Below are 72,089 nucleotides of genomic sequence, written 5' to 3'. Positions count from 1 at the left end.
CAGTACTCCTCACTTCAGAAATCAATCCACTCAAGGCTTTCACTGTCCATCTTCTTGAATTCTGTGTTTGCATCCTCCTCCTCCAGAGTAAAGACAGACGTGAAGTTCTCATTTAACACTCTATCAATATCCTCCAACTTCACACACAGATTGAGCCCTTGGTCTCTCCTCTTTGACTGGTTATCCTCTTCCCTTCATTTACCAACTTGCCTGTCAGAATTTTCACACGCACTTCCTTCGTTCTCTTAATTGCTTTCTTGAGATTCTCAGCTGCATTTCGTTTGCTCCTATTGTTTTGCTCCCTTTGTACCTGTTATATGACTCTCTTTACCTTTTTATCCAGCCCTGAATATTCCTCAACATCCAGGGTTCTCTGGTTTGTTGCTCCTACATTTCACACAGAAGAGAACATATTGGGCCTATACTCCCCCGCCACCCCCCCCCCACTTCCTTTTGGAGCACCTCCCACTGATCTGTTGTAAATTTACATTGAAGTGGCTGTTTCAAGTCTATTTCAACCAGATGCTGCCTTATAATTTAAAAAATTGGCCTTACCTCAATCCAAAACGCATTTTTACAGGCTTTCTTCTTATTCACAACAAACTTAACACGTTCGATGTTGTGGTCACCATCACTAAAATCCTCTCCCGCTGTCACCTCAAACATCTGTCCAGTTTCATTCCCCAGAATTAGGACCATCTGTTGTTGACATCATGTTCCCTCCTTATGCACTTCAAGACATCTACCCCGTCTAAAAACTCCACACTCTGATTATCCCAAAAATATTGGGGTCATAGTCATTCCCTAATATAATTACCCTATCAGTTTTTACACACCTTAGTGAATTTAAAGTTTTTGCAAAGATTTGCAGCTCAGGTTGTCAGTGAAGTTGTTGACTTGCTCGCCAAGCTGGCTTGTTTTCATCCAGACATTTTGTCACCATGCAAGGTGACATCATCAGTGGGGTCTCCAATGAAGCGATGTTATTTGGAATTTGTACAGTCTGGTCCGTTATGGTCAGTTGTGTTATTTCTGGTTCTGTTCTGTGTGGATTTGCATATGTGGTCCGAATCTACATGTTTGTTGATCGCATTATATCTTGAGAACCATGCCTCTAGGAATTCCCGTGCATGTCTATGTTTGGCTTGGGCTACTATGGTTACCTTGTCCCAATTAAACTGATGGCCCTCATTATCCGAGCATACTGATATTGGGGCAAGTTTGTTGTGTTGCTTTGCTGCAGCTGATGCTCATGTACTCTGATGGCTAGTTTCTTTCCTGTCTGTCCAATCTAATGTTTGTGGCAGTCTCTGCATGGTATTTTGTAAATTACATTGGTTCTACATGTCATGGGTATAGGGTCTTTAATCCTTGTGTTTGTTGTAGCGTGGCTGTGGGCTTGTGTGTTATCTCGATTCCTGGTGGTGGTAGGAGTTTCATTGTCAGTTCTGTTCTTGTCATAGGGCAGCGTGGCTAGTGTGTCAGGTTGTAGTGTGTCCTCTTGGCATTGTCTATTTAGAAGGCACCTGCGATGAAGTTGAGGGGATATCCGTTCAGCAGCTAGACAACTGAGGATTTTAAACTTTTCTGGCTGAGAACGAGGAATTCAGATTGCTCTACAAATATCATACATAGTCTCAGTTGCTGAATGATCTTCTCCTGAGCTGTAACGGCTACCATTCCAAAGGTCTAGGCATTGCTATGAAACTTGGCCTTATCTGGAGCAGAGGTCTGCTAAATCAAATGAGGCAGGTTCAGTCAGCAAAATTTCACACCGTAACTGGCTACCTTGATTTCTGCTATCTTTCCCTCCCAGTTCCTGTCTGCAGTCTGAAGCACTCTATTGGCAGCAATCAGGAAATAGGGCAAATATTAACGCATCGGGGTAGGATTCTAAATTGCAGATTTCATTGTGTATTACATCTACTATCTTGAAACTGCAGTTCTTGAGCAAATCCAGGTTACTTTCTAAGAAGAGAGATAACGGGAACTGCAGATGCTGGAGAATCCGAGATAACAAAGTGTGGAGGTGGATGAACACAGCAGGCCAAACAGCATCTTTGGAGCACAAAAACTGATGTTTCGGGCCTAGACCCTTCATCAGAAAATTTCAGCTCCACATTCTAAGAATATAATCTGTGCAAGCAATAACATTTGGCAATGCAGTGTTGACTAAATGTCGTATGCTCACTTCCTAATGCTCAGCTGGTAGCTCCATTGATCTCCTGTCACAAATGTCATTTCTTTCCTTGCTCCGTTATTGCAATGCAGGGAGAATGTCTGAACTTTTCCAACAGTTCCATCACCAGCATCATAAAAGAAGAGCCCGGTGTTCCTGTGTCGTTGAAACTTGACAGATTAGGCTGCTGAAACTATGGGTTTTGGAGTGCTCAGCATGCATGCTCTGGAGACAGAGATGTCATCTAAATGTTGCCCACCAAAAGACCCACAAGACAGAATGGCTGAATCAGATGTAGGGAACAGAAAATCAGAAGGCACCAGCTGCTTAGCTGCTGCATTATCTAATATTCAACGTCTTTGCGGGATGTACAAGACATCTGATGCGCACGCAACTTAGTATGTATTTTATCATACCCCATCAATAATGTTTGCATTTTGAAAGCTTTAATGATTTTCAGCATCTTGGCCCTTGCCTATCCAGAACTGGGTGCCAATGTTTGAAATACTATACTCCAACGTACAAAGAGGACAGCAGTCACAAAATTAGCTCTGCCATTGATAGTGTAACTAACAGTACAATCTGTACTAACTTCCATCTTCTTCAGGATTAAGCCTGGAACCTAGTTTTAAATCTGAAAGCAAACCATGTCAGGCCTAGTCTGCAACCAATGCATGGCCCCTTCGAATAGAGAATCTTATGAATGTGCATTGCAAGTTCACGACAGCACAGTCAAGTATTCTGAAGCTTAATTTGCTGATTCACAGCATTGGCTAACTTATAGATTTTGAGTTACAATACTTGTTAATGAGAGAGGCAAAGTTCATTCCAGAAGGTGACAACATGGCAATTAATGACTGAAACTGCAGATTTTGGTGGGCTGGAGAATGGTCAAATGCTAGAAATGCCCACACAATCAGCTCAACACACATTGCCCGATGATTCATTCAGTTCAGGTCAAGAATTTTTATTAGATACAAAGTGTGAAAATGGGGCTCACTTTAACATTGACATGATCAACAAGTGCCCTAACACAAGGACTGCATCTTGCCCAATCCCATTACTTGCCATGTTAGAGAAATCAACTCTGCCATTCATGAACAAGAGTTGGATGTCAGTGGATAAGAGGAACAGGAAAAATGACACACACATTTAACCAGGAGAAGGATACAGTGACGCATGAATGTGGTCAGTTTTCCATTGCTCCATCATAATTAAGCAGAGGCCTGGATTACAGTTTGGCCAGACCTGACAGGTGGTAGTGCTGTTACAAAAATATCCATCCAATCAGAATATCAAGATAACAATTAGACTGGCCATGATTTTAGAAGAACCCCAGCAGACTGGAAGTTAGCAAAATTTAACACCACTATTCAAGGGAGGAGAGAGAAGACAGGATGATTTTAAAATGGTAAAATAAATCAGAAGGGATAGATCTTTCATTTAATTCAATTGCAATCTGGAATGCATTGCCTGAAACAGTGATTGCCCAAATTCTTTAGTAACTTTTGAAAAGAAAATGTCTGAAAAAGTGATCAAATCCTTCCGAGTACAATTTACTTTGCAGGCTGGATACTTTTTGAACTGATGAGTAGAATGGGTATAAAAAACAAGCACAGGGAGGTCAGGAAAACATTGCAAATTTGAGTTTTATTTGTTGTGTAGATACACTGATAGTTTATGCAGTGCTGGAGGAAGCCATTGTTGCACGTCTGGGCTTTGGAGTGGTCCCCTCGCGGAATCCATTCCTGCAGACAAAGGTGGGAAAATAGTTAGGGTAGTGGAATTTTTAGTGGCAAGACCTGAGTATCCCTCTATAGCAATGCCAAAATAATTTCAAATTCTCTTCAACAACATCTAATCAAGTAATCATATTAACTTCACTCTTTTAAACCCACAGCACTTTCTCTGCACCCTTCTATACGAATCACTGTGTCCAAACCCCAAGACCAATTGCAGCTGTTTGTCTGCTCCCAATCTCTCAAAGGTGACAATTCTGAAATGGCCAGACTGAAGGGTGTTTTCATGCTGTGTGACTCTACGAACACCCAAGGCCCTATCATTAGTTGTACAAGCCCTACCATTGTTTGTTATTTGTTTAATGATACCCTTGCAAGAATCTATGCTGTGCCCTCACCTATTCATCATATTTATTAACAAATCAGATAATGAATTAGATAGCTACTTACCCTAACTTGATGATGGCATAAAAAAGTGGCAGTGTAAGTAGCGTAGATGAAGCATACAACTACAACATGTATTATTACATAAATTGTTGGAAAAGCTCAGCAGGAATGGCAGCGTCTGTGAAGAGAAAGATCAGAATTAACGTTTCGAGTCCACTGACCTTTCCTCAGAACTTCTGACTTCTAAGTCGCCGGACCCGAAACATTATCTGATTTTTCTTCACAGATGCTGCCAGACCTGCTGAGCTTTTCCAGCAACTTGTTTTTGTTCCTGACTTACAGCATCTGCAGTTATTTTGTTTTTTAAAATGTATTATCAATGTGAAAACTGTAATAAATGAATTTTGAATATAGGCAAATGAAAGATAAAAACAGGACTCTTTCTGGATGTTAAAAAGCTAGGAACAGTCAAAGCCCAAAGGAATTTGGGGCTCCATGTACAAATCATTAAACTGGAACAAACAAATATTAAATAATAATAATAAAAGCCAATGGAATAATGCTTTCCTTTCTAGAGGACCAGAGTTCAAGGTAGTAAAGCCATACTTTGTCCAGATAAGGCCCTGGCTGCGAGCAGTCTGGGCACAACACATCAAGAAGGATATACTGCCTTAACAGACAATGCCGTGCAGTTTCATCAAAACCATATCGGTGCCTAAGAGGTTAAGTTACAAAGAAACTACAAAAACTAGGTCAGTGGTTCCTGGAATTTGATACGATATGATCAAAGTCAAGATATTTGGGGAACAAATGGAAGCAAAAACTGTTTTCATGTTTTCAGGACATTTACACATACAGTTTGTCAAGAAATTTGTGCTCTTCTGCAAATTGCAACAGATGCTAAACTGGTACTTTTTAAACACGGAATTAGTGGAATTTTATTTTTCAGACATATAAAACACTTTGGGACAAAGGTTAGTTAGGTTGTAAAGCAGTGATGATCTCACAGAATAACAGAGACACAAAGAACTTATGAAACAGCAGCAGAAATAAGCCATTCAGCGCCTTAAGCTGGCATCACCATTCAACAAGATTGAACTTAATTTGCCCAAGGCCTCAGCTCTTCTTTCTGGTCAGTTCCTCATAGCCCTCAATTCCTCGATATTTCAAACATATATCTAACTCCTCTTTGAATATTTTCAGTGATCTAACCTCCAGAATTCTCTGGGGCAGAGAATTCCAGACATTCACTACCCTCAGAAGGAATTCTTTTACATCTAAGTTATAAATGAGTGTTCCTTATTGTGTAACTCAGTTCCTATTCACTCACTACTAAAAACATCATCTTGACATCTACACTGTCAAGTCCCCCAGTCTTGTATATTTCAATAAGATTACCTCTCATTCTTTTAAACTTGAATGAGTTTAATTCCAACTGCCTAACCTGTTTTAACAGTTCAACCCCCTCATCCCTCGAATATCTTTTGAACAGCCTCCAGTGCCAAACTTCCTTAAATATGGGGAGCAAAATGGTACACAGTATTCCAAGTGCAGCCTCACTGACACCCTGCACAAGTGCTCAAGAACAAAATTGCAGCTGTTTTAAAATTCTAAACCCCCAGCAAAATTCCACTTGCCTTGTTAATTAGTTGCTGCAACTGCATGCTAACATTGTGTTTCATGCACAGCACCACCCAAATTCCCGAGTTTCTCTCCATTTAAATAAGTCTGCCTTTCGATGCTTCCTACTAAAATGCAAGACCTCACATTTGCCGACATTAAACTCCACCTGCCAAGTTTTTGCCCACTCACTCAATCACATCAGTGGTTTTCCAATACGTTGAAATCCTCTCAGAATTTAGTAAATTCTAGAATATTTCAACCAATGACTTCAATGTCTCTGCAGCCATTTCCTTTAAAATCCTCAGATGCCATCCAATCAGGTCCTAGCGGGTTGTCTGCCTACACTGCTATTATTTGTTAATACTTAAGAGCCAAATAACCTAATCCCTTATATTAAACCTGGACTAGGTTTATTTTCTTCAGTTATAAAGAGCATCAGTCCTTTGGGATGGTTTCCTCTTCATTTATATATCACTCCAAATTCGATGCTATTGCAGGGAAACCTCCAAGTTCCAGCAAACCATTTTCCAAATTGCTGCAGGTTTTACTACTTAACTTCATTGCTATGCAGCTTCTTGGAATATTCCAAGAATGTGAAAGGTGCTAATTCCAGGGGTAGGATATATGGAAAGTATACAAATAGTAAGGACTTTTAATAAAGTGGTAACTTATGAAAGCACACCCTGAATCGATAAATACTTTCTCTAAAACTTGTTATCTGAAGGTGGCATTTGACCCAATTTGGTGTATATCAAAAACAATAGATGGCAAAAAAGATTAAATCAAAACTAAAACACCATTACTAATAGGAAAATTACCACATACTACAGGAGAATTATCACATACTAAATTCACAGGCTATTTCCACTTTGTGAACAAAGAAATTTAGAAAGGAAAAGCTGACAAAATGAATCAACATTCTGAAGATAGGAAATGTACAGGTGTAAAATGCACACCCTGCTGAGGGCTTCCCAAATATCCAAGGTGCATCCATAACAGACAATTTTAATCACTGATTTGGGGCAAGCCTTAGAGTTGTTTCTTTTCCCTCAATTATTCAGCCCACCCCCGAATCAAATTATAAAAGGTGCTGCGATGCATTTTGTTTCAAGGCCTTAATACGTTCCAAATCTTAAATCAGACCAAGTTCTCGAGGAACTCCAGCTCAATTTATTTGACTATGAATGTTGAAAATTCAGAGTGATTTGGGGTCAGACTAGATTAGAAATTATTGACCCGGTACTGATCTGGCATACTACCTCCCAGATTCACCACCCAGTGCTGCTCCTCTCCCACATACAGCCATCAATGCTGCTTTTTCTGAGATACAACTCACACCAACACTCCTTCCCCTCGATATACCAACCTTCCTCCCCACATCAGCCTCTTGCAGATGGCCCCCTCCACCCCAAACTCTATCTTCATCTAGAAGTAAAACAAGCAGAATATTTTAGCAGCCTGTTCCAATTTTCTATCTTTCATCTTATGAAAGAGTTAATGTTTGATCATTTCTCACAGAAATAGTGATCATATGCATTAGCACTACCTGCATAATCATTACGAGTAGTTTCTCAGCATCACAGCATCCCTTACCTGAATCTGCGGTACACCACCTTCAGGTGCCTCATGCGACCTGTACCAGTTGTGTTTCTCCTTTTGGCCTTCACACTCCAGTTATCTACAGAAAAAATCAGAAAGATCACAACTGTCAGCTCCCAAATTAAACAGGTCCAACTGACTGGGCTATTCAACAACAGTGAATGTCCCCACCTATCAGTTCTCAAACCATATGTTGCAGCCTCCCAGCTTACTTCAGATTTAAAAGATGTAGAAATATTGGAATTTTACCATAGGGCTAAGGGGTAATACTTTTGAGAATACCTTGAGGTATTGAGAATTCATCAATACAAGATCGAAAGTTGACCTAATTAAAATCTTCAAAGTGCTGAAAGACTACACAAGTCAAACAGTGATGTCTTGTATTCACTGGTCAAATGAGTAGGCACAAATTAAACATAATTACAAATAACTATTTTGTATTGAGATTGGTTGAAAATATGCTGTATATATATACTACATCAGATAATAATTTTTACAAGGTGATGAGATTTTTAACTGAAGAGTAAGAATGCTAGGAATGAAAGTAGATATAAATGATTTGAAGAATATGTGGACGGATTTTATGGGTGAAAATCAAGTGATTGCTAAAAGCATTCTAACAGTTATAATCAAATATTTCAAGACCATCTGTGAGGTCTTGCAAGCACTTATCTTACATCATTTCCTCCCCCCAATTCCTGGAGGAAGATACTAATTGTTGACTGACATCCAACTGAATGTCCAACTGTAACATATAAAACAACATAGCCAATGTCAACTTAACCAAGAAGCAAATCACAACTGAACTAAAGTCCACCCTCACCTGGCATTCAGCTTAATGCTCAAATATATTACTTATCACAAATCCACTTTTTGATATTCTCAATATCTATGACAGAATAGACACACGTCAAAATCACAGCCCAGGGTTGACTAGGTGTGATGCCACAGGTAAGTGGAATATAATTTAAAACAGTGACTGCTGCCAAAATGTGCAGGGATTTCCAAAGAATCTTCCAATATTAGTAACCATGCACAAAGACCACGTTTTTTCCATAATAATGTACTAGAATAATGCTAGTATAAGAATCAGTGCTGTCAAGTGATAGGGAGACCACATATTCTCATCCTCAGTGTTTGACCATAGTTCTGCTCCATGTGATGATACTCACACTTCCTCTTTCTCTTGGCAGGGTACGCACATTTACCACAGGTGGATTTCTGCAGGTGAAATGCCTTAGCCCCACATCGGCGGCAAAGTGTGTGGGTCTTGTTCCGCCTCTTACCAAATGACGATGTTCCCTTCGTCTGAAGGAGGATAAGAAGAAAATCGATAAATCAGGCATTTTACAAAAAAGGGATTAGAAATGATCAACCTATCCTTAGTTCAGAGCTCAGCATAATGAAAGCTAAATGAAAACATGTGCCTGCTAACACCACATGCTCTCAATAACACAAGAAAAAAAGAACAAGTTCAGGCAGGGAATCACATCAAAAGTTTAATGTAACTGGCCTACACAAGGGTTTATGGTCCAAGGCTTTGTCACCTAATCCTGTTAATGTATCCTATTCCTTTCTCCCTCATGCAGTACTCTTGGCTCTCTCTGCAACTACTGCCAATTATTGCATTGATGCATTTACATGTTAACATAAACATTGCCAAAAATTATAATAAAACAAAGAACCGTGGATGCTGGAGATCTGAAACAAAAGTAGAAATTGCTAGAGAAACTCAGCACATCTGACACCTCTCCACAGACGCTGCCAGATCTGAGGTTCTTTGGCAATTTCTGTTTTCTCACAAACTATGCCTAGCTTAAATGAAACCAGAAAATACTTCAGATGTTCAGCAATTCAGGCAACTTCAATGAAGAGAGAAGCAGAGTAAATATTGTAGATCAAAGATCTTTTATTGGGATAACTTTATTTAGGTGGTACACATAGAAGATCATCTCCTGCGTTTATTTAAAGCCTAGCAAAAGTGATTTGATTCTTTACCTTGGGCATTGTAAATGTGACTGAATGAACGTGAGGTTTTCAGTATTAATATCCATGTAATTTTAATGGTGTTATGCAATATTTCAGAACAAACAAATTTGCAGACAGAGTGGTGTTGTACATCATTTATTGTTGTAATGTCAGAAGTGTTCAAAGAGACTAATATAACATGAAAAATAATGAACAAAAAAAGGAGATATCATCTTTTCAGTCGATCTTCAGAAATGATAGAGAAATCAGATTGGGGGTGAAAGGTGAGGATCAAACTTTTCTCCAAGCCCAAATTCCGTAATTCTACAATGCTGTACGGATAGTCATAGAAGGATATTGGTACAGGCTTCACTAGGAACCTTGCAAAGGACCACAGCTGAATATTTAACCCACAAAGATTTCAGATGCTGACTGAACCTGCAGAAGATGCTTCCACATAAGCTGGGTTTGATAACACCCCTATTATGGACGACTTGAAACATAACAGAGCATAGCCAAAAATATTATTTGAAAAAATAGGCTATTAACCAAACAACAGAATCTGAAACATTAACATTCTCTAAACTGTTCAGAATTTGTTGTACAGAAATAACGAGGATCAGGACAGTGTTACTTAAACAAAGTACTGTTAATGGTGGAAATCTGAAAAAAAATGCTTGCAAAACTCAACTCGTCAGGTAATACGTGGGAAGAAGAGCAGCTAATGCTTCATCTCTGAGAGCTTCTTCCAGATCTGGGTCAGCACTCACTGGGGAGGAAAGAAAAGTTATCCTTTCGTGTCTGATGAAAGCTCACAGATCTGAAACATTAAGTGATTTTCCCTACAGTGGTGCTGTACGACCAGGTTGAGTATTTGCGGCATTTTCTGTGGTCGCTTGGTCGATTTGTAACGTACTTACATGGGAAAGGCATTAGGATTCATTGAGAGATACAGTGAGTGGAGAACTAGAAACGGGATGGACTGGCAGGGGCCACCTCAATGCAAACTTTTACCAGGAAACGGAGCCTTGGTTAAGAGAGGCACTACCTTCAGCCTGAGGAATATGAAAGACCCAGTAAAGGCGGCCCCTCATACAAAACTGTAAAGCACAAGCACTAGGCCCAGACTGAGGCCCCGGGTTCGAGTGTGTGCACCGCCGCTGCGACTGAACGCCCGCAATTTCATCAGCTATGCCCCACAATATCGGAGCGGGATGGCAGATGAATACGTATCGAGTTAGTTCCTAGTGACGGGCTGATGGTAGTGGCCCGGCCGGGAATGGATGGACGTGGATTTTGACCCCGGGCCTGCAGCCCGCTCCGATCCTCACTCACCATCGTCAGTGCGCGCTCGAGAGACCGGAAGTAGACCGCAGCGGCCTCTTATACCCTGACACCGGAAACAATTCCGTCCTGGTTTCAAAGCTGTCCCCACACAAACCGATGATGGAAAATAGTTCCTACATATTTCCGGTGAAGTGTCATCTAGACTGGATGCTGCCCGTCATCTGCAGCGTTTTGTTTTGTTCTCAGTTCAGATTCCAGCGTCTAAAGTAATTTTCGCAGCCTCCATGCCTACTTCTTTAACCGGGAACCCAACCCTCCTTCCACTGACCCCTTCACCTGCTTCCAACACAAGTCCTCCTCCTGGACACCACCCCCAGGCCTCCTACCCTCCCTCGACCTCTTCATCTCCAACTGCCGTCGAGACATTAACCGCCTCAACCTCTCCACCCCTCTCACCCACTCCAACCTCTCCCCCGCAGAACGGGCAGCCCTCCGCTCCAACCCCAACCTCACCATCAAACCCACAGACAAGGGTGGCGCAGTGGTAGTATGGCGCACTGACCTCTACATCGCTGAGGCCAGACGCCAACTCTCCGACACCACCTCCTACCGCCTCCTCGATCATGACCCCACACCCGAGCACCAAACCATCATCTCCAACACCATTCACGACCTCATCACCTCAGGGGACCTCCCACCCACAGCCTCCAACCTCATTGTTCCCCAACCCCGCACGGCCCGTTTCTATTTCCTTCCCAAAATCCACAAACCTGCCTGCCCTGGTCGACCCCTTGTCTCAGCCTGCTCCTGCCCCACCGAACTCATCTCCACCTATCTGGACTCCATTTTCTCCCCTTTGGTCCAGGAACTCCCCACCTACGTCCGTGACACCACCCACGCCCTCCACCTCCTCCAGGACTTTCAATTCCCTGGCCCCCAACACCTCATTTTCACCATGGACGTCCAGTCCCTATACACCTGCATTCCCCTGCAGATGGCCCTAAGGCCCTCCACTTCTTCCTATCCCGCAGGCCCGACCAGTCCCCCTCCACCGACACCCTCATTAGCCTAGCCGAACTCGTCCTCACCCTCAACAACTTCTCTTTCGATTCCTCCCACTTCCTACAGACAAAGGGGGTGGCCATGGGTACCTGCATGGGCCCCAGCTATGCCTGCCTCTTAGTAGGTTACGTGGAACAGTCACTCTTCCGCACCTACACTGGCCCCAAACCCCACCTCTTCCTCCGTTACATTGATGACCGTGTCGGCGCCGCCTCTTGGTCCCAAGAGGAGCTCGAACAGTTCATCCACTTCACCAACACCTTCCACCCCAACCTCAAGTTCACCTGGGCCACCTCCAACACATACCTCACCTTCCTGGACCTCTCTGTCTCCATCTCAGGTAACCAGCTAGAAACTGATGTCCATTTCAAGCCCACCAACTCCCACAGCTACCTAGAATACACTTCCTCCCACCCACCCTCCTGCAAAATTTCCATCCCCTATTCCTAACTCCTTCGCCTCCGCTGCATCTGTTCCCACAATGAGACATTCCACTCCGGCACATCCCAGATGTCCGCATTCTTCAAGGACCGCAACTTCCCCTGTGCAGTGGTCAAGAACGCCCTTGACCGTGTCTCCCGCATTTCCCGCAACACATCCCTCACACCCGGCCCCCGCAATAACCGCCCTAAGAGGGTCCCTCTCGTTCTCACACACCACCCCACCAACCTCCGGATACAACGCATCATCCTCTGGCACTTCCGCAACCTACAATCCGACCCCACAACCCAAGACATTTTTCCATCCCCAACCTTGTCTGCTTTCCAGAGAGACCATTCTCTCCGTGACTCCTTGTCCGCTCCACACTCCCCTCCAACCCCACCACACCGGGCACCTTCCCCTGCAACCGCAGGAAGTGCTACACTTGCCCCTACACCTCATCCCTCAACCCCCATCCCAGGCCCCAAGATGACTTTCCATATTAAGCAGATATTCACTTGCACACCTGCCAATGTGGTATACTGTATCCATTGTACCCGGTGTGGCTTTCTCTACATTGGGGAAACCAAGCGGCGGCTTGGGGACCGCTTTGCAGAACACCTACGCTCGGTTTGCAATGAACAACCGCACCTCCCAGTCGCGAACAATTTTAACTCCCCCTCCCATTCCTTAGATGACATGTCCATCATGGGCCTCCTGCAGTGCCACAATGATGCCACCCGAAGGTTGCAGGAACAGCAACTCATATTCCGCCTGGGAACCCTGCAGCCCAATTGTATCAATGTGGACTTCACAAACTTCAAAATCTCCCCTTCCCCCACCGCATCCCAAAACCAGCCCAGCTCGTTCCCCTCCCCCCACTGCATCATAAAACCAGCCCAGCTCATCCCCGCCTCCCTAACCTGTTCTTTGTCTCATCTATCCCCTCCTCCCACCTCAAGCCACACCCCCATTTCCTACCTACCAACCTTATCCCGCCTCCTTGACCTGTCCATCTTCCCTGGACTGACCTATCCCCTCCCTACCTCCCCACCTATACTCTCCTCTCCACCTATCTTCTTTACTCTCCATCTTCGGTCCGCCTCCCCCTCTCTCCCTATTTATTCCAGTTCCCTCTCCCCATCCCCCTCTCCCCATCCCCCTCTCTGATGAAGGGTCTAGGCCGGAAATGTCAGCTTTTGTGCTCCTGAGATGCTGCTTGGCCTGCTGTGTTCATCCAGCTCCACACTTTATTATCTTGGATTCTCCAGCATCTGCAGTTCCCGTTATCTCCAGTAATTTGCTCCTATTTGTTTATCTTTGATCCCGATGTTCATCACCTGTTCCTCAAAAAGGCACTGATATATCTCATTGAGAAGTAGAATTTCTAAGTTCTCCCAAATGAGATGACATTTGACCATCAGTTTGCGTCTGGACAGATGACACCTGAATCGATACTGCACCTTCTGTTTTTATTCCAGACTCCCAGATTATTTGCCTTTTCCTTGAATTTGTGTTTGGCCTGGTAGAGGCGACGGGCCAAATGGCCTTGCTTTGCACCAGAACAGTTCTGTGACCCTGTTCTTGAATTCAGCCATGAAATGAAGCAGCACGGGAATAGGCCTTCAGGACCATTTTTTTTCTGTGCCACTTCTTTAAAGAGCTGGCCATTATTATTTCAATTCCTGTGTTTTTCCATTGTCCTGCTTCCACTCGATATATTTGGAAATCCTTCTGAAAATTAAAGTTGCATCTGCTTTCACTGCCCGTTCCATTAGTGCTTTCCAGTGAACAACAGATTGCAAAAAGAGTAGTTGTCATCCCACCTCAATTACTTTCCAAACCACCTTAAATAAGTAACCTATAGTTCCAACACTTGCGTCACTGGTAATAAATCTTCTTTATTTTTGATCCATTAATAGTGAAGTCACCATAATCCAACTGTCTCATTAGAGAGACAGCTGATAGTAGTTTAATCTGCAGGTGAAAGGCAAGATTGAAAAAGTGGAAATTGAACCCACACGGTTGGTGTCACTTTCTAACACAAATGAGACATCAGCTAACTGAGCTAACCAAACTTCATTGGAGGATTTGAGGGGAGAGTGGGAGAAGAGATACAGGTCCGTTGCATGCCCAATGCAAAATAATAAAGGAACATGGATGAGTTCTACAGATTTTCTCCCCAGTCCCAGTTTTCATTTGACAGAAAACATAATGGTGAAAGCTAGAACATTCAATTTATTTTTTAAAAAAGGAAATCATTGGGGCAGTGAATTATTTAATGAAAAGCTGAAACATTTGATCACTGTATACAACGTGGTGAACAATCTCAGATTTTCAATGTTACTGAAGACTTGGTATTGTCATTAAGAAATCTTAACACTCTTAAAGACCTTAACATTCTTTCTAAAGTATGGTACCCAGAATAGGGCAAATAATCTAGATAGGGCTGAAGCAATGGTTTACAGATGGTTAACATATATCACTGCTTTCACATTAACTTCATGAAACCAGGGATCCTGTTTGGTTCTTTAAGCAAACTTTGCAACCTAATGCAACCTTCAAGGATTTGTGCACATCACCTCCAGGTTTCCTTGTACTTCTATTTGTCCATTATTTAATAGTGCCTTTAATTCATATTTTGTCTTGTCTTGCTTTCAAATTGCATAATCTCATACGTATGTTAAATTTCATCTGTCACATGTCTGCACATTTTAGACATTTATGCCTGGCTTGCTGAAGCCAGGGACTATCTTTCAAATGGCTTGCTGCATTTCTGAGTAATGGAATATTACAAATTAAAACACAAATAACTAACAACAATAACCAATATTTTTTAAGTGCCTTTAATGAAGTTACACCTTCCAAGTCAACCTAAAATAAAACCTGACATTGATACATGAGGACTAAAAAAATGCTCACAGAGAGTTAAGTTTTTAAGTAGCATCTCAAAAGGAAGAAAAAGAGATACAGAAACAGCGAAATTCACAGAGGAAGTTCTAGCATTTAATGGCATAGCAGTTGAAGTCATGGCTGCTGATGAAGGGATTAAAAAAAGGAAAGCTTGAGAGCAGAATCAGCAGAAAACTGATATCTTGGATATTGTGGTGCTGGGAGAAATTATGTGGGGAATTAGAACAGAATTATTGACTCTTCTGCTAGAATTCAAATTATGTATTGAATAAAGTATCTTCTGCATTCCTTTGATTATCAACTCAGCAAAATTTTGAGTATCTTTTGAGACCTGATCTCAAAACTCAGTCTTTTAGAATCATTTTTATGACAAGTCTTAGTTTGGTTGAACACTATGTTTGTTCAACCAGTCCTTTATAAAACAAATGGACAGCAACTTGTCTTAATGATCACTGGCAAACACATTTTCAAAGGCATCTGTACACAGTCCAGGTTGAAAGCGGGTGCAGCTAACCTGTTTATACCTCTTCACATTTCCAATCCAAATGATTGCTTTCAATAAAAAAAACTAATATTGGATAACTGAATTAAAAACAGAAACTGCTGGAAATACTCAGGCAGCATCAGTGGAGAGAAAAGTGGGTCGACAACCTTGCATCAAAACCAAAAGACGTTACAAGTTTTAGCAAATACAGATGCTAGGAAAGGTAGGAGATAAGCACTATTTAAATAATAATAGGGAATGTTTGTAGAGATGCAATTGTCATCATCACTTGAAACAGTGAAAATGGTCGAAGGCAGGATATATACAGTAATAGGACAAGTAAAGAAACAAAAGACGATCTAGAGAAGCTGTAAGTAGTAACAACATAATCATTAGCTACAGCCTAAAATATTGGGAGTCATAATTATAATTATAAGCAATTTTATTTTCATCGCCTAACTGAATGTATCCCTTATCAGTACAGAGCTGGAAAAGTAGTACACAGCTGGTTCATTTAGCTTTCTCCTCCAACCACAGGACATAAAAACCTTTCCTTCTTTGCCAGATCTCATATGCTTCCATCACGCACCCTGTTATTTTGCCACAAACAGAAACAGCACCTTATGATGTTTTTTTTTGGTTTGATTCCTTGTCTCATCACCATCTTCCATTGCTTTATGCTGTTGTGTCATTTATCATTTAATCTTGTCTGTTTTCCTTCCTATCACATACCTGTCCTTTTGTACTCAACTCCCACCATATGCACCCCCCCCCCGACCTTCCTATATTTGCTTTTAGCTTTCATCTATAATTTCTCTAGTTCAGATGGAGTCTGACAGGTTAATTCTGTTTCTCTCTCCAGAGGGTGATTTTTTTCAGCATTTCTTGTTTTTCTTTGTAAAGTTTGTCATATGCTGAACAATGGCTATGCACAGCAGTCACTCAGACAGAGCCCCAAGCACATCACGTTCATACTGACCCCTCACAGCAAATGCAGGAAGGATGTTTCCCCTGAGTTGAGGGCTTCTAAAAGCAACACATAGCCTCCGAATAAGAGACAGAGAATTTCTTCATTCAGAGGGCAGTGAATCTTTGGAATTCTTTATCAGAAAGCTGAAGCAGCTCGGGTATCAGGTACATTCAAGACAGAGATTGATAGATTTATGGATATTAAAGGTATCAAGGAGTAATATGGGAAAATGGCGTTCAGCTGGAAGATTAGCCATTATCTATTTACAAACCAGGAGCAAGAGTCGGCCACTCAACTAGTTAAGCCTGCTCTGCCATTCAATAAGATCATATCCCCAATAATCCCTCATCCCATTGGTAATTAAGAATCTATCTCCCTCTGCCTTAAAAATATTGAAAGAGTCTGTAGTTGTCTTTTCAGGAAAAAATTTCTAAAAACTCACAATCGTCACAGAGAGAAAAAATAGTTTCCTCACGTCTGTTTTAAATGAACACTCCATATTTGAATGGCAGTGCAACCTTCCATCTATTGGCTCCATCTGCACTTCCCACTTCCTCCGGAAAGCAGCCAACATCATCAAAGTCCACTCCCACCCCAGTTATACTCTCTTCCATCCTGTTTCATCGGGCAGAAGACACAAAAGTTTGAAAACGCATACCAACGGATTTAAGAACAGCTTCCTCCCTACTGTTATCAGACTTATGAGTGGACTTTTCCTCTATTAGAGTTGATTTTACTGTGCACCTTCTCTGTGGCTGTAACATATTCTGCATTCTGTTCTGTTACTCTGTGCTTATGTGAGGTATTATATATCTGGTTAGTATGTAAAACAATAATTTTCACTGTATCTAGCTGCATGTGACGATAATAAATCAAATCATAAAAAGGGGTCTAATGGCCTCCCCCAACTCCGCAAGTTCTGCAATGTGAATGTTACTCTATCCTTATGCTGTACTCTGCTGATGTAACTTTTTTTCTATTCTGGTTCAAAATTTGTCACATATCAGTTCAGCCTTGTGCTTCAGTCTGACTTACAGACACTTGGGCAGAGGATGTGAAGTAAATTAATTCCAGAAGACTATGAGAATAGTTTCAGTGGAAAGTACCTCAGGCACATTTAGGTTCTCTTTGTCACACCAGGTTATAAAGGCAATACATTTCAGACAGGTTCAGGTTCTAATATCCGAGATATCAGAATTTATTGACTGAGAGTCCAGTTGTTCAAACCACATATTATGGCATCCATTGCAAACTGTTGTACAGGAATCTGCAGTAGTTCCATTGATTCCATTTTAAGACGTTAGAAGTGAGTGAATTAATAATAGGAAAAAAGGAAATGAGAGAAAGACACTGAACGAATATTTTGTATTTGTTTCAATGGTAGATGAGATCAAGGGGAGGGAGGAATCTAAAGCAAATTTCACTCTACAAAAGAAGTACAATGCAAACTTTTGAGACTAAGGGCAGAAAGGACTTGACACAATGCATTCCAGGCTCCTAAAAGCTCAGGCTGCAGAGAACGGGATGCAGTTGTAATTTTTCAAAAATCCCTAGATTTTGCCAGTGGATTGGCAAACCACAAATGTAGTGCTCCTATTCAAGTAAAGAATGAGACAGAGGGCAAAAAAATTATAGGCTGGTTAGTTTGAAATCTGTCAGTGGGAAAATGCCAGAATCCATTATTAAGAAGCAACAGGATGTTTGGGAAATCATGATACAATTAAGCAGAATCAACACTGATTTTTTCTTCAGGAAAATGATGCTGGACAATTTTATTGAAGTTCCACAAGGATGTTATAAGCTGAGAGAATGAAGTAAAATCAATAGATGTAGTGTATTTGGATTTTCAAAAGGCAAAAAGGTGCCATATAATAGTTATTACACAAGATATGAATCTATGAAGTTGGGGCATTGATAGATGATTGCTAATTAACAGGTAATGAAGAGCTGGTTATAAATATACAGGTTGGTAAACAGGAACTAGGATCAGTGATGAAAGCACCAAATTCATTCTGGCCAATTATGCCGGAGATACAAAGACAGATGAGAACCAATTGTGAACAGAACACAAACAGCCTGCAAAGGGGATGTGTGTAATTAGGGTAAGTAGGGAGACAAAAGAAAGACAGGTGAGCTGCATAGTGGGAAAATGTGAACTTATCCACTTTGGTAGGCAGAAAAGAAAAATATTAGTTAAATGCTGGAGGTCTGTGGCTCAGTGAGTAGTTCACCTGACATGTTGTTCCGAACTCTTTGTTCAAGTTCCACTCCAAGACTTGATGGTCACAGAAGGAATGTGAATGAGATAGATCAGCCTGAGGATCCTTTCAACACTTCCCAAAGTTCCTCAAATAGAAAAAAAAATGTGCACCAGCAATTACCATGGTACAGAGGGATCTGGGTGTCCTAGTACATTCAACACATCAAGTTAATATGCAAGTACAGCGGGTAATTGGGAAGGCAAATGGAATGTTTGGGATTCTATATCCACTATATCCACAGGTCCACTTTATTAACTCTGCTTGTTACATCCTCAAATAAGCATTAAATTTATCAAACCTTATTTCCCTATCATAAAGCCAGGTTAACTCTGCTTTGTTACAATGAAAATGGAATATCATGATAAGTGTTGCAACAGTCTGCAGTGAATTGGTGAGACCATATCTTGAATATTGTGTGCAGTTTTGGTTTCCTTATTTAAAATGGGATTATGCATGTGTTACAGGCAGTTCAGATATGAGTCGTGGAATGAAGAAGCATTGAACAGATTGGTCTCAGAGTTTGGAACAGTTAGAGGTGGTTTTTCTGAAACATAAAAGATTTGGAAGGGGCTTGACGAGACAGAAAGTTTCCCCTCACAGGGAACTCGAGAACTTGAGGGAAAAGTTTAGAAAGAAAGGGTCACCCATTTATTCCTCCTTTCTCAACAAAGCTTGTGAATTTTTGAATTCTCTACCTCAGACAGCTGTAGGGACTCAGTCATCAAGTATATTCAAAACTGGCCCACTTATTTCTTGTGACAAATTTAAAATCAACTTCTAGCTACTGCAAGAGACCTAAACGGTGCCAGAGGATAGGTGTTGGTTTGTGAAATTTAGCTTTGTCCTCATTTTCCTAAGTGTTCTACCATTTGTATTTGGCCTATTTGTGAAATACTTTTATCTAGGGGAGTATCTATCCTGCTGTCCCCATGAATAATGTGGAAATAATGGGAGCATTAGAGCCCGTATGAAAATTGCAAGATACCTGAGGTTATTTTGGCACAAAGCTGAGGTACAGAATATATTGAACAGCAGTCATATCAATTCTACAGCTCTGGAGGAATATTGTAACAGGCAAAGATCCCATATCTTTTTCAATTCTATTGCATCTTTAGGCTAACTGTACTCCGGCTCCACGTTCCTGAATTTGTTCAATATCTACCGATATCCTCACAGCACAGAAATCAGTAACCAACTGCTCTGTGGAGCTTTAATCCCATTCATAATCATAAAGACCAAAGTTACAAATCAATGGAAGTGATGCTTCAGTTGTATTGAGTCTTCATTAGTCTCCATCCAGGGTGCTGTATTCAGTTTTGGGGACCACATCTCAGGAAGAATATATTGGCCATGGAGCAGTTCAACATATACTTGCCAGAATAATGCCTGGATTTAGAAAATCAAATTATGGGGATAGGTTACATAAGTCTGTCTTGTGTTTAGTTTAGAAAGTTGTAGTGTAATCTGGTTGAAGTAAAATATCAAAGGATTACGTGCAGTCAGTATGGAAATCATTTTTCTTCTGTCAGGGAAATCAAGAAAAAGGAATGCAATGTTTAAAGTTAAAGCCAGATCATTAAGGAACAAAGGAACTCATCACACAATTTTAAAGCCCAATAATCAGGAGAAATTCTTACATAAGGTCTTGAGCAATGGTTCTATTTTGATCCCTTCCAGTTTTCTAGCAAATGAATTTCATACAAAAAGGTGAGCAGTGATATCAGAATCCACTGCAAGTTCCTACTAAACAGTCCTTTAATTATGGATCTTTCTAATGGGATAACTGAAAATCCTCCAGTTAGGACCTACCTAATTGCATATCTTATACAAGCTGAACACAATCCCTGTTTATATAGACTATACACCTGCAGTTTGCCAGCCTGAACAGTACAGAGATAAATTCCCAACAAGTTGGGGAACATCTTCAGGCAAACACTAAATCTGGTAATATACTTGTGAAAATAACTTAGTCACTCACACCCACTGATTGAAACGTTGGGTTGAATTTATTTCATTTAAAATTTGGCCACAACTCGAAGTCTACTCAAATTTCATATGAAAATAATTCTAGTCTTCTCTTTAAACTGCACTGTTACTTAGAATCTTATGACTAAATCCCCATAAGAATTGAGAATGGAGTTGCCCAGGATATGGTACAGTGCCCTTTACCATTACATAGTTATTTTAAGTTACAAAATGAGTATATTGCATCAGTGTTTACTGGGAAGAAGGATATGGAAGTTATAGAATGCAGGGAAATAAAAAAGTGACATCTTGAAAAGTGTCCATGTTACAGAGGAGGAGGTGCTGGAGGTCTTAAAATCCATAAAGGTGGGTAAATCCCCAAGACCAGATCAGGTGTACCCTAGAACTCTGTGGAAAGCTTGAGAAGTGATTGCAGAGCTCCTTGCTGAGATATTTGTGTCATCAACTGCCATGAGTGACGTGCCGGAAGGCTGGAGGTTGGCTAACATGGTGCCACTTTTGAAGAAAGGTGGTAAGGAAGAGCCAGGAAACTATAAGTCAGTGAGCCTGACCTCAGTGGTGGGTAAATTATTGGAGGGGATTCTAAGGGACAGGATTTACATGTATTTGAAAAGACCAGGATTGATTAGGGATAATCAACATGATTTTGTGCATGGGAAATCATGTCTCACAAACCTGATTGAGTTTTTTGAAGAATTAATGAAGAGGATTGATGAAGGCAGAGCAGTGGATGTGATCTATATGGACTTCAGTCAGGCATACGACAAGGTTCTGCATGGTAGATTGTTTATCAAGGTTAGATCACATGGAACACAAGGAGAACTAGTCATTTGGATATAGAACTGGCTCAAACATCGGAGACAGAGGGTGGTAGCGGAGGGTTGCTTTTCAGACTCAAGTCCTGTGAACAGCAGTGTGCCACAAGGATCTACTGCTTTTCATCATTTATATAAATAATCTGATGTGAATATAGGAGGTATGGTTAGCAAGTTTGCAGATGACAAATTACAGCTGTAGTGGACAGTGAAGGAAGTAACCTCGGAATACAACAGGACCTTGATCAGGTGAGCCAATGGGCCGAGGGCTGGCAGATGGAGTTTAATTTAGACAAATGAGAAGCGCTGCACTTTCAAAAGGCAAATCAGGGCAGGACTGAAACACTTAATATTAAGGTCCTGGGGAGTGCTGCCGAAAAAGAGGCCTTTTAGTGCAAGTTCATATTTCCTTGAATGTGGAGTCACATGTAGACAAGATAGTGAAGAAAATGTTTAGTACACTTGTCTTTGTTGGTCAGTGCATTGAGTATAGGAGTTGGGAGGTCATGTTGTGGCTGTACAGGACATTGATTAGGCCACTTTTGGAAAACTGCGTTCAATTCCTCTCTGATGAAGGGTCTAGGCCCGAAACGTCAGCTTTTGTGCTCCTGAGATGCTGCTTGGCCTGCTGTGTTCATCCAGCCTCACATTTTATTATCTTGGAGTCTCCAGCATCTGCAGTTCCCATTATCTCTTCAATTCTGGTCCTCCTGCTTTAGGAAAGACGTTGTGAAACTTGAAAATGTGCAGATACGATTTACAAAGATGTTGCCAGAGTCGGAGGGTTTAAGCTATGCAGAGAGGCTGAATAGCCTGGAGCTATTTTCCCCGGAGCATCGGAGGCTGCGAGGTGACCTTATAGAAGCTTATAAAATCATGAAGGGCATGGATAGGGTGAATAGTCAAGGTCTTTACTCCAGGGTAGAGTAGCCTATGACTAGAGGGCATTGTTTTAAGGTGAAAGGGGAATGATTTAAAAGGGATCAAAGGGCAACCTTTTCACACAGAGGGTGGTGGGTGTATGGAATGAGCTGCCAGAGGAAGTGGCGGAGGCTGGTACAATTACATTTAAAAGTCATCTGGATGGGTATATGTATAGACAGTGTTTAGAGGGATATGGGCCAAATACTGGCTAATGAGACTAGATTAGTTTAAGATATCTGGTCAGCATGGACGAGTTGGACTGAAGGGTCTGTTTCCATACTGTATACCTCCATGACTCTATCAGCAGTTTCTTCGGGCAAGTTCTAGGTGCAGTTCCTATAAGATGCCACTAGGTGACAGCAAAAGAAGCAATTCAAACCAACTCATTGCACAATAGCAAGAAGGAAAGTGATCCACATTTAAAAAGCAGTATTAAAATGTATACTAGAATGTTAAACATCTCCTGAATTAATAAAATGCCAATTGAATTATTCACAATCGACCCAGCTCACCTCACATCTCTTCTCACAGCAGGTGGTCTATATCAGCACACTCTCACCTAACCCACTCCATACCATGTCACAGCCAGCAAAATGTCCCTAAATCACCGACAGACTCTTTGCACATCTGGGCCCCTACTGTATACCCACTGACTCACATTAACAAATTCCCCATTGAAAACATGAATGGTCATAGGTACCAACGAAGCAGATAATGTTTACATTTTTAAAAACCCACTAATGAGGCATTGTTGATGAGGTCAGCAATTATTATCCTTAGGAAGATGGTGAGACACCTTGAATGCCACAGTCCATCTGGTGTTGAGATATCTATGGGGGGAGAGGGAGTCCCAAATCTTTGGCCCAGGGACTATAAAGGAATGGCGGTATAGTTCTGAGTCAAGATAGTGTTGAATTGGAGGAAAATAATTCGGCCATTGTGTTCTCATGTGCAGATGGAAGTTGCTTTCAAAGGAGTGCTAATGGGTTGTTATGTAGCGTCATCATGTAGACGATACATCCTGCTGCCACTGTGTCAGCTTTGGAAGGAGTGGATCTTTAAGGTGATGGATGTGATGCCAGTCAAGTGGCTGGTTTGTCCTGGATGTTCAGAGCTCTCATGTTATCACAAAGGAAAAGTTGTTGATGGAGCAGCTGAAGATAGTTAGGCCCAGTACACTATCCTGAGAAACTCCTGCAGTAAAGTCCTCAAGTCGAGATGATTGACCTCTAACAACCATAATTTATCATACTTTGTACTAGGAAATACTCTAACCAGTGGATAGCCTTTTCTAGGGCTTCCTGCTGTCACACTTTGTCAAATCATAGAATTGTACTAGCATAAAAGGATGCCATTTGGCCCATCATGTCTATGCCAGATCTCCAAAGCAGCATTCACCTAGAACCACTGCCTTGTCTTCCCTCTATAGAGCTAAACATACTAACTTTTAAAATATCAATGCAATTTCCTCTTGAATGCATCAATTGAACCAATCTCCACCACACGCTTAGAATATGCTTTCTAGATCTTAACCAGTTTTCATCATGTTGTCATTGCTTCTTTTACTAACTACCTTAAATCCATGCCTTCTGGTTTTCAATCCTTCCAACAATGGAACCAGATTCTCATTATCTGCTTCAGACTCCTCATGGTATTGAACACTTCTATCAAATATTCATTTCTTCAACCTTCTCCTCTCCAAAGAGAACAATGCTTCCTCGATGTCATTCTGATCTCCCCTCTGAAATTCAGCTCGTTTTGTCCATGTATGGACCAAGGTTGTAATGTGGTTTGGCACAACCCAAACTGAACATCGAGTAAGTTCTTGTTGACAAAGAGTTACTTCACAGCACTATCGTTGACATCTTCCATCAATTTTCTGATGTTTAAGTGTAGACTGATGAGCTGGTTATTATTTACAATCGGTATGAATGTCTTGGATGCAGGGATAGAAAGTACTATAGACAAATAGATGGGGCAATAAGTTGCAATAAAGAAATAATTTTACATGTGGATATGGATGGGCGAGGTGAACGGGCCAAAATTTGGCAGATGGAGTTTATTAAGGATAAGTGTGAGATTATCCATTTGGTTGGAGGAATAGAAAGGCAACGCATTATCTAAGTGAAGAAAAACTGCAGAGCACTTCAGTGCAGAGGGGTCCGGGTGTTCTCATGCATGAATCATAAAGCATTAGTATGTAGGTACAGCAGGTAATACAGAAGGCAAATGAAGTGTTGGTATTTATTGTTAGAGGAACAGAATATTTAAAATATGAAGTGTTCTTTTTATCTGTCAGCCAGGGCTTTCTGATTGATTCAGATTAGGAGCCGCAATCAGGGAGCTTCTGCACACCTCCCCCTCCAAGTCTGTAGACATAGGCCTGCCCTTTCTGTTGAAGAGCCTCCTGGGCTGTTTAGCATCGGATCAGGTTCCTCCGACTCAGATTCCGACACGGGAGGCGTGTAATGCGCGGGAGCTCTTCTCTTGGGCCAGAAGTGCCTCTGTAGAATTTCACATTCTTCATCCAGTTGCAAAACCATTGAGACGGCTACTTCTGTCATGTCCATCTCGGATTGAGTAGACTGGACAATGTTTGATGGAGAGGGTGAACCCATGGAATCCTGAGGGTTTTTCTGACAGTTCTGAGCAGCAGGGCATGCTTCATTCCTGCAACATTTGAGAATTCGCAGCTTTCATATGGTCCACATGCTCATTCAGGACCTTCACACCAATCTTAATGTTATACGTTACTGGTCCTGACCTTGCATCAACCATGCCTCTTGCCCATGCAAAGCAATTTCCATGATTTTTAACACCAAGCTTTGGCCCCTGCATTTAACTGTCTTTCTACTTGGCAGAGCCTTGTGTCTGGCATCGATGTTCCTGATGCCATTTCACCCTCCACCCCAGGTCCAGGAAGATCAGAGTTAACGTGGTGCAGAGTCTTCTACCCTTCAGCAACTCTGCCAGTGCTATCCCTGTACTTGCATGAAGGATGGTCCAATAATCCAACATGAACTATGATAGCTTGGTATCCAGCAAGGCTGTAGACTGTTCCCACAATCCAGCCTTCAAAGTTTGGAGTGTCCTGTCTGCCAGTTCATTAGATGATGGGTGGTATGTAGCTGTTCTAATATGTCGAATCCCCTTTGACTTTAAGAAATAACTAAATTGCCTGCTGGTAAATGATGGCCCATTATCTATGCCCAACACTTCCTGGACTCTGTGTGTTGCCAAAGATGAGCACAGCTTTTCTATCATCGTCCCAGGGATTAAGATCGTTGAATCCATGAAAGGACTGCATATTTGATGTGCAACCAAGTCCAAGATTTACCTAGCCATTTTCATGAATGTGGGGGAACTCCAGGCAGTAATTTTTGTCTTTAGGTTATGTGGAACAGTCCCTCTTTCGCACCTACACTGGCCCTAAACTCCACCTCTTCCTCTGTTACATTGATGACTGTATCGGCGCCGCCTCATGCTCCCAAGAGGAGCTCGAACAGTTCATCCATTTCACCAACACCTTCCACCCCAACCTTCAGTTCACCTGGGCCATCTCCAACACATCCCTCACCTTCCTGGACCTCTCTGTCTCCATCTCAGGCAACCAGCTAGAAACTGATGTCCATTTCAAGGCTACCGACTCCCACAGCTACCTGGAATACACCTCCTCCCACCCACCCTCCTGCAAAAATTCCATCCCCTGTTCCCAATTCCTTTGCCTTCGCCACATCTGCTCCCAGGATGAGCCATTCCAGTCCCGCACATCCCAGATGTCCGCGTTCTTCAAGGACCGCAACTTTCCCCCCACAGTGGTCGAGAATGCCCTCAACTGTGTCTCCCGCATTTCCCACAACACATCCCTCACACCCGGCCCCCGCAATAACTGCCCTAAGAGAATACCCCTCGTCCTTACATACCACTCCACCAACCTCCGGATACAACGCATCATCCTCCGGCACTTCCACCATCTACAATCTGACCCCACCACTAAAGACATTTTTCCAACCCCGCCCTTGTCTGCTTTCAGGAGAGACCACTCTCTCCGTGACTCCCTTGTTCGCTTCACACTCCCCTCCAACCCCACCACACCCGGCACCTTCCCCTGCAACCGCAGGAAGTGCTACACTTGCCCCCACACCTCCTCCCTCACCCCCAAGCAGATGTTCACCTGCACATCCGCCAATGTGGTATACTGCATCCGCTGTACCCGGTGTGGCTTCCTCTACATTGGGGAAACCAAGCGGAGGCTTGGGGACCGCTTTGCAGAACACCTACTCTCGGTTCGCAATAAACAACTGCACCTCCCAGTCGGAAACTATTTCAACTCCCCCTCCCATTTCTTAGACGACATATCCATCCTGGGCCTCCTGCACTGCCATAATGATGCCACCCGAAGGTTGCAGGAACAGCAACTCATATTCCGCTTGGGAACCCTGCAGCCCAATGGTATCAATGTGGATTTCACCAGTTTCAAAATCTCCCCTCCCTCCACTGCAAACCAAAACCAGCCCAGCTTGTCCCCGCCTCCCTAACCTGTTCTTCCTCTCACCTATCCTCTCCTTCCACCTCAAGCCACGTCTCCATGTCCTACCTACTGACCTCATCCCGCCCCCTTGACCTGTCCGTCCTCCCCGGATTGACCCATCCCCTCCCTACTTCCCCACTCATACTCTCCTCTCCACCTATCTTCTCCTCTATCCATCTTCAGTCCGCCTCCCCCTCTCTCCCTATTTATTTCAGAATCCTCTCCCCATCTCCCTTTTCTGATGAAGGGTCTCGGTCTGAAATGTCAGCTTTTGTGCTCCTAAGACGCTGCTTGGCCTGCTGTGTTCATCCAGCTTCACACTTTGTTATCATGGATTCTCCAGCATCTGCAGTTCTCATTATCTCTGATCACAATTTTTGTCTTTGTTGTCACTCAGGGCCCCGCCCCACCAATGTGGCTATGTCTGCATCCAGACATAACTTCTCTCCAACATCTTCATTTTAGAGACCCCTGGATGGCCTTGGTGGAGTTCAGCCAGTATTTGGTGGTGACTTTTGCTTGGGATAATCACTCTTGCTCCCCATAACAATATACCATCCTCTACTGTGAGCTGGTCTCTCTGGGTCCAGAAAGGTTTCAAGTTCTCATTGTGACAGCTCTTTTGTTTTGTCATCAATGCCAGTTGTTTCAGTTTGGAATGATCTGGATCTTTATGTGTCCAAAGTCTGACACTGTTAGCTGTGACTGGGAGCATGACCATAAAATTTAACATCATTACAGACCATTCCATTGGGATGCCACCAATGCTGCTCATACCACAACTGGACTGGTTTGATGATAAAATGTGAGGCTGGATGAGCACAGCAGGCCAAGCAGCATCTCAGGAGCACAAAAGCTGACGTTTCGGGCCTAGACCCTTCATCGGAGAGGGAACTGGAATAAATAGGGAGAGAGGGGGAGGCGGACCGAAGATGGAGAGAAAAGAAGATAGGTGGAGAGAGTATAGGTGGGGAGGTAGGGAGGGGATAGGTCAGTCCAGGGAAGACGGACAGGTCAAGGAGGTGGGATGAGGTTAGTAGGTAGATGGGGGTGCGGCTTGGGGTGGGAGGAAGGGATGGGTGAGAGGAAGAACCGGTTAGGGAGGCAGAGACAGGTTGGACTGGTTTTGGGATGCAGTGGGTGGGGGGGAAGAGCTGGGCTGGTTGTGTGGTGCAGTGGGGGGAGGGGAGATTTTGAAGCTGGTGAAGTCCACATTGATACCATTAGGCTGCAGGGTTCCCAGGCAGAATATGAGTTGCTGTTCCTGCAACCTTCGGGTGGCATCATTGTGGCACTGCAGGAGGCCCATGATGGGCATGTCATCTAGAGAATGGGAGGGGGAGTGGAAATGGTTTGCGACTGGGAGGTGCAGTTGTTTGTTGCGAACTGAGCGGAGGTGTTCTGCAAAGCGGTCTCCAAGCCTCCGCTTGGTTTCCCCAATGTAGAGGAAGCCACACCGGGTACAATAGGTGTAGGTGTGGAAGAGGGACTGTTCCACGTAACCTACAAAGAGGCAGGCATAGCTGGGGCCCATGCAGGTGCCCATGGCCACCCCCTTAGTCTGTAGGAAGTAACAGTCCCTCTTCCGCAACGTGGAACAGTCCCTCTTCCGCACCTACACAGGTCCCAAACCCCACCTCTTCCTCCGGTACATTGATGACTGTATCGGCGCCGCCTCTTGCTCCCCAGAGGAGCTCAAACAGTTCATCCACTTCACCAACACCTTCCACCCCAAACTTCAGTTCACCTGGGCCATCTCCAGCACATCCCTCACCTTCCTGGACCTCTCAGTCTCCATCTCAGGCAACCAGCTTGTAACTGATGTCCATTTCAAGCCCACCGACTCCCACAGCTACCTAGAATACACCTCCTCCCACCCACCCTCCTGCAAAAATTCCATCCCCTATTCCCAATTCCTCCGCCTCCGCCGCATCTGCTCCCACAATAAGACATTCCACTCCCGCACATCCCAGATGTCCAAGTTCTTTAAGGACCGCAACTTTCCCCCCACAGTGATCGAGAACGCCCTTGACTGCGTCTCCCGTATTTCCCGCAACACATCCCTCACACCTCGCCCCCGCCACAACCGCCCCAAGAGGATCCCCCTCGTTCTCACACACCACCCTACCAACCTCCGGATACAACGCATCATCCTCCGACACTTTCGCCATTTACAATCCGACCCCACCACCCAAGACATTTTTCCATCCCCACCCCTGTCTGCTTTCCGGAGAGAGCACTCTCTCCGTGACTCCCTTGTTCGCTTCACACTCCCCTCCAACCCCACCACACCCGGCACCTTCCCCTGCAACCGCAGGAAGTGCTACACTTGCCCCCACACCTCCTCCCTCACCCCTATCCCAGGCCCCAAGACGACATTCCACATTAAGCAGAGGTTCACCTGCACACCTGCCAATGTGGTATACTGCATCCATTGTACCCGGTGCGGCTTCCTCTACATTGGGGAAACCAAGCAGAGGCTTGGAGACCGCTTTGCAGAACACCTCCGCTCAGTTCGCAACAAACAACTGCACCTCCCAGTCGCAAACCATTTCCACTCCCCCTCCCATTCTCTAGATGACATGTCCATCATGGGCCTCCTGCACTGCCACAATGATGCCACCCGAAGGTTGCAGGAACAGCAACTCACATTCCGCCTGGGAACCCTGCAGCCTAATGGTATCAATGTGGACTTCACCAGTTTCAAAATCTCCCCTTCCCCTACTGCATCCCTAAACCAGCCCAGTTCGTCCCCTCCCCCCACTGCACCACACAACCAGCCCAGCTCTTCCCCCCCACCCACTGCATCCCAAAACCAGTCCAACCTGTCTCTGCCTCCCTAACCGGTTCTTCCTCTCACCCATCCCTTCCTCCCACCCCAAGCCGCACCCCCATCTACCTACTAACCTCATCCCACCTCCTTGACCTGTCCGTCTTCCCTGGACTGACCTATCCCCTCCCTACCTCCCCACCTACACTCTCTCCACCTATCTTCTTTACTCTCCATCTTCGGTCCGCCTCCCCCTCTCTCCCTATTTATTCCAGTTCCCTCTCCCCATCCCCCTCTCTGATGAAGGGTCTAGGCCCGAAATGTCAGCTTTTGTGCTCCTGAGATGCTGCTTGGCCTGCTGCGCTCATCCAGCCTCACATTTTATTATCTTGGAATTCTCCAGCATCTGCAGTTCCCATTATCCCTGGACTGGTTTGATGATTCCTTCGCTTTCCAGCCTTCTGATTTGCCCATAAGGCAAATGACACTGGACGGGCCTTGCAGAATCATGGAATTGCTTCCTGGTCAACATGTAAGATGATGTTGACTCCTCTGATAGTCCCTAGAACTTCCCGGAAGACTTCATTAGGATTTCACTTAAGAAGCCATTTTCTAATTGAAAAATGTTGAGCCAATCTAGGTGAAAGTCTCTCAACCAATTTTGTCCTATCAAGCTTGGGCCTGAGCCTTTTACTGCAATTCACTGGTAACTGAATCAGTTGTTTGTTAGAAGAGTATGGAACTGAAGTTGTACCCTTAATCTGTAAACCTGGAATATGTTCTCAGTCCAGCTGAGGTCTTGGGCACGGTTAAGCGGATTCAGAGCAAATTTTATTAAAAACTGGTTCTGCGATCAAATTGGTCTGCTGTGTTCATCCAGCTCTACACCGTGTTATCTCAGATTCTCCAGCATAGGCAGTTCCTACTATCTCTGTGATCACTAAATGGCTGTGCTAATACCTTTAGAACCAGATAACAATTTAACCAGAGATTTAACTTGATTGGTTCTTGACATGCCGAGTAAAAGCATTAGCATGTCAGAATTAGAGGAGACATGGGGTCATAATATTCCCTAACTATGTCAGTCAACTCTTGAAAGGTTTTCGTATCTGATGCCTTAGAGAAAGTTAGCCTCCTAGTACAGAAAATGCTGCAGCTTCACATTCTGTCAGGAAAATTACTCATTGTTTTTCATCTGCCACAAAATTGTTTGCCATGAAAAAATACATTTTTTCCATATACTGGGCCCAGGTCTCAATGGCAGAGTCAAACAAATCAAGGTTCCCAAACAAAGGCATGATGTATTAAATACTAACCCCACTTCAAAGATGACTGTTGCGAGTGAGTTTCTTCAGGATCATGCTTTACTCTCGTTGCCAGCTCCGTCTTTTGAGTGTAGGAGTTGGGAAGTCATATTGAGGTTGTACAGGGCATTGGTGAGGTCTTTTCTGGAATACTATGTCCAGTTCTGGTCATCTAGTTATTGAAAGGGCATTATTAAGCTGGAGAGGGTTCAGAAGAAATTTGCCAGGATGTTGACAGGTATAGAAAGTTTGAATTTTAAAAAATGGCTGGATAAGCTGGGACATTTTTCACGAGAGCATAGGAGGTTGAGAGGCGACTTTATACGAGTTTTTATAATAATGAGGGGCATAGATAGAATTAATGGTAGTTGTCTTTGAATAAGTAAATGAATAGGAAAGGTTTGGAGGGATATGGGCCAGGAGCAGGTAGGTGGGACAAATTTACTTCGGGATTATGTTTGGCATGAACTGGTTGGACTGAGGGGTTTGTTTCTGTGCTGTGTGACTCTATAACCAAATCACCTCGTTACTTACATATGAACAGTCCTTGGCTATAATATTGCGTTATACAGAGTCAGGCACCAGGGTCAGTATCGCTGGCACTCACCCCTTTTATATATCAGCCAGGGCTCCATGTTTGGATCAGATTAACAGATCCAATCAGGGAATTTATATTCTATGATGTGTAGCTGGCTGACCTCATTACAATCACTGCATGTTCCCTTCCCTGACAACTGTCTGAGACTAAACAAGATTGTTTGCAACTTCTGGCATCGCAATTGAGCTTTCAAACACATACATTCCATCCTTAGAAACACCCTTTTCCACCTCAACAACACTGTTCAATTCTTTAGCTCAACTACTGCTGAAACCCTAATCCTTGCCTTTGTAGCCTCTCAACTTGCTATTAAACCATGGCCTCCTCTGAATGGCAGCACTGAAAGTGCATAACCTGGCTGGACTTCGTAGCACCGAGGAAGTTCTACATTGCTTGATATCTTCTGGTGGAGATATCAAACTGAAACAAGATACCAAAACTAAACTCAAAAGGTCCTATTGTACTTTTTCAAAAACAAAAGCAGGCAGGATTCCTGGTGTCCTGGTCAACAGTTTCCCTCCAAACAATAAAAATAATATATATAGATAAGTGAGGAGTTTCTGCTGAAGATCATGGAATTTTAAACCTGAGTTATGTCCACAACTACCTCATAATGTTTCACAGTTGCATGTGAAGAAAGTACATGACACCGTGTCAAACAGCAACTTGGAGAATGCTTTCATTTACAACGATTAACAAAAATCATCTGGTCATTTTCAAACAGCTGTTTCAAAGGACTTTAAGGAATTTAAGGAAAATTCCTTTATTTTAATAGTAACCACACTTCAAAATAAATGTTATGATCTGGCAAAACCACACTTTAGGACATGAAGTCATGAAAAGCACTTTGAACTGTCTTCAGAAGAAGGGCCTAGGCCCAAAACATCAGCCTTCCTGCTCGACCTGCTGTGTTCATCCAGCTCTACACTTTGTTATCTCAGGTTCTCCAGCATCTGCAGTTCCTACTATCTTGTAAATGCAAATTTATTTTTTGTTTGGGTTCCTGTCCCCATTCTGCCCAAACATCTTGTGCTTTTCCTCATACATGTTGACTTATCACATTTTAGTTGCTTTTATAATTAGTAATTATTGATTGATTTCTGACCTAACTCTGACTAACCAACATTTTGAATAGCTGAAGCATGACTTCTATTTCCTTGGATAGTAGCCTTCTAAATGTAATCAATTAATTTTTGATTACCTCCTGTACTTGTTCATGATGCTTTAGTGATTTGTGAAGCTGACCTTCAGCTCTCGAAACTTGTTTAGACCTCCACTATTTATACCTTTTCACTATTTAGAAATTATAATGATCTATCTGTTCTGGATCCAAAGTGGATGACTTCACAGTGTCAATACTTAAATATACTACTTACAGATTTGCCAATTCACTTAAATTATCAATGTCTGTTAGTAATTTTCTGCTTTAATTTACATATGCCCACATTACTGTCAATCAAGTCAATGATACAATTAGAAATGAGGCTATCAAAGGTTTTACTGATTGATAAATGCAATAACAGTTGAAGGCCAAACACAGATCTTTACAGGACAAAGGATTACACTAAACATATCCTGCCAATTAGAGTGTACTTGCTGAGTATCCAAACACCCTATCTCCTGCCAGTCAAAATTTATGTCCAAGTCAATAATTTGCCACAATTCCTTGAGCTTCAGTTTTAGCAAATGGTTACTTGAAGGATTTTACCAAATTCCTTGAAAGTTTATATAAAAAATATCATGGGCATTTCAGGAAACATTACATCAGTTGCCACTTCAAAAATATTTCCAAATCAGATCCATCAAGCCTGGCCTACCCTTTACAAATACATGCTGACTCTCTGGTCAGCTTAAAATTTTCAAGGTCTGGTCAAATACCCTTAATTATAGACTAAGAATTTTGTGACAACAGATGTTAAAGTAATTGGGTAAAAAGTTTGTAGTTTTCCTCTATTATCTTTCTTAATAAGTGGGCTGATCATGTACAATTATCTAATCAAATATATTCATATATTTTATCATCTTATTTTAAATTCCAGGAACTCTTGTCCGTAAACAAAATTATTTCTATTATCTTTATCACTCTCTGTACTCTGACCTTCGCACTTATCCATTCTGTTTCTTATCTTCAAGTTTCTTTTGCTTCTAGTATTATTTCCACTGTTACTTCTATGAAACCTACTACCCTCTTTATTGATTTAAAGTTCTAAGGTTTTGGAGTAGATTTGTAGCTCGGGTTGTGGGCGTTGAGGTTGGTTGGGTCGCTGAGCTGGTTTGTTGTTCTGCAGACATTTCGTTACCATGCTTGGTAAAATCCTCAGTGCAGCCTCTGATGAAGCGTCGGTGTGTTTTCCCGCCTGGCTTTTAAACTCTGGGGTCCGCTGTGATGGACTGCTTCACTTCCAGGTTTCCTCCATAGTGGAAGGATTTAAAGTTCTTTCTACAGTTCTATTAATTCTTTCCATTAGAGTGTTAGTCACAGCCTTCTTCGGATACAGACCCTTCCAGGCATACATCTCCTGCTATCCCAGTTGTGGAACCAGTGTAATTAATTAAATAAATAATTAACCTCTCCTAGCTACTGCAATCTTGACGCTTCATATTAAGCTTTTAAATCAGATTTGATATCAGAATACACGTATTATGTAATAGTTAAGTGAGTATGATCATAAAGGTCATGCTTGGCGTAGCTCCTGATACAAATTCATAGGAACCTTGGTCCCTGGTCCTTCTGATGCCGTTAGTTTTGGCATGGCTCATACCATGAATTTGCTTCTGACATTTGATCCTTTCCAGCTTCCTTTGAGATATCCTTTACCCCCAGCATTGATTATGCTACAGATCCTTCACGTCTCTCAACTGCAACTGCAGACTAGATCTCCATCTCTCAATTAGCATTATTCCATGTTTTGCTGATCTTCCCAACCCCACCATTCCATGTCCTCTTTCAATGCTTGAATTCTCCTTGTTATTTGTGAAGAAATCCTGAATTTCACCCGTTGTATTTATAGGTGGGAGGTTTTGTGGCACAGAGTGCAGTGTGCCCCCTGAGCCAGAAACTCCAGTTCAAATCCTACTCCAGTACCAGACAGTTATGAAAGGAACATTCATAATGCGGCCAAACAGGTTGATTAACAACTCATACGGCAACTGGTAAGGCTGGAAGAACCCCCTCCTTAGCAATGCTTCATGTGGAATGGTTCCCCCAAGCTGCTGGCAACCAAATCCAGAAAAAGATGCTACAGAAACAAGGTTTGTGTGCTTCCTGCTTCTCTAAGTGTGGGAAGGGAATGAAGCAGTAGTGGTGGCAAAAAATACTTCTAATAGCAGCTAGGTTCAGTGAGGGTCTCATGGGAGGATCAGTGAATGTTAGATGAGATTGAGGTTTTTGGTATCATGGGACTGAAAAATGTAATAAATTTTGAAATTTGGGCACAAGTGCAAGGCTGAGTTTGCATTGACTTTTTTCTTGTTCAAAGATACACATACTGCACCCTGACAATTGCTGCTTTGTTTTGGTTAGGAAAAATGAATATTGAATATTAAAAATCAGTATCAGAGCCAAACAGTCATGCATAAGTCCCTCCCAAATGCTGACTAGAGCTCCTTCAACAGCATTTTCCAAACTTTGACTTCAAGCGTCAAGAAGGACAAAGATGGTGCATGTGTGCCAACATCACCTCATGCAAGTTCACCTCCAAGCCATTCATCATCCTGATCGCTCTTCCTTCAATATTGCTGGTCAAAATACTGGCACCCCCATCCTAATAACTTCTTAATAACACCTCAAGAACTGCAGTGGTTCGAGATGGTAGTTCATTGGTACCTTCTCAAGGCCAGTTAGAGATGAGCAACCAATGCTGTCCAGCAACTTCAGATTCCAAGAAACAATAAATAAATAAAGTGGGAGAGCGCTACTGAGCCGAACAATCATCGAGATATAATAAAACTAAATCCTGCCAGCCTTCGCTATTTTAATATCAGTAAAATGACTTCAATAATATGGCAGAACTTTGAAGTACATCATCGTCTATTTCAAGAACCGAAAGAAATGTGAACAATCTGTAAAATTTCACCCGAGCCCTTGAGGGCTTGTTCCAATCCTAACAAAAAAAAATCCAAACACTAAGCAGATTTCGGCTTAATTGGATACAAAATTTTAAAGTGCGGGCATCCAGACGGTTTGATATTTTGACTCACTGGCTCAGAATGCAGGGAACCATTGGTCAACCGTTGCCAATGGCAGTGTCTTGATACTTTAATTCCCTGAGGCTCCGCCTTCTGGCCCACCCTGAAATTTTCCAGGCTCCTTATAAGTTTTCCGGCAGTTTCAACTTCACTTTTGTTTCTTTGGTCTGATCCGTTGTTTATTTGGTTTCTTTAAAAAAAAGTAAGCGTGAAGATGAATCAGACACAGTTCCAGGTACCGGAGACGTTAGACGATCTGATTAAACAACTTCATGAGATTTTCTCTAGCGATAAAATCAACGTGGAAGAAGTGCAAACGCTGATGGAATCCTATAAAAGTAACCCGGCGGACTGGAGTAAATTCGCAAAATTCGACAAATACAGGTAATCATTTAAATCCTCAGCCGTGAAGTCAGCAGGCAACTGGCAAGCTGCTTATGGAAACCGGGTCTGTAAGTAAAACGTACTCACAGTGGCCCTTTTGACAACCGCATAAATATTTCACTGCCTTGAATGTGACAGAAATTTCAGCAGCCTGTGGCCACTCAGTAAACCAGCGGCTCAACTGGTGCGCTTTACGTTTTCCTGCGATCACATTGTTGTGATAAGGTCGAATCATGTTACAAGGTTTTAACCCGAGTTCGGTAACGTTCTTCTACAGTTGAGTCCAGAAACTTCGTATGAGCACTCCAAACGAGACAATTGACCTATTTTCAACAGAAACAACTTATCCTTATGTTTGATAGGTTAACGCATTGATTCATTAATGTTACTTTGTGACATGTTCAATGGACACACAAGTGACAATTTACAATCGTGTTTCCTTCGACAGACCGACGGAGGTTGGATGTCTGCAGTTTGTATTCTGTGTCTGTCTTGGCATTTTCTTGACAGCTTGAGTAAATGCAGACTAGTTGGTTTAATGCTCCTCCAGACACACAGTCTGCAGCACTCGCTCTGCAATCCTGCATTCGTAGGTTTACTAACTCGTTTGAAGTAGGTGTGGGCGGAGAAAAACCGTTCTCGGCGCCTTCAGGAAAGCAAATGGAGTCTTTTGGGGTGAAACAAAACGGTCGCGCTTTTTTTTGAGGTGCGAGGATCTTAAAGGAGCCCTGTTTTCGTGGAAAATGTTAAACAGACCTTTAAAAAGAAAGAAAAAAGTGTCATTGAGCAACATTGAAATAGTGGGACGTTTTTTGCCTGGGGACAAGTGAATTAAAGATTTGCTACTTATTCATCAAATTAGTTTTGCCTGGGAGCGAAACTAATCAATTCAATCTGCTTACAAATGTACGATACTCCAAATATAATTAGGAGCAGAGGTTCTTGTGAACCGATGTGTTGTCTTGGAGATAAAGTGTAGACTTTGGGATTCTGGATCTCTCCACAACAACCTAGATTATTCTCATAAATATTAACATCTGCCACCTCCCCAGTACTGTAACTGCTAACATGCTGTTAAACCATAAGATATGGGAGCAGATAATTTAGGTCATTTAGCCCATTGAGTCTGCTCTGCCATTCGATCATAGTTGACATGTCTTTTAACTGCATCCTCCTGCCTTCTCCCCATAACCTTTGATCCTTGACTAATCGACAACCAACCTATTAAATGTACTTACTAACTTGGCCTCAACAGCCTCCTGCAGCAAGGGGCTCCACAGATTCACCATTCTCTGGCTGAAGAAATTCCTCCTGATCTCAGACCTAAAGGGTCATCCTGTCACTCTGAGGCTGTGCTGTCGGGTCCTAGTCTCTTCTACAGTGGAAACATCTTCTCCAAGCCAACTCTACCCTCTCAGTATTCTGTAAGTTTCAATGAGATCCTCCCCCTCATCCTTATAAACTCTGAGTACAGTCCCAAAGCCCTCAACCTTAACCTTAAGATAATTCTGAACAAGGGCTCCTAAGTCTCTTTGTGCTTCTGATTTGCAAAGTCTCTCCCCATTTAGAAAATCATCTGCATCTCTTTTATTCCTTCCAAAATACATAACCTCACTTTCTCATATTATTCCATTTGCCACTTCTTTCCCCACCGTCCTAGCCTATCCAAGTCCTTCAGCAGCCTCTCTGCTTCATCAATACTATCTGACTTGGGCAGTAATTAAACAACATTCCCATTTTTAAGTTCATCTTCCGTTCTTAATAGTACAACATCACCAATATGGCTTTGTTTACATGACAGTGATTTGTGTCTGTATTATATATTGAACTTTGTCAAGAGATAATGCATTTCTATAATTAAATATCTTGCTTTTATATGGTTTTCAGAGACATAGCTGTTCACAAGAACCAATGCAATGCCAACTTATTCCCAGTATTCAGCCTGCTGATGATATGTTGCTTATCACAAGGTTACTTTAAGAAGGAATGTTTGCTTGGAATTCTAACCCTAAATTATTCTTCCTGTTGCTCAATCATAACATGTGAATTTCTGACACAAAAAATTAAATGTTGAATTTCCACTTCACAACACAAATCTAGTTAATATTCCACTGCAGTCCTGAGGAAGTGTTGAGTTATTAGAATGCTGTCTTTAGGATCAGTTAATAAAGCCAGGTCCTGCCTACCCCTGTAGATTGACACCATCTGTATCCTTCTAACAATACTAAAGTAGATGATCTTGTCATTATCAAATTACTATTTGTGGGATCTTACTATGCACACATGGCAACTGTGTTTTACACATTACAACAGTGAGTTTATAAGTGCCTACTTTAATTGGCTGAAAGATGCTTTGTGACATCCTGATGATGCTAAAGAACAAATTCTTTCTTTAGATATGTGTGGAATCACAGGAGATGGCTAAATGAGTATTTTGCATCAGTGTTTACTGCTGAGAAGGATATGGAAGTTAGAGGACTTGGGGAAATAAAAAGTGACTTCTTGAAAGATGTCCCTATTGCGGAGGAGGAGGTTAATGACGTCTTAAAATGCATAAAGGTGGATAAGTCCCTGGGACCTGATCAGGTGCATCCTAACACTCTGTGGGAAGCTAGAGAAGTGATTGCTGGGCCCCTTGCTGAGATATTTGTATCATCGATAGCCACAGGTGAGGTGCCAGAAGACTGGAGGTTGGCTAATGTGGTGCCACTATTTAAGAAAGGTGGTAAGGAAAGGCCACAGACCAGTGAACCTGACATTAGTGGTTGGCACGTTGGAGGAGGAGATCATGAGGGACAGGATTTACATCTATTTAGAAAGGCAAGGACTGATTAGGGATAGTCCAGATGGATTGGTGTATGCGAAATCATGTCCCATTAAGTTTTTTTCAAAAAGTAACAAAAAGGCTTGATGAAGGCAGAGCAGTGGATGTGACCTAGATGGACATCAGTAAGGCATTCAACAAAGTTCCGCATGCTAGCCTGGTTAGCAAGGTTAGATCACATGGAATACATGGAGAACTAGCCACTTCAATATGGAACAGTCTCTAACGTAAGAGACAGAAAGTGGTAGCGGAGGTTTGTTTTTCAGTTTGGAGACCTGTGACCAGCAGTGTGCCACAAGGATTGGTGCTGGGTCCACTGCTTTTCATCATTCGCATAAATGATCTGGATGTGAACACAGGAGGTATAGTTAGCAAGTTTGCAGATGACACCAGAATTGGAGGTATAGTGGACAGCGAAGAAGGTTACCTCAGAGTACAACGGGACCGTGATCAGATGGGCCAATGGACTGAGAAGCAGCACATGGACTTTAATTTAGGTAAATGTGAGATACTGCATCTTGTAAAGGCAAATCAGGGCAGGACTTATACATTTAATGGAAAGGTTCTGGGGAGTGTTGCTGAACGAAGAGACCTTGGAATGCAGGTTCATGGTTCCTTGAAAGTGGAGTCGTAAGTAGATACAGGAGTGAAGGCGGTGTTTGGTACGCTTGCCTTTATTCGTCAGTGCGTTGAGTATAGGAGTTGACATTTAGACTGTTGCAACCATATAGGGCATTGCTTCAGTACTTTTGGAGTATTGAAGGTAAAACTGGCCTCCCTGCTATAGGAAGGATGTTGTGAAACTTGAAAGGGTTCAGAAAAGATTTACAAGACTATTACAAGGGTTGGAGGGTTTGAGCTATAGCAAAAAGCTGAATAGGCTGGGGCTATTTTCCCTGGAGCATCAGAGACTAAGGGGTGATCTTATAGAAGTTTAGAACATCATGAGGGGCATAGATAGGGTGAATAGTCAAGACCTTTTATCCCCAGGTAGCGGAGTCCAAAACTACAGGGAATAGGTTTAAGGTGAGAGGGGAAAGATGTAAAAGTGACCGAAAGGGGCAACTTTTTCTCACAGAAGGTGGTGCATGTATGGAACAACTGCCAGAGGAAGTGCTGAAGTCTGGTACAATTATAACCTTTAGAAGGCATCTGGATGGATATATAAATAGGAAGGGTTTGGGGGGGATATGGGCCAAATGCTGGCAAATGGGACTAGATTAATTTAAGGTATCTGGTCAGCATGGATCAGTTGGACCGAAGGGTCTGCTCCATACAGCACTATGATTCTATATCCCAGGATTAAAACAGAATATCATTTAGTTAATATAAGTCAGTTTTATTCGCTGCATCTTCATAGAGCAATCCTACACTATTTTGAGGCTTACTGGATAGGAATTAAAATCCGACAAAGATACACAGCCCTCAAGTCAAGGATGTCTGTGTGAGTGCAGGATCACAGAAAAAAATACTTTTATGAGGCTAACATCTCCAGCGGCCCAGCTTGAATTCAGTAATTGATTTGTTTAGCTGCTTCAGAGGGTGATTAGTAATCAATTGCATTGGACTGGAATCACACATGATTTCTTCCATAATGGCAATTAATGGATTGGATTACTTTTGGATTGGAAATTTCAAATTGCAATGATAGGATCTGAATGTATATGTCCAAATAATTTACTAAGAAAATGTATGGTGGTGTTTTCATGAAGATAAGGTAGCTGGTGCATGTTGACACACGCAAAATAAATTTGAATTTCATGAAGATTGAGTAACAAAGACTAAAAGGTGAGTTGACTGTTGTGATATTCCATAAAGGGTATTTATGTTTAGCCACTGTTAAAGATAAAGGGAAGGGTTGAATTGAATGATTTTATTTTTATCTTCTTCTGTTCATAAGTTGAGATTTGTAAACGAAAAAATTTTTGTTTCTTTTCTATTTTGAAACAGGCAGTGTCTCTTCAACTTTGTCAAGTATCAAGTTCAACTTTTAAAAGGCTCACAACAAAGTTGCTTTAGGCTTTGAAACAGAAGTGTGGCATAGTCATGCAGTGAAATCTGGGGAAGGTTTGTCACAGTGCACACATACAAGAACCTTCACTGGATATTAATGTTTGTTTTTCTTTAATCTGAATCCAGAAAATCAATATCTTTCTCAATGAGCTTATATTTGAGTGCGTGCAGTTGTGCAAGATGGTGTTTGATCCACGTTTTATGTAAATATAAGATTTCTTCCTGAAAACTAGGTTTCAGAGGTTGAGACCTGAGGCAAGCTTAGTTCAGCCTGGTTCCTGGCTGCAGTGCTAACTGGTTTAGATGTTTCACAGACTGGTGTTAAAAGTATCTAGATCCTTACCAGGCTAAAGTAAGGGTTCAGAAAATATACAGTTAAATCCTTTTACAACATCTAGGAGTTTTGATCATGAAATGGGGTTCCCGGATGAATCTGTGGTGTGGAGTTGCCGGTATTGGACTGGGGTGGACAAGGTCAGAAGTCACACAACACCAGCTTACAGCCCAACAGGTCTATTTGAGATCACAAGTTTTTGGAGCATTGCCTCTTTGTCAGGCGAAGTGAAGAAAAGCATACAAGCACAGAATTTATAGGCAGAGAGATCAAAAGATCACACACGGCATGAGTGGAATGTTGACAGGCTAAATAATAAGTCTCTGCAGGTGATCAAAAGTGTCAGACAGTGTGACTAAAGCATCAGCTGAATTGCAAGTGGAGGTGTTGACCTATAATCCAATTAATTGAGGCAGAGAGATAATTACAAAAAATTAAAAATAAGGTGGTGCTGGAGACAAACTAACGGGCTGGAATAATATGATAGGTATAAGAGTCACATGCCAAGGGTCTAACCAAAGTTTCAGGTATTCCAAAACTGTACAAACTAATTAAGGTAGAGATCATAACAAGTTATCAAGGTGGTGGTGTTCAAACAGGAGAGTAAGGAAGATTTTACAGATACAGAACAGTGTGGTGGGGTTACATGTAGCGCAACATAAACCCAAGATCACAGTTGAGGCCGTCTTTATGGGTACAGAACTTGGCTATCAGTTTCTCCTTGGTGATTCTGAGCTGTTGTGTATCTCGAAGGCCACCTTGGAGGATGCTTACCCAAAGATTGGAAGCTGAATGCAGTGTTCCCCAATTGGGAGGGAGCATTCCTGTCTGGTGATTGTTGTGCACTATCCGTTCATCCATTGCCATAGTGTCTGTGTCTTGCCAATATACCATGCTTCAGGGCATCCTTGTCTACAGCACATGAGGCGGACAAATTGGCCAAGTCACATGGCTGTCTGCCCTGTACGTGGTGAGTGGTGTTCCCACGTGTGATGGTTGTATCCATGCCGATGATCTGACATGTCAGGCAGAGGTTGCCATGGTGGGGTTGTGTAGTGTTGTGGCCGGTTGTTGTCCTGAAGGCTGGATAGTTTGCTATGAATGATTGGTCTGCTTAAGATTTGGCGGTTGTTTGAAGGTGAGAAGTGGGTGGGAGCGTAGGGATGATCTTGACGAGATGTTTGTCATCATCAATGATGTGTCGAAGCCTGTGAAGAACATTGTGTAGTTTCTCCTCTCCAGGGGAGTACTGGATGATCAATATACCTGGACTTTAACTTGGTGTTGTGTGACTTCTGACCTCAAATGAATCTGTTTCAACCTCATGAGATATTTTCTATGTAACAATTACTTTCCATCTCTCTGTGGCTAGGACAGTTGTTTGTATGTGATCAGTAGTGAGCTTCCAGCATCATTTCAGGCATAATGAGATTCAAAATATCGCCTTTGTTTTGAACTGATTGGGGATATGTATTGAATCGTGGTCTTTTCCTGTTTGTGGCCTGCAAGGTCCACACAATGCATGGGTATGATATTCCAGGAGGATACTACCTAAATACTGACCTGGTAAATGCTGATCAGAATCCTTCCAGAAATTGCACTCAGTTTGCATCATGTGATGGGCCATGATGTAGTCCAACAAAGTTTATTTAAAATTTAAACAAGTAAGTGTAAATTTTAAAACAATTTATGGTCTCTTCATGGCTTGTGGACATGACAGCCACAATAAACCTCATGAAACAATGGAAATGAGGTTTTCTCTGTAGTGATCATGGGAGCTGCAGAAACAGGGTAAGAATTCCAAGTGAAAAACATATGGCTAAAGCTAAAAATTAATAAAGCAGCGATGATTGGTAACCCACAAGTTTGGAAGAATTGTAGAAAATTCAATGTTTTAATCATACTTTTATTCAAACTTCATTTTTGTTTTTAACACAGCTAATGTCCTCAATATAGTGTGACAATTAAATAAAACACCTAGAAGGACAAGGGCAGCAGACACATGGTAAAAACACAATCTGCAATTTCCCCATCAAACCACATACCATCCAGACATGGTACTATATGGCCAAGACAGCATACAGAACTTTGAGAGTCAGGCGCAAGAGGTGAGGCCATCACTCAGGAGAAGGTGCTGCAGAAGCTGAGAGGTCTAACGATGATAAATCACCTGGACCAGATGGATCACATCCTAGAGTTCTGAAGGAGATAACTGAGGAAATTGCACAGGCATTTGTGGTGATCTTTCATGGATCAAAGTCAGGGAGGGTCTGACAGTACTGAAAAATGACAAATTTGACACCCATGCTTAAGAAGGGAGGGAAGGCAGAAGACAGGAAGACCATAGGTCAGTTAGCCTGACCTCGGTTCTTAGTAAGATTTGAGAGTCTGTTATTAAGTATAAGATTGTAGAGTACTTGGTAGTGCATGGTAAAATGAGGCTGAGTCAGCAAGTCTTCATCTCAGGGGTGATCACGCCTGATAAATATGTTAGAATTCTTTGAGGAGGTAACAAGCAAGTTAGACAAAGAAGAGCCAGTTGATGTGATCTGCTTGGATTTCCAGAAGGTCTTTGACAAGGTGTCACGCAGGAAGCTGCTAAATAAGATAAGAACTTCTGGTGTTGGCAGGCAAAGCAGTGCAAATGGAATGTAATGTGGGAAGGTGCAAGACGACACACTTTGGTAGGAAGAAGTGAGGTGTAGGCTATCTTCTAAATGGGGAAAGGCTTTGTAAGTCTGAAGCTCAAAGGGACTTAAGAATCCTAGTTCAGGATTCTCTTAAGGTTTACATTCCATTGGCGGTTAGGAAGGCAAATGCAATGCTAGCATTTATTTCAAAAGGGTTCGAATACAAGAGTAGAGATGTACTGCTGAGACTGTTTGGGACTCTGGTCAGACCATGTTTGGAATATTGTGAGCAGTTTTGGGTCCCATATCTAAGGCAATGGAGGATACTCGGAGGTTTTCAAGAATGATCCTGGGATTGAAGGGCTTGTCGTCATAGCGTTTGAAAACTCTGGATCCGCACTAGATGGAGTTTAGAAGGATAAGTGAGAAATCTCATTGAAATACTGAAAGGCCTGGATCGAGTGGATGTGGAGATGATGTTTCCACTCGCAGGACAGATTAGGACCCAGAGTGAAGGGTGGTCTTTTAGAACTGAGATGAGGAGGAATTTCTTCAGCCAGAGGGTGGTATATCTGTGGAACTCATTGCCACATAATCCAGAATCTATCTCCTTCTGCCTTAAAAATATTTAAAGACTCTAAATCCACTGAGGAAGGAATTCCAAAGAGACACAATCCCCAGAAAGAGGAAAAAAAATTTCTTATCTGTCTTCAATGGGTCAACCCTAATTTTTAAACTGTGATCCCTAGTTCCAGATTTTCTCATAACAGGAGACATTCTTTTACCATTCACCTGGTAAAGTCCACTCAGGATGTCAGCTACAAGTTCAGCTTGACCGCTCAAAAGCAATTTAATATTCCGACCAGACTGGACATCAGCATTGGAGGTGCTAATCTATTGAGAAAGCAGCCCATGGTCCTCTGGGACTATGGCAATTTTCGCTTTTCAAGTTATTTCCCTTATTTTGAATGGTCTGATCTACTTCAGTTTCTGTCAGCCAGGCAAGTACGAATTCTGTAGCTCAGTGATACTGACACTTCCAGATGATCTTCTAATGTAAAGCTTGTTGATATCATCTTTCAGCAATCTTTCCCTTATCTAAAAACCACAACGTTATTTAGATCAAAAGATCTTGACTCAGTGCATGTCTGTGTTGAGATCAGTAGCTATTGTTTAATGATACAAAGAGTTTAACCATAATGCATTTTTAAGATTCCAATCAATCCCTGGCAGAGTGCAAACTGGAACATTAGACCCGAAGAACTCCCGACAATGAAGTAAGATGGGTTGGATGTTGGGCCTGAAAGGCTGAAAATGGTCAGCCCTGCTAGGTCCTGTTTTCACAATTCTACAGTGATACTCACACTTCCAGGGGAGGACCAGTGTTCCAGAGGAGCACAAAGAAAATGCTCCAAAAATACTGAAGTATGGCAGTATTTATATTAATGCATGTGAACAGTTCTCTCCCAGTCATTCAGAATGACAACAATTTCTCCATCAAACTGTATCACACTTTGAGTTATAACATCTTAATGACAGGCCAAACGGCTGTAGACAGGGAATGTAAAGGAAGCAAATCCTGCATTCTGGATCCTACTAACTTGTGGGATATGCTGCCCAATATCCCAATAAAGATCTGCAGGTAAGGAATTGGCTCTTTCAATCACATGAAAACACACAGCAGCGTTGTGCAATCCTGACTGGATCTCATCCTTGAATTCAACGACAGCTGGCAAAGATGAGGGGCCACGGAATTAATTGGATAACGAAGTGTGAAGCTGGATGAACACAGCAGGCCAAGCAGCATCTTAGGAGCACAAAAGCTGACGTTTCAGGCCTAGACCCTTCCCGAAACGTCAGCTTTTGCGCTCCTAAGATGCTGCTTGGCCTGCTGTGTTCATCCAGCTCCACACTTTGTTATCTCGGATTCTCCAGCATCTGCAGTTCCCATTATCTCTGAATAATTAGATACTCTGCACAACCATTACTTTGCTGGATGTTCAGCAGATTGCTTGTTTACATTGGCAATGGGACTCTATTAAATGTGTGGCAAAACCATCGCAGCAGGTCAAGAAAAGCCTCCAGGAATTTCCCAGTAAAAATTGCTTGGATTTCAATGCCCAATGAAATCTCAAACCATCTGCAGGAGATTCTTTAGCTAAGGCAGATCTGACCTTTTTTTTACACAGACAAAATTGAAGTTGCACTTGACGTGTATTAAACTTAGTTTCTCAATTATATTCTACATCTGTATTTGTTGATCTGCAGTTCAAGCCCAGTAGCAGGATAGTTGCAGAAGACTTTACATTTGTTATGAATTATTTGCATTTGTTAGACCAGACCATACAAGCCTAAATCATGACTTTGTCATAGTGGTGGACAGATGATAATGACCTGGGAGCACACTTTATGTTGTCTCCAAATCATTTTGTTTCTAGAGGAAGTAGAAATCAGGAGAGGTGTAAAAAAAGTTGTTGACTTACTGTTACATATCACTCAAGGTCGTGATATCCCATTACAATGTTCCTTTAAGGTACACAGGTGCAAGGCTACAAAACAGTGCGGAACACATCTGCCAGTGTTCCCTTTTTTAAGATGTAAGCATATGCACCCATGAAGCAATCTTAAAGGGGCTGCACTTGGCAATAAACAGACAGCACAGCAAAACAGAATTGAAGGGAATAGTATCCTGCGGTGCAATGTTTGCTCAGGGCAATTATTTGCCATTGTTAAAATAGTGACCAACACAATGATGCCACCTTAAGTATGATTTAAATGCAGCTTAATGCAGTTCAAAACTTAATATAGTAAGAAACCAAGTAATGTCAGAGCAATATTTAGTTTGATAGTATGGTCCAAAGTAAGTTTAAGGCTGTATAAGTTATTATAAGCAGAAGCATACAAAGAAATTGAGGGAAAAATACTATTTTTTTTGCCTCACACTGATTTTCTACATTGCTGCTCGCAGCCATGACTTGAGGATTAATTTTTAATTCCTGATGGGTTGTTGATTCCAAGCCTGCTGCAGATCTGTTTACTGCATAAGATTGTTTTTGAAATGTTTGTGTTATTGCTCTCCATTAACTATAGTAACCCCACTGTAATTTCCTCATTGTGTACTCAGCCTGTTTAAATATTAAACAGTTCATCCAAAACAAGGTGAAACACATGAGTCAGAAGATGATATTGTATGGTCTTTTTAACCTGAACTGCAAGTCTCATGAGTAACTGTGTCACCATCTGAAATAGTCCTACGCCTTCGCTCAGAAGGGGGTATTTGGAACCTGCTGCTGGGAAGTGTAGTAGAGGCATACACCTTTTGAAACAATTAAGAAGTATTTTAGACAAATACTTGAAATGCCATAGCATACTTAGCTCCGGATCAAGTACTGATAGAGTACTAGAGTAGATATCTTGATGGCCAGCATGGACATGATGGGCCAAAGAACCTCTTTCCCTGCTGTATTACTCTATTGGAGCTGAGCATTGCCTTTCCAGCATCAATGGACAATAAAAAGAAAACAAACTGCATTTGTGTTGCAATCTCCTAGATGTCCTCTACTGTCAATTAGTTATTTTCTCAAGATACAGTCTCTTGTTTTAGAAAAACTGGCTCCCTACATTGTTCAGAGAAAAGACACTTCTCTGATTTAGTAAGACTAACTTCACATGAAGTCGCCTGTAACTACCTGATATCCGGCTCATGTTACCTGAAGATTTATACTACTCTAGACCATACTAACTGTTCCACTTGTACTTAGGGTGCCATTTCATAGTGTCCTGTCACACCCCACTAACCTCATTAGCTTCTAAATACACCAACTTAATATAAGAAAAAGCAATGCTAAGTATAAATCTTTCCATGTCGCTTTCCTTTCTAACAAATACACAGATACAGTTGTTGAGAAGACACAGATCAATATTGACCAGCGCGTGTAAAATTTCAAATAACTAGACGGAGAGAGTTTTTCTAACTGATTAACTATTTAGAAATGCATGGAATTTTCAGTTAGAGGTTCTTAGTCAGTAGCAGTAGTTTTAAAACACTGCTAAGTTAACTGTAAAGTTCATGGTACACAGCCCAGTGGCCAATGAGATCAAAGATTCAGTCAGTAAGAAAAGGGGGGAAAAATATCATGACTGTGCTTATTTTCACAATTCTGATGGGCTTTGCTATTAGGGACACCAGACTTGGGAAGAGGATTTGGCTTCTGTTTCTCAACCCTGCTCCACCATTCAGTAAGATCTCAGTTGATCCGATTGTTGTCTCAACCCCTTGACACCCTTTACTGCTTCACTTATGCTATAATCAGACAGAAATTGATATTTTTGTGTCCATTTTCTGTTGCTCAAAAAAGAGCTGTAGCACTAGGTCATGTAAGTTTGAATCAAGCACTCCTGGGAGCTGGACATGGAATATTAGGCTGCCTCTTTTCCACTCCAAAGACGCAGCATCCCAACTCTCAGATATTTTTTGCTTTCTGATGTCAACCATCATGCATTGTGAATGTGTGCCCTAGGAATTGACCAATTTCTAACCAGGAAGAGACAGTTAAATGGTCATCTATCTGAATTGGTTATGAACCCAAGTTGTAGGTTCTCCAATAAGTGTTTATCAAGCAGGCATGTCGTTCTATGCAAATTCTATGCTTTGAAATACTGTTAAGCAAGTATCATTGTATCTTTTGAGGTAAATGACAGAAGATGAAGATTGTTTTGCTCTCTCATTGCTTATCAAACCTAATTTGCTTGTCATACACTTACAAAGGGGCTAAAAGCTAAGCACCATTGCTCCTCTGTTAGTAATATTTATTTTTATGTATGTATAATACATGTAACAAAATAAACAAAAGCATTAAAAGTCAACATTTTGAATTAATATGTTCTAATTAAAACTGAAAATTATAAATTTGTTTTTGTGATTTTAAAGTAAAGTGAGTGAAAGTTAGATTGGGACCAGAGGGCATGACAACTGTTCCTACATAAAATGTGAAAATGCTAAATAAAATATTTTTGGATTCTAACAAGGAAGAGATGTATGACCTGAGGTGGGAATTAAAGGGTATTCTAGAGGTGACATGTAACTGTATTCACATAATTACCAGTGTAGTTGCCAAGGAAGGTGTGGTGAATTATGTAGATAAATAAGTACATTAGCGAGTTTGAAGATTTGTAGCTCAGGTTGAGGTTCTGGATGTGAGTTTGCTCGCTGAGCTGGAAGGTTAGTTTTCAGACATTTTGTCACCATTCTAGGTAACATCATCAGTGAGCCTCCGACGAAGCGCTGGTGTTATGTCCTGCTTTCTATTTATCTGGCCAGGTTTCCTTGGGTTGGTGATGTCATTTCCTGTTCTTTTTCTCAGGGGGTGGTAGATTGGCTCCAAGTCAATGTGTTTGTTGTTGGAATGCCATGCTTCTAGGAATTCCTAGAAGCATGGCATTCCAACTGGAATTCCAACAACAAACACATTGACTTGGAGCCAATCTACCACCCCCTGAGAAAAAGAACAGGAAATGACATCACCAACCCAAGGAAACCTGGCCAGATAAATAGAAAGCAGGACATAACACCAGCGCTTCGTCGGAGGCTCACTGATGATGTTACCTAGAATGGTGACAAAATGTCTGAAAACTAACCTTCCAGCTCAGCGAGCAAACTCACATCCAAAATAAATACATTTTATAAGACACAATCAAAGCAATAATGGAGGAAATTGTAGAAACTCTAGCATAAAATTCCAGAAATCACTATATTGAACAGGTGCTGGAGGCTGGAGAGACAAATGTTACTCCGATTTAATAAGAGGTAGGAAAAGTGTTACTTTTGCTGTGTGTGACCTGTTTGTTTAAATGTCCAGCATTTTTAATTTGCGTTTGTGTTGAGCATCTTGGAGGGGAAAATGTGTAAGCAGTCTTTGTGCATTTGCTGCTTGCAAAAGACACTGCTGGAGACCAGCAGGTTTGGTTTAGATTGTGTGTAAAGTTATGTAAACCATTCTTAAATGTAAGAACATGAATTGTCTGGATAAAAACAAGATGGTAAAACAAAGATGGGTTCACAGACGGAAGGTCTTACTAATCTAACATGTCGATTTTATTGGAGGGTGTTACAACAGACCTTGGTAGGGATACGATAGTGGATGCCGTATACTTGCGTTTGAATAAAGCCCTGAATCCAGTTCATCTGGAAATGTTGGTCCTACAGGTGACTGAATAAAAATATCTCTCAATGGACATACATGATATACGTAATTAATTGAACATTAATGTCAGTGTGCAGGATGCTGCCTTAAACACCTACTTGGTGGCAAATGTCACCCAATATTTCCCTGGATCTTGACATCACAACATTGGATCACAAGGAGCACTTCTATGAGCATTGAGACAGCAATTAGTATGTTGAAAGGAAGATTTGTACAACTGGACAAGTCAACTGACTAATGCAGAATATTCCTAGCATTGTCTTTAAACTGGTCATAGTCTTCTTTGCCATGTACAATTTATAGTCCACACTTGCTACCTGCAGTGATCGTTGTCAGACTGGGACCAGTAGAGCCCTGCAGATAAAGTTGAACACTCTGCCAAAAATCTGGTTAATTATAAATAAAGTATCACCAACATTTGGTAATGCAAGGACACATGAGATGATTAAAAATACTTGACCACCCTGTTGAGTCCAAAAAAAAATTTTGTTGGATTTAATGTTTTTCTTAAGTTTAAATTGGTCATTTTATTATTGCTAATCCCAGAGTATCAGTACACATTCACCTTACACTGTAGCCTGTTCACAAGGTATTATAGGAATTGGAGAGGAAAACAGAGCAGCAAGTATACCCTACTTGCACTGTTGACAAGAGGGAACTTTACTCTCGTCACATCCTATGAAACTAGCAACAATTCCTTTGAACTTTTAAGAGCTATAAACTGACAATGTTTTCCCTGACTGTCGCCTACATTGTAACAGAATTGATGAGCTTCACTCAATCACTTACTTGAGGCTTTAGAGGGACTGAACACAAACCATGTTATCTGTCAGCAGGATAACTCTCAAACATCTGCAGAAGATGCAACAACCAGAAATCCCAGGGAAGCATTGGAACAGCACCGTGCAGTTCTATGCATTGTAAGCCCCTCAGACTTCCAGAAATATCACCACATGAAGGAAAATGTCTTTTTCCAAAAAGCTAACAGTAAGAAAGAATTTGAACTTAAGATGTGTTAAATGCTCAGGTACACCAAAAACATTATTTTACAGTCAATTAATTACTTTTAAAGTACAGATTTTGCGTTTTGTAGAGAAACATGGCACAAACAGTTTCTAAGCATTCACAAGCAATGATAAGAATCAATGAATAGCTGATCTACTTCAGCATTTGTTAAAGAGATAAATGACAATCGTAATTGTTTGCCTTCTTCTCAATCAATCAATCTTCTTCAATATTACTTTTGTGACTTTTTGCCTCCATATGAACATGTAGGCAGGTCCTTAACAATTCATGTGAAAGAAAAGAGATAACAAGATGTACAGCTGGATGAACACAGCAGGCCAAGCAGCATCAGAGGAGCAGGAAAGCTGAGGTATCGGTTCTGAAGAAGGGTCCAGACCCGAAACGTCAGCCTCCTCTGCTGCTCGGCCTGCTGTGTTCATCCAGCTCTACACCTTGTTGTCTCAGACTCTCGAGCATTGGCAGGTCTCACTATCTTATGTGAAAGAAGATGCTTGGTTAATGTGATACCATTTCAATAACAGGTCAGATTATGTATTTTCATCCTATTGTGATGGTTAAACCAACAATGTTCTGAGTTCATAGTGAAAAGAATGCTATTGAGCTTTTCTTCACTAACTCCTTCCAACCAATATTTAGGCCCTAAATTCTGACTATCACGCCATGTGCCAAAATGTTAGATCTGCTGTCAGCCTGGTAGTCAAGCTTGATTCAATACGTAGATCCAGCATCTCCACTTCAGTGGATATGCTTTTCACTTTTTTGGTTGCAAAATTTGAGAGTTTTGCCAAAAACTGAGCAGACAGGTTATGAAGGACTCTTTTGTCATATTACATGGTGACCTCGAAAACAAAGACCTTCATTTCTTGCCAGTACATTCCGTTCTTGAGGCTGTGTTTGATGTGCTGTGAAATATTCATGATGGATAAAGCCAGTAAAACAGCCTACATATAAGTGAGTCAAATTAAAACCACATAATCACTTTCTGACTGTTCGTTGCCCCCACAACCAACTCATTCTAACCTGCCCACGTCACCACCTGCTGTGTCCAAAGCCATCCTCATGCTGTACTGTCATCTGACTTTCAGTAGGGACATTTATGGCAGACCTGATCAAGGTCAGATTGTGAACATTATGGCCTTCCCACAGTTGCCTTTTTTGACAGTGCTAACAGAACACTAACCTTTTAAGGAGTCCTAACCTGTTGTTCAAGCACTGGATGGAAGGCTGGTGGTATGGACGTTCTGTGCCTATGTATACTCTGTGATTGTCAGTGGTAGGTTAAATCTTCTACAACTTATGCACCAGGCAACTAATGGAATCCTTTCATACTTTGTTCAATATTAGTTAAATATCAATAGCAGCACCACTGAATTGTCACTTTCAAAAAATCCTTAGTTTCTTGGTGCAGGAATGGATTTATTTTTGTCTCTTCCATGTGCTCCTCACAAAATACATAACCATGTCAGGCCCATCTCTTGTAAGAAAAATCTAAACACTGACATAGCTGCTTTTCTATACCTACTGACTTTGGTATTGTTTACTTAAATGTAAATGTACCTTTATCTTTATAACTTTACCACCACGATAAAATTATTCAAGCTCTCTTTCCCTCTTTAATTGGAGTGATTAATACAATACTAGATTTCTTGTGCCTCTCCCTGGTGTAAAGACTGTCAAGATAACAGAACCACACTGAGTATAATAACTTTTTAAAATTGAGGTAGAAAGGATTTATCATGATGTTCTCAAACGCTGGTAGTTTCACAGGCTGAGAAATTGATTCCACTCAGTACCAAGATTCTGTGTTGTGACGTCGGGCTCTGATTAAGCTCGCTGTAATCTGCACCTATTGCCCTTGGCTCTAAAGTTGGTAGGATCCAGCATGGCCCTTTATTTTCTGCAGAGCACTGCTAGGAAGGTCCTTGGATTCTAGTGTCCAGAATAATGTAACAAAAGTGGGGTATGCAGATGCGTTTCCAATCAGTCACGATGTGAAAAATTTTAGAACCTGTAACATTTAAATTAGTGCCCTGCTTTAAGAGAAGGATTTCAGAAGTTCAAATACACTTTTTGCTACTTTAAATGAAGACAGCTTCAACTTTTTCAAATCTTTTCTCTCACCAGCTGTCTAGTGGGAATCCAAGGTATGCTAACATAAGCATGTGCCTCATTCACCTTGACTCCTAGGACCCAGAAACCAAAACAAGTAGCATCCCTAAGCATCTCCAGAGATGTGTTACAATTTCCAGTCTGCCACAAATCAGGAGTGCAAACAGTCAGGGCTTTACTCTATCTATAATGGGAATCTACTTGCAGATTAGTTTAAGCAGTGCTTTCATCAGTAATTTCCAGGAGGAATGAACTTTTAGGTTAGATATGTATTCTTTGGTAAAACCTACAATACATAAGACTAAAAATGTAGGTCATGATGGGTGGGTCTGGGGTGGAGCTGGGTCAAAAGTGCAGACAATGTTGTATATGGTGGTGCTGTATGCTTACCTACTATTTTGTCAATCCTACATTTTTCCAGCTCTCATTTCCCTCTCATTTGAACCTAGAGTTCCTGTTTACAATTCTCCTAGACTGCTGCTGTCTAAATCTGCGCAGTGGTGTCTCCAGATGGAACAGCCAAGTGCTCTGTAAACTCCAACTTTTCAATTGGGAAGAACAAAGATTTGGATTAAATGAAAGTCATGGTGCCATGGATCTGGCAGTGTTATTCTGGATGATAATAGCTCTAATGTGCATTGGGCATGAGAGATAATGATATTGAACACTGCTACCTCCTGTGTACCCAAGACATGAGATGCAGAATAATTCAATGGAGCAGTCTCTGTGATACCTGTGTACAACATGTCTACAAAGCTGCTGTAAAAATATTCTACAATGTTATCTCCAGGAACTGAATGACCATGCTGGATTTCCATGTCCATGTAATGGTTTGTGTTTGTGTCTATGCTTGGTACTCGCAGCAAGTAACTTAATGTTGACCCAGTGATTTCAGCACTTATTTAATGGTGCCCTTGAATTTCAGTACTTGAACGAGTTGATTGTCTGTGTTACTGAAGGATTGTTATTAAGCTTCACATAAATAAAATCTGCTTTAATCCCAATCTATCTGTGGATACAGAAGCAAGGTCAGCAGCAAGTGATGCATAGTGTCGAGTATGTACTGCAAATTTCAGTATTTCAGTCTGTCACTGTTTAGGTGGTGTGATTCATTCCCATCAGTGGCCCCGAAATCTTGAACAGGCATATATTCAAACATTTCACGTTATTAAATTGTACAATACTTCACCAGGAATTATAAAGCGCAAAAATGTTAGTTTAAGTAAATCACTCACTCCCAGCTGACTCAAAGTGTCTATTTTCTAATCTAATCTCTAACTGGCTCCTTTCAAATTAGGTTTCCCACCAGCAACTTCGATCAGTGAGTTTGTCCTATGGGATCCTCTCTATTTGAACTGCAATGGTTAATAAGTACAGCTGTTAAGCAACTCATAAATATGAGATGGAGCTGTGTGTTTTACTAACTTCCTAATGAAATAGGGATCACAGTCTAAAAATTAGAAGACTACCATTTAAGGCAGATGAGTTTTTTTTCCTCATAGAGGATCGGTATTCTGTCAGATTCTCTTCTGTACACAGCAGTGGAGGGCAAGTCATTTTTTCTTAAGGCTGAGTTAGATGCTTGACTAACCAGGAGATGTCAAAAGTTATAGGGGGGCAGACAAGAAAGTAGAGGCTTCAATTCAACCAGTCACTGCCTAAACATATTTAAACTATGGGCATGTAGTTTTGATTGCCGGAATTCAAATGTCTCAGCTCCAGCAACTCTCCTAGGTCAAACTACCTTTAACTGCTTCAGCAAACACATTTTCTCCATCATAAGGTCAGAAGTGGAAATGTTCATTGCAATGTTCAGCACCATTCACAAATCCTCAGACTGAAGCACTCTGTACCCAGATGCTGCAAGATCCAGGCAATATCTCAGCTTAGGCTGACAAATGACAACCATCATTCATGCCACATAAGTACCAGGCAATGACTGTTTCTGATGAGAGAATCTAACCATGACATTAAAATGCATTACTATTGATGAATACCCCACTTGGGCTACCACTGACCAGATACTCAAAAATATAAATACTTTGAGAGCAGCTCAGAGGCTAGGAATCCTGCAATGAGCAACTTACCTCCTGACACCCTGAAGCCTGTCCACTGTCTACAGGCACATTAAAAGTGTGATGGAATACTCCCCACTTCACTGAGTGCCGTTTCAACAACACTTAAAAAACTTTGACAGAATCCATGACAAAACAGCCCACTTGATTGACACCAAATCTACAAACCTTTAGTCCCTCCACCACCAAGACTCTCTAGCAGCTGGATGTACTGTCCACAAAGTACCATTTGACTTGGAAATGTATTGCCATTCCTTCACTGCTGTGGGATAAAAATCCTGGAACTCACTCCATAACAGTGTTGTGGGTGTACTCTGTCAAATGCACTGCAGCCGTTCAAGAAGGCACTTTCTTAAAAGTAACTGCTGGCCCAGCCATTGAAGCTCATTTGCTTGAATTTTTTAATTAAAAGAAATAGTTTAAGGGGCCAAACCGTTCACTGCTTTCCTAATTTATGAATATTTATAGTAATCTGTTTACTATAAACTGATCTTTTATTTTTTGCAGATACACTCGCAATCTTGTGGACCATGGAAATGGAAGGTTCAACTTGATGATTCTTTGCTGGGGTGAAGGACATGGCAGGTGAGGAAAATCAGGGGGAATTCATGCTGAAATTCTGTAGAGTTTATTTTAGCCAATTTTCACTTTTGAACTCCATTCCCCAGGTCAGGCACCCATTGCCCAAATATATATTTTCAATCTGACAGTTGGCAAGTTATCTTTTATGACAGTCTCCTAGACAGCCAGAACTGTTTCCACTGAATACCCATCCTCTGGGATCCTACTGCTGCTTCCTGGCCCTAGTTCTCCCACCTGCTTGCAAGATAGGAGGCAGCCCCACAATATTGTAATAAGGCCCTGATGTTAAGATTGGCAGGGTCTCTACATCTCTAATCTTGTCAAGTTTGTTTGGCTGATGATCTGCATTTCCTCACTCCATCTAATTAAGTCAGAGCCACAGGGCCCAATTTCAACCCTCTGCAAGTGGGTGGTTTTGAGTGTCAAAATCAGGTCCTATATAACATTCACTAAATTTATTTTTTCTCTGTCATACCTTACATATCAGAATGCAAATTTCTTTCTTTCTTTTAAATAAAATGAAAAGACAAATTGTTTGGATAAGTAAAATCCACAATAACAATAAAAGACCACTGGGGTTGGGATTTGGACATCGGACTTTTAAAAGCAATTAAACTTTGAACTCGTCCAGAACTTAACATCAGTAATCAAAAGTTTTACAGGAGTGCAACTTTTTATCAACAGAATTGTGATGTTATTTTATCTTGTATACCACTGTCCTTTTATAATGTAGCAAAATAAATGTGCAGTCTATACGTAAAGTTGCATTGCTGCAATGAATTCTCAATGTGTTAACTCCTGTTGAACAAACTGCTAAGCTGTATTTTTGGTTAATGACATTAAACACTGAATTTGGCTTGATCCAGTGTTATGTAAATTGACCCAACAATGAATGAGCTTTACATGTGTTTACTTTTATTTTATGTAAGGTAAAAATTGATATGTGCAATGAGCCCCATTGGCAATCACATAATTCAAAGTTTACCATAGGCTCGAGACACATCAACAATGACCATTCTATTTATTCGGAGGCAATTGAGTATCAGCTAGGTTATTAGCCTAAATTATCTATGGGGTCTAGCAAGGCAGTAGACCAGCAATTTGTCAGCCTTCCAACTGTTAGCCACCTTAATTTCTTAAATTAGGGCATAAAATCACAGCTAACAACAAAACTTTACAACTACGGATCTATCTGTCTGTTAATAATATTATTGTAAGACTCAATATCTCAGCAACATTAACAACATTACACAACAAAAGATAAGTGCTGTTTTTACAACAGGAAATCATATGATCAATTATCAATGAGGTTGAAAGTGTAAGGACAATGTCTAATCTAATTGGAGCACCAGGTGATTGGCTTTGGCTTTGAGGTCCATTTATAGTTGTTAGTGTGATTGTTGCAAATCCACGGAATAAAAAGGAACTCCATGGATGCCAATCTCAAAAGATAAGTTGACCACCATTGCTGACTATTCAATCAGAAAAACATAATGGACCTCAGTTCATGAACTGTTGAGCAGCCATTTGGCAACAATACTAAAAGATCCCAGCGAAAAATAAATCAGTTTTTAAATTCAATATTTGTCTCGAAATAACCTGAGCCTATATCTATCCATCTTTGTGTGGAATCTAAACAAATTTTTAAAATATGTATATTTGTTTGTGGCTGTGATGTTATGAGGGAGACATTTATTGCCTGACCCTAACTGATCTGGAGAAAGTGGTGTGAGCTGCCTTTTTGAATTTGCTGAAGTTGTTAGGTGTAAGTACATAGTGCTGTGAAAAAGGGAGTTCCATGATTTTGTATCAGTGACACTGAAGGTGACACAGGCAGAGTTTTACCAAAGCATCAGCTAAATGTCAACTTTGGGGAATTTCATGGAGGATTTCTTTCTATGAATGTGAGCAAATTCTTTCATTCAGTTTTATGATGCTCACTTCTTCCTTATGTTGGAACAATATTTCTATGGCACTGTTGTTGTGCTCCCGAGCAGCGGAAATCCTTATGGCCAGGACCTTCTAGGATTGCTGCCACCAGCACCATATTTAAATCCCAGCAATACAGCAGATCAATCACTTCCAGCTGTAAATTGTCTTTCACAGTTGCAGTGTGGGAAGATTTGCCAACAGAGGCTAGTTGGCACCCAATTTGTTGACAGGTACCTCCAGTCCCCACTATTGACTTCCCTATCAACCCCAGCAGCAAAGGCTCCTGATAACATTATTTTTCAGTTAATAAACTTCCTGGAAGGACTGTGGCCCAGCCCTCTGACCAATGTGGAAAGAGAACCCTGACTGGTGGTTCCTAACTTAACTCTGTGTGCAGCTCCTTGACTAACTTGCTGCCAATCCCGAGACATGGAATTGCATGACTGGCTGTGGCCCATTCCCTGATTTTTTTTTATTGTATGGACCTCTGACCCTAGACACGTTACATGGCTGACTGACCATATCAAGACCCTGGACTGAAGTGAGGCAACATCCTTGGCTGACTTTAATCATTCTTCCTCACCTGAAGACAGTTCTCATAACATTGACTGTTCAATTTTGAGACATGGCCATTTGGTTAAAGCGCACGAAGTGTGTTTGCTGAATAGGCTGCTGGCACATGCTGTAGGTGTGAGATTGGCATTGTGCATTGCCAACATAGCCATCACTTGACTGATGACTGCCTGCACCTCAACAAACTATTTGCCTTTCTGTCTATGCTAAAAGGCAAGACAGAAAGACCATGAGGCATGGCAGAGATGCTGAGCGCATGCAATTGGGCATAAAGTGAGAAGCACTAAAGATGCAAGCTAAAAGCCTGGAAATGTACCATGCTCCAATGCAATGAGATGACCGCTTGTCCCTGTACATAAAATGGCCTGGCAGCAGCATTACAATGCAAGGTATGAATGTTCTCCAAAGTTCAAGTCAGTATTAAATTTGTGAATTGTCATGTGTGCCATGATGATATGGTGAGGCTGGTGCGTGTCCCAAAGTCAACCACCTTGGATGGGTGGTTGCTGACAGGTGCTGCTCATGGAACAAGCCCTTATATTCTGGGGATGGCTGTCCAGGTCAGACTTAGTGGAGCAAATGATGAGGTACAGCCACCAGATAACAACTCTGACTTTCATCTGGAACACAGAACATAGAACAGTACATCACAGTACAGGGCCTTAGGTCAGCACAACTTTGTGGGCCAATTTTCTGATTCAAAGATCAAACTACCCTGCATACCCTACATTTTAGTAATATTTTACTATCTGGGGAATTGCTGCCAATTAATTTCTCCCTGATGAGTAGGAGATATCAAATTGCATTTAAATGAGGAAAGATTAGGCACTGATGAGATGTAAATGTTTGCAAGTGGGCCTGGCAGTGCTCATTAGTGACATAATAGTGTGGAGCTGGAAGAACACAGCAGGCCATGCAGCATCACAGGAACAGGAAAGTTGACATTTCAGGTTGGGACAACAAGATGAACACAGCAGGCCAAACAGTGTTAGCCTTCCTGCTCCTCTGATGCTGCTTGGCCTGCTGTGCTCATCCGGCCCTACACCTTGTTGTCTCCGATTCTCCAGCATCTGCAGTTCCTACTATCTCTGAAATGACTTCAGGTTGGGACCCTTCTTTAGAAATGGGGAGGGGGAAGGTAGCTCAGAAATAAACAGCGGAAGAGGAGGGGTAGGGCTGGGAAGGTAGGTGGGATGGTGATAGGTGAGTGCAGGTTGGGAGTGGTGGGGATTGGTCAGTTGGATGGCAGGGGCGGATAGATGGGAGAGAGATGGACAGGTTGTGTCAGGTCAAAGAGGCAGGGATGAGAGGGAGGGTTGGACATGGGATGAGGCTGGGGTTGGGGAGATTTTAAACCTGATAAATTCCATGTTTTGGCCATTTGGCTGTAGGTTCCCGAGGCCTCATCCTCTGAAGAAGGGTCCCAAGCTTGGAATGAGTTAGAACAGCTGTGCCTATCTGAGAGGTCACAACTTTCCCAATTTTCACAAGGGGTTCTCACAAGTTCCAAACCTCAAAATGGGGTCACAGTGGAAAAAAAATTGGAAAGCACTGATTTACAGGATAATTGCCCATGATAATTAAAGGGAGGTAAGAAAGAACATGAGGTAGTAGGAACTGCAGATGCTGGAGAATCTGAGATAACAAGGTGCAGAGCTGGATGAACACAGCAGGCCAAGCAACATCAGAGGAGCAGGAAAGCTGACGTTTTAGGCCTAGAGTCTTTCTGAAGAAGGGTCTAGGCCCGAAACATCATCTTTCCTGCTCCTCTGATGCTGCTTGGCCTGCTGTGTTCATCCAGCTTTGCACCTTCTTATCTGAGAAAGAACATGGGTGGTGCTTAAATCAGCCGAGAAGCATGGCCACATGGAAGCCCTGACATCTGCATCATGTAGACTCCGCGTCCTGTCCAGCAGCTGGCCAAGTAAATGTAATTTTAACATTGAAGCCAATGATAAAACATCATTGTTATGCAGTTTATTATTTCTGAAGAAGGGTCCCGACCCGAAACATCAGCTTTCCTGCTCCTCTGAAGCTGCCTGGCCTACTGTGTTCCTCTAGCTCCACATTGTGTCATCATTATGCAGTTACTTTTCTTTAAAATGTATTACCATAAGGCTCAATATTTCAGCAACATCAACAACATTATTTGGATAAAGATCAAGTGTGAGATTAGACTTAGGGTTTACTATGTTTCTGTCTCTGTGGATATTGCCAGAACTGCTGGGTTTCTTCAGCACTTTGTGCTTTTCTTTGACATCTTCAGCAATATTTTCCATTACACACATAGTTCATGTAATTATTATGGAAAATTAAATCCACGGGGTAAGATGAGACTCTGTGGGAATCAATCTGATGAATCAAGTCAATGATTATTTTTGTTTTATTTGAAAACCAGACATCAATTCATTAATTATTCTACAGCCATTATTATGGTGCAACACTAACTGAAACATCTGTCAAGTGAAGGATAAATAGACCAATTGATAAATTCACATCCTAAAACATCATGACTTAACGTGAATCTAACTTTACAAGGAATCAGTTTTCTCTTCCTCACCTCCCTTTAAATTTGCAGTGTGTTACATTATCACAAGTTTGGCATGGCAATGTTTTAGTGTAACACACATTTGGATTCTAAATTTCTAAACTCTGTATCAATTTTTTTCCTATCATCTAGCCATTGTGACCTGTAATTTTTGTATTAAGCTCCCAGAGTAAACACATGCTTCCATATTGTGCCTGTCACGTTACATTGTATCGTCGGCTACTTTCCTTCCAATATTTTTATGCCTTTCGTACTGGAGAGACAGATTTTTCTTTCAGGCAGTTACCTTTAGATGTGAAGATATAAAGTGACCATTACTGCCTCCAAAATCCCTTCAAATATAGGGGTCAAAAAGTGAATCAAGTGTGAGTGGTCACAATGTTAAAACATCATTTACTTCTCATACAAACACTCAACATGATTTAAACTCCAACATACCTTTGCAACATAGGCCATAGTGTCTTCCAAGATAGATAAGCTTATAACCTGGCAAAATATAAGTAAATGTATATGTGTGGGGAGAAAACTGAGCTGAATACTGATCCAGGTATAGCATGCCATGAATGAAAAGGAAGTTGACTTATACATTGTATATGTACGAAAATGTAATTTTTGGGGACTGAAATATAGGGTCATCTCATACGCCATCATTTACAGGAATTAGAATGTGATTGACATGTCTTATTTCATGCCATAAGATCATAAGTCATAGGAGCAGAAATTAGGCCATTCAGTCCAAGTCTGCTCCACCATTCAATCATAGCTGATAAGTTCCTCAACCCCATTCTCCTGCTTTCTCCCCATAACCCTTGATTCTCTTGATAATCAAGAAGCTATCCCAGTCTTAAACGTACTCAGTGATCTGGGTTCCACAGCCTTCTGTGCAGTGAATTTCATAGATTTACCACGGTCTGGCTGAAGAAGTTTCTCCTTATCTCCGTTCTAAAAAGGTCTTTCCTTTACTCTAAGGCTGTGCCCTCGGGTCCTAATCTCTCCTACCAATGGAAGCATCTTCCCAACATCCACTCTGCCCTTCCTTGGTTGCTTTGAAAAGAAGGTGATGGGCCTTCTTTAATGTCTACAGTTCTTGGAGTGACTGCTCTAATAATAATGTTGGGTAGATTAAGGAAAACAGTGACACAAGCAACAAGAATTTTAATTTATCTAGTATCTTTTGAATTTCAAGATGCTTCACACAGTCAAAGGACACTTTGATGCAAAGATGCAAATTTGGTCAGAGGTTAGTTTTAATAATGTAAGAATTGGGACCAGGCTTTGGCCATATGGACCCTCAAGCAGATAAACTAGAGGTTACAAACATAATAAAAGAAGCAAAAACACGGCACTCTACTTGACTGCACGTATCTCCTACCTCCCTCCTGAAACCTTGATCAGCAGCTCTCTATCTTCCAAGACATCACAGGGCTCTTCCGATTTACAGCTTTCCTACCCAAGCCTGGCTGCTAATAGAACTCCATCCCCCAGCACAGCAGCTACCCTGTTAATGTCCACTTCAATGGAAATTTCACCTATGCTTTGAATTACAGGGATGGTTCTCCTGCCCTTTGCAGAAGTGGTGCTGGAAGTTTTTAAAATTAGCAAGACTATGTTGGCTTCTAAAATAATTTATTCAAAGCTGCTGGGAAACATAATTTAATAACAAGCTAGAAATAATTAAACTCTAAATCTTACACTGACCAGAAGAATGAGAATAGATGAGAAATCATTCGGGGATGAAATGTAAAGAGAAATATAATTTTAAATTGAGTGACACCATTTCTTCTTTAATTGTTTTATTCCAACACTTAATATTTCAGCAGTACAACATCATTACTGAGGAAAAAGGTTGATTATTTACTTGGAAAGAGAAATTAAAAGATGAATTATCAGTGAGCCGAAAGTGCAAGAACAATGTCAAAATGTAGTAGAACACTTGGTGATTAATTCTGTGGTCCATTAAAGAAAATTACTTAGTTAAGGTAATTCATATGAAAAGGTGTGGTTCCCAGCAATGAAACTCCTGGGATTTTGTGGGGGAGGGGTGGGGACAGTAATCTGGTAAATCAAATTAACCACTTATAAAAATCTGAGGATGCTGGAAATCTGAAACAAAAACAGAAATTGCTGGAGAAACACAGCAGGTCTGACAGCATCTGTAGAGAGAAAAACAGTGTTTCAAGTTCAGTGATCCCTCATTAAACAGATGTTGCCTGACCTGACCATGCTTCTGACTTTTTCAATCAAAAGGACAAAATAAACCTGAATTCATGAATTGCTCTACAGCCATTGTTGTGGTGTGACTGTATTAAACTACTTGCAAACTCCAATGACAAATATTTTCAAACTAATTTGAATTTTGGCCTTTGTCCTGAAACATCATGACTAGTGTCCCCATCTCCATTTTGCAAATTTCCAATGTACCAAATATTTTCATATTTGGCACAGCGGTACTTTAATCTGCATTGATCTGGGAACACAGCTGATCCACATGCATACAAGGCTCCAAACCAAATTTCTACTGTCACCTAGCTGGTTTGACCACCACTTATTCTGGAAGTATAAGCTAAAGTTAACAGGTCTCAATAGAATACTCTTCACAATGTTTTGCATCCTCATTTTTTTCAAGCACAATTTTCTCCCTCCTTTCTTCTTGTAAAAGCCCTCCTGAGGCTTTTAGAATTGAGGTTTAAGGTCTGACACCAATCATATTCTCAGTCAGTGCCCACACGAGCAGTCTTTCCAGACTCAATCACTGGTTAAATGTCAGCAGCAAAAGCTTGTATGAATTTTACAAAGTTTACTAAGACCATATAGTAACTCCAATGCTCACTTTGGATTTGATCAGCAAAAATTTTAAGTATTTTGGACCTGTTGTACCTATGTGTCGCAGCACTGACCTGAACATTGACTTCACTCAATAGCATTTGGGGAGCTCCTTGTTTTCAGTTGAAACGTAAACCACTCCAGCTAATATTCTCTGATCTGTCCTTTATAAACTCTTATTTTGTTTATCATTTGTTTGAGTGTCTTTGTCTGGTTACTCTGCAGCAGTATCCATGACCATGCCAATTCACATTGCTTCCTGAAGATACTACAAGGGCAGCTGAAAGAAACACTGTATAATTGGCCAGATGGCAATCACAAGAATCAGGAGCTGACCAAGAAATGGGAGAAAACCTTCCTCGAAAATCAGTGCACCTACATCAATGGTAAAGTTCTCCTCAGTAAAGTCATGTATCCATCCTAAGTTGGATCAAACCTAGCAGATACCATACAATGGTGGTTCCAACATCATGCTCGTAACAAACATTCTTACTGCTTTCACTTATAGTAGGAACTACTGATGCTGGAGATTCTGAGCTCAGAAAATCTAGAGCTGGATGAACACAGCAGGCCATGCAGCATCAGAGGAGCAGGAAAGCTGAAACTCCGGGTCTGGACCCTTCTTCAGAAATTTCTGAAGAAGGGTCCAGACCTGAAATGTCAGCTTTCCTGCTCCTCTGATGCAGCTTGGCCTGCTGTGTTCATCCACCTCTACACTTTGTTATCGCTTACTACTTTCACTGCTCAATTTGACTAGTCTAGGTATTTGTGTAGTACAAAGGAATAGATAATTCAAAGGATTACCCATGTAAAGCACTTTGTTTGCAGTAACCTAATAGTAGTAGCAATCAACAATACTGGAGACAACTCAAATTAATTTGAATTGCAAAATTGCATAACTAACACAACTGAAATTAAACATTGACTGTTTCAAACAGAAGTGAATATGACTTGTTAAATTGGATGTTTAAGAATATAGCAATGTTTAACAGAGCAAACATATGGATTGTTATGTGGCCCTTTTCTATAGGGGTAAAATGAATACCCAATAATAGATTACAAAAGAAGAGTTGTATGTCTATGTGTTCATATATCATGTTCAGATGTACTAATATTGAAATAATTATTAGTGGAACACTAATGCAATATGGAATATGGTCTTAGTAAACTTTGGCTAAAATTCATAAAACATAAATTTTCATATGACATTATTTTGGTGGCAGTGTTAACATAACAGTGTAACCTCTCAATTAATATTGCTATTAAGCTTTACTCCTACAAACATAATTTAAGCTGTTATTTGAAATGGTACCAATTACACCTTTGGCTCCTGTAAGGGACAATATTGTGTAAACCACATCTGAAAAATACAAGCACAGAATGTAAGATAAATGTAGTGCAACAAAGAATGAAAGACATTTCTGAGAAGAATAACTGATGCTAGATGACATAGATGAAAAGAAATGTCATGGAGGAGTTTACATTGTCTAGTAACTATAGAAAGAATTCTCACGTTTGACTAATTTCCAATGTTATCAACAACAATTCTATTGTAACATTTTTAGATTTCTTGGCTTGATAAACTATTTACAAGTATAAAATACTTCCCTAAAGTCTATTTAGACACAGTGTGAAAAAGTTAGGGTTGAACAATTGGAATTTTTTTCACAAAGAATGGACTGCAATAACTTTATCTTCAAAGCAAGGAACTTGCATTAATATATAACTTTCACATGACCTCAGTGCATTCCAAAGTGCTTTACAATAAATCGATTAGTTTGGAACTGCAATCACCATCTTGTGGGAAAAATTGGAACAAAGCTAGATTCAACAAATAGTAACTACATGAATAACAGGTATTTTTGGTTTACTGAATTTATATTTATTGAAGTTAGATGAAGACGATAAGACACAGGAGCAGAAGTTAGGCCATTTGGCCCATCTACTCTGTCATTCAAACATTGTTGATAAGTTTCTCAACCTCATTCTCATGCCTTCTCACCGTAACATTTGGCCCCCTTAACAGTCAAGAACCTCTCTGCTTCTCTCTTCAATATATGCAATGACCTGGCCTCCACAGCCTTCTCTGGCAATGGATTCCATAGATTCACCACTCTCTGGCTGAAGAAGTTCTCCTGATCTTTGTTTTAAAGGGTCTTCCATGTACTCTAAGGCTGCTCCTTTGTGTCCTAGTCTCTACTAATGGAAACATCTTCCCAACAGGCCCTATCTAGGCCTTTCAGTATTCTGCAAGTTTCAATTAGATTCCCCCCCCCTGCCCCAATACTTATAAACTCCATCGAGTACAGACCCAGAGTCCTCAAACGTTCCTCATATGTTAGTCTTTCATTCCTGGGATCATACTCACGAACGTCCTCTGGACCGGCTCCAGGGCCAGTACATCCATCCTAAGATATGAGACCCAGAATTGCTCACAATATTCTAAATGTGGTCCAACCACATCCTTATAAAGCCTCATAAGTACATCCCTGCTTTTATATTCTAGTCCTTTCAAAATAAACCCCAACATTGTATTTGCCTTCCTAACTACCAACTCAGCCTGCAAGTTCACTTTAAGAGAATCCTGAACTCGGACTCCCAAGTCTCTTTGCATTTAGATTTCTGAATTTTCTTCCCATTTAGAAAATAGTCTATGTCTCTATTCTTCCTGCTAAAATGCATGACCTCACATTTCCCACTTTGTATTCAACTGCCACTTCTTTGCCCACTCTCCTAACCTGTCCAAATCCTCCTGCAGGTTCCCCATCTCCTCAAGACTATCTGTCCCTCTAGCTATCTTTGTATCATCTGCAAACTTAGTTAGAAAGCCCTCAGTTCTTTCATCTAGATCATTAATGTATAAAGTTGACTCCACCACAAACTGTTCCAAAAAGCCATCTCACAGGCATTCCACAAATTCCTGTTCTTGCAATCCACTACTGACCTGTTCTTCCAGTTCATCTGTATTCTGAAATCCTCCACAATCACTGTAACCTTGCCTTTTCTATCTCCTGGTGTAACTTATGCCCCATTCTCAACTACTGTTTGGAGCCCTATACGTAACTCCCATTATGGCTTTTTAACCTTTGCAGTTTCCCAATTCTATCCATTTAATTCTACATCATCTGATCCTACATCATTTCTTGCCATTATACTAATAAAGCAACCCCACCCCCTCTGCTCACCTGCCTGTCTTTTAGATAGGTTGTGTATCCTTGGATATTTAGCTCCTAGTCCTGATCCCCCTTGCAGCCGAGTCTCCGTGATGCCCACCACATCATACCTGCCAAATTCAATCTGTGCCACAAGTTTACTTATCTTATTTCGTATACTGCATGCTTTCAGATATAGCACCTTCAGTCCTGTATTTACTGTCCCTCTTCTCATTGTCATCTCTTTGTCCAATGTGCTTTTAGTTAGATTTCTAACCCTTTCCAAACACTCTTGTCCTATTTTGTGTTCTAGAGACTTTAATAACCTCTCCTGAGTTCTCCTTTCTCTTCACATTTTTTATACTTTTTGATGCAGTTGAATCCACCCCCACAGATGTTAATCTACTGCCTTGTTCCCCATTGGCTATTATGCTTCTTGAAGTTTTACCCTTCCCTTTCACGTCCTACTTTAAAGTCCTGTTGACTGGTCATTTGGGTATACATTTCAGTTTTTGAAATATGAGATTTTGTGACCAAGCTAGGTTAGCAGAGGTGCTCAAAACAGTGGCATGGGCTTCAGAGAAGAAAAATCAGTTGAGGTTAATACATCCAATCACAAACCAGTAGTTCTGCTTCAAAGTGTAATTTCGCAGGTACCAGGTGATTGCCTGAAATGTCAGAATTGAATTAAATATTGTAATGAAGCAATCGGCTGTCACTCATGCATGGGTTGCCAAAGACAGCTGATGCCCATAGCCCTGTTGCATAGAGGAGAGAAATAAATTAGCAAGTTAGAAAGTCACTCCAATGAATTAACTGATGTATGATCCTTCCCCCAAATCACAGATACCATCGGCCTGCACCGGGTGGAAAACGTGAGTCATACAGAAGGTGCAGTTAGCCTTCACCTGTATAGTCCACCGTTCAACAGCTGTCATTGTTTTGATGAAAGAACAGGCCACAAGAACCAAGTTAACATGACATTCTGGAGCAAATTTGGTGAACGAACACCTTTTGTAAGTGTTGAAGAAGAACATTGGATTAAGTGTTGACAAAATAAAGCTACAGTAGTTATTGATATATGGTGTTTAAAGTTCGCTGCACCCTGGCACTTGGGCAGTGGAGATCTTCAATACTGTGACATGGCAGTTGCAGTTGTGACTTTATTCTGTCATGTTTCTGAACAACAGGACAGATACATAATATACCCAGTACATCAATATCTCCCTGGTGACCCAGTGGATTAATACATTTACCTAGTCTGAGACTGAAGTGGGTAGAATAAAGAGGTTCCTAAGGTAAATACTTAGATCATTACACCACATGCTTTGGTTATGTAAATATCCCACAGTTGACCTCGATACCTCTAGTTTAAGAGAGGAGGGTTTGACCACTCCCAACTCTTATCTGTGGGTGTTACTTGAAAGCGATGGTATGCAGAGGGGGCAGATTAAGGCATAGCTTTGACCCTGACGCTTTCAAGTCTGACATTTACTATTTAAGCCACTTCAATAAACTGTTCCACCACCTGCACTCGTGAAACTATACTCCTGCAAGAGTGTACACATTCAGGGAAGGAAGGGTAGTATTTGAAGCATAAGGGTTTTTTCACAAAAAATATAGCCTAACTGTCAGTGTCTTGTTTTCTGAAACTGGGTGGGAAGTTCAGAACTGTCCGCTTTCTTTTGACTGCTCTTTGACATTTTTCTCCATCACTGAACCTATGTGGCTGACTTTTGTTTAGCAGCTCTCTGAAAGGCAAAGCAAATAGCAGGCCATCAGTATATGAGAATCCTGATTTAAAAATACACCTCCTGGAGAAACTGTCACGCTTCAATGATTCTCCCTTGTATAATGCTTTGGCTTAATTGCCACAGTGCATTATTACTTTATACGATAATGCACTGACCCTTCATGATTCTGTGCATTATTAGTTTATGCCACAAGACATTGGTAGGTACTCTCCTTGCCAGTCTGTCCATAATTAATTCCATTCTGCAGTTGGCCGCATTCAACTATTTATGATTTCAGTACATTGATGTTTCTCCTACTTGAATCCCAGGCAGCCATATCTGAAATAGATATCATTAAGATACATTATGAAGGCATTGCCTTTCACTATGTTAGCAAATTTTTGAAAACGCAGTCAGACAATCACTTACATTTATTTACATAGAGGCCATATGTTTCATTAATGTAGAACCTGAGTTTCTTGTTCCTGCAGTCTGTAGCAGGACCCGGGATAGTAATGGCTGCAGGAGAACTGCTTGGTGGCTGCTGCTGACCTTTGATAGCTAGCACATGTAGTGTTGCACAGTTGCAGGGATGGATGCAACTCTTTGACTTCAGTATAGTGAGGAGGTGTCATAATAAAACCAGGAGGAACATAACCATTGTTTGCACGCAGTACAGCAGGAAGAAGTATAGGTGCATCAACATGGAGCACTACTTGACTGTACCCCACCTATTAGGTAGGAGTGTTGCTTGATTATAGAACACAGCAGTCTTTTCTTTTCAATACTGAAAGGATTGTGTTAGAACTACAATATTGTGAGCTATTGCTGGTCTGTTACAAAACCTGAGAGAGGGAGGGATACAGTCGCAAGGAACATTTAATGTGCAAAGCATACATTTGGTTCATTGTAGAGTTGCAGTGAAGCTGAAAATTACAATGGCACAGTGAATACAACCGGTGTTGCTGAACAAAAGCACAGCTGTAGTTTGAATGGAGAAATTGTGCTTGAATATATGAGTGACAGAATGTTTCTCTTACTCAAAGGAAGCCTCCGTCTCTAAAGAAAACAACTGAACCAGATGATCGACCAAGGAAACCCAAGAAATGGAATATTTATTCCCAGTGTGACGACAAAGAACCTGACAGAGTCTGAAGAATGCTTTTTTGGTGAATTAACTTCTCAATGAGGATTCCTCTTGTTTAAATGAACACTGAGACATCAGATTATATTTTTTGCATGATTCTTAAGCATAAAAAGAAGTTTGAAAATCTCATTGCATTTTACCATTGATCCAAGAGCTTTCTTTGCGCCGTATCTTTGCACTTTCCTTTCATATGAGTTCTTTCTTCTTCCTCTGTCAGCTGGTTTTGAACTGCTTCCCTGAACAAGTGAAAAGACTGTAAGTTCAATCAGGGTGAGTTCATGATGCTGTGTGCCAGATGCAAACAACCATGCAACCTCCTTTTTATTTGCAGACCACAGGTCCTCTAGGACTCATCAGTAAACCATCTGAAACGAGCAGTGATGGTTCTTATTCCAGATTATAGGTTCAATATTACTAATAATAATGGTGAGTGCTCTTCCATCTGTCATCAGATTCCAACCATCCCTTTCACCAATTCCTAAGACAGGCTAAGAAACAAAGTACTATGGCTAATTCAGGGGTGTCCTTTTATACGTTACTGTCCAATGCTTCATGGGCATTCAGGTTCTCTAAAAGGGTGCTAATCCACAAATTACTTTCTAGATTCTGTTTTACCTTCTAATCCATGTGATCATCTTATTGTTAACCATTCAGACAGATGTAAGATAGAATTGTTATAAGGAATCAGTCATTCTGATATGATGTTTTCCTGTGTCCGATTTCAGCAGAGTCAATTGTCCATTAAAAATAAACAAACTAAAACAGTGGACAAAGGAGTGTTCTTTCAACATGTCAAACATTACTAATATCACAAACAATTTTGAGAATAAAGAGATAATTTGATATCCTATTATAAAGCTTTACAAAGTTAATCTTGATTTTCATTAAAACAATACTGTTTATTGAAAGTGAATGAGAACATTTATAACTTTTGTCAGTACTTTTGTTGTGCAATTCATGTTTCTACAACCCTGCCACAAATGAGGCACAGCTCTGGGCACATGGTAACTATCCAATTAGTTACAAGAGCTGGCACAGGTGCAATAGGTTGAAGGCTCTTGTGCTGTAAATATGTAGGATGTTACTTGCTTTGGAGCTTAATGATCAATTGTTGACATAATTAAAGGAAGGTTTATTTGCTAACTTTGAGAGGGTCTTTTACTATTACAATAAAACAAAGAGAAAGAACAAAGAACATTACAGTGATAAGGGGAACTGCAGATGCTGGAGAATCCAAGATAACAAAGTGTGTAGCTGGATAAACACAGCAGGCCAAGCAGCATCTCAGGAGCACAAAAGCTGACGTTTCGGGCCTAGACGCTTCATCAGAGAGGGGATTGGGGAGAGGGAACTGGAATAAATAGGGAGAGAGAGGGAGGCGGACCGAAAATGGAGGGAAAACAAGATAGGTAGAAAGGAGAGTACAGGTGGGGAGGTAGGGAGGGGATAAGTCAGTCCAGGGAAAATGGACAGGTCAAGGAGGCGGGATGAGGTTAGTAGGTAGGAAATGGAGGTGTGGCTTGAGGTGGGAGGAAGGGATGGGTGAGAGGAAGAACAGGTTAGGGAAGCAGAGACAGGCTGGGCTGGTTTTGGGATGCAGTGGGGGGAGGGGACGAGCTGAGCTGGTTTTGTGATGCAGTGGGGGGAGAGGAAGAATGGGGCTGGTTTTGGGATGCAGTAGGGGAAGGGGAGATTTTAAAGCTTGTGAAGTCCACATTGATACCATTGGGCTGCAGGGTTCCCAAGCGGAATATGAGTTGCGTTGCTGTTCCTGCAACCTTCGGGTGGCATCATTGTGGCACTGCAGGAGGCCCATGATGGACGTGTCATCTGAGGAATGGGAGGGGGAGTTGAAATGGTTCGCGACTGGGAGGTGCAGTTGTTTGTTGCGAACCGAGCAGAGGTGTTCTGCAAAGCGGTTCCCCAAGCCTCCGCTTGATTTCCCCAATGCAGAGGAAGCCACACCGGGTGAAATGGATACAATATACCACAT

At 41.4% G+C, this 72,089-nt stretch overlaps 2 protein-coding genes and 1 long non-coding RNA gene across 4 annotated transcripts; 1 reads left to right on the top strand and 2 right to left on the bottom strand.

The window, feature by feature from the left end:
- Positions 1-3,810: 3,810 nt before the first annotated feature.
- On the bottom strand, positions 3,811-10,925 carry rpl37 (ribosomal protein L37). Its single transcript, XM_048560133.1, has 4 exons — positions 10,831-10,925; positions 8,700-8,835; positions 7,522-7,606; positions 3,811-3,927 (listed from the first exon to the last, which is right to left on the bottom strand). Exons 1-4 carry the CDS (start codon positions 10,831-10,833, stop codon positions 3,858-3,860), a joined length of 294 nt encoding a protein of 97 aa, XP_048416090.1. The 5' UTR covers positions 10,834-10,925; the 3' UTR covers positions 3,811-3,857.
- Positions 10,926-36,108: 25,183 nt separating this feature from the next.
- cdo1 (cysteine dioxygenase, type I) lies at positions 36,109-71,004 on the top strand. 2 transcript variants are annotated; one of them, XM_048560207.2, is made up of 5 exons: positions 36,109-36,392; positions 56,114-56,191; positions 64,290-64,450; positions 68,063-68,232; positions 69,996-71,004. In XM_048560207.2, the coding sequence occupies exons 1-5, from the start codon at positions 36,223-36,225 to the stop codon at positions 70,023-70,025; spliced, it is 609 nt and encodes a 202-aa protein (XP_048416164.1). In that variant the 5' UTR covers positions 36,109-36,222; the 3' UTR covers positions 70,026-71,004. The 2 variants fall into 2 exon arrangements, with proteins under 2 accessions (XP_048416164.1, XP_059494527.1); XM_059638544.1 differs by lacking the exon at positions 36,109-36,392 and adding an exon at positions 37,677-37,816.
- LOC132206087 (uncharacterized) lies at positions 36,161-37,511 on the bottom strand. Its single transcript, XR_009442808.1, has 2 exons — positions 37,295-37,511; positions 36,161-37,148 (listed from the first exon to the last, which is right to left on the bottom strand). It is a non-coding gene; the product is annotated as an uncharacterized LOC132206087 (long non-coding RNA).
- Positions 71,005-72,089: the final 1,085 nt, after the last annotated feature.

Source organism: Stegostoma tigrinum, chromosome 30 (assembly GCF_030684315.1).
Source record: "Stegostoma tigrinum isolate sSteTig4 chromosome 30, sSteTig4.hap1, whole genome shotgun sequence".
Classification (NCBI taxonomy): domain Eukaryota; kingdom Metazoa; phylum Chordata; class Chondrichthyes; order Orectolobiformes; family Stegostomatidae; genus Stegostoma; species Stegostoma tigrinum.
This window is presented reverse-complemented; position numbering and strand designations above follow the sequence as displayed.

Bases quoted from the DNA above. Each gene is read 5' to 3' on its own strand.
- rpl37 (XM_048560133.1), bottom strand. The intron at 7,607-8,699 runs GTGAGTATCATC...TTTTTTCTGTAG, and splicing joins TGCCAAGAGAAAGAGGAAGT to ATAACTGGAGTGTGAAGGCC. The intron at 3,928-7,521 runs GTAAGGGATGCT...CTTTGTCTGCAG, and splicing joins GTGGTGTACCGCAGATTCAG to GAATGGATTCCGCGAGGGGA.
- cdo1 (XM_048560207.2), top strand. From the start codon at position 36,223: ATGAATCAGACACAGTTCCAGGTACCGGAGACGTTAGACGATCTGATT. The intron at 36,393-56,113 runs GTAATCATTTAA...TATTTTTTGCAG, and splicing joins GCAAAATTCGACAAATACAG to ATACACTCGCAATCTTGTGG. The intron at 68,233-69,995 runs GTAAGTGTTGAA...TCTTACTCAAAG, and splicing joins TTGGTGAACGAACACCTTTT to GAAGCCTCCGTCTCTAAAGA.